This window comes from Eubalaena glacialis, chromosome X, assembly GCF_028564815.1.
Source record: "Eubalaena glacialis isolate mEubGla1 chromosome X, mEubGla1.1.hap2.+ XY, whole genome shotgun sequence".
NCBI classification, from domain to species: Eukaryota; Metazoa; Chordata; class Mammalia; order Artiodactyla; family Balaenidae; genus Eubalaena; species Eubalaena glacialis.
The window spans coordinates 136,619,378-136,687,321 of NC_083736.1; the positions used below are offsets into that span (position 1 = coordinate 136,619,378).

The 67,944-nt window shown below is 59.4% G+C and overlaps 2 protein-coding genes across 10 annotated transcripts in view; one reads left to right on the plus strand and one right to left on the minus strand.

The window, feature by feature from the left end:
* The first annotated feature begins 9,441 nt into the window (after window positions 1–9,441).
* On the plus strand, window positions 9,442–52,195 carry ATP2B3 (ATPase plasma membrane Ca2+ transporting 3). Of its 7 annotated transcripts, none has more exons than XM_061179251.1 (22): window positions 9,442–9,744; window positions 13,740–13,937; window positions 14,120–14,377; window positions 14,812–14,937; window positions 15,062–15,187; window positions 18,283–18,324; window positions 19,874–20,038; window positions 20,485–20,699; window positions 21,357–21,599; window positions 21,972–22,213; window positions 24,517–24,751; window positions 25,079–25,129; window positions 29,347–29,526; window positions 29,661–29,748; window positions 30,375–30,481; window positions 30,779–30,970; window positions 32,492–32,705; window positions 33,448–33,659; window positions 34,543–34,650; window positions 35,765–35,947; window positions 40,787–40,873; window positions 51,161–52,195. In XM_061179251.1, exons 1-22 carry the CDS (start codon window positions 9,537–9,539, stop codon window positions 51,479–51,481), a joined length of 3,801 nt encoding a protein of 1,266 aa, XP_061035234.1. In that variant the 5' UTR covers window positions 9,442–9,536; the 3' UTR covers window positions 51,482–52,195. The 7 variants fall into 7 exon arrangements, with proteins under 7 accessions (XP_061035234.1, XP_061035237.1, XP_061035240.1 ...); XM_061179254.1 differs by having other exon boundaries at window positions 15,128–15,187; XM_061179257.1 differs by having other exon boundaries at window positions 40,787–40,940; window positions 51,161–51,283.
* A 5,946-nt stretch (window positions 52,196–58,141) lies between these two features.
* CCNQ (cyclin Q) overlaps window positions 58,142–67,944 on the minus strand; it is a 10,816-nt gene continuing 1,013 nt past the window's right edge. For 2 of the 3 annotated variants that reach the window (XM_061179048.1, XM_061179047.1), the window contains 5 exons: window positions 66,710–67,944; window positions 65,561–65,744; window positions 64,019–64,151; window positions 62,586–62,813; window positions 58,142–58,570 (listed from right to left, as the gene is read on the minus strand). The exon at window positions 66,710–67,944 is cut by the window's right edge. In XM_061179048.1, coding sequence (XP_061035031.1) covers window positions 58,541–58,570; window positions 62,586–62,813; window positions 64,019–64,151; window positions 65,561–65,730 — 561 coding nt within the window. In that variant the 5' untranslated portion in view covers window positions 65,731–65,744; window positions 66,710–67,944 and the 3' untranslated portion in view covers window positions 58,142–58,540. The remainder of the gene's footprint in view (window positions 58,571–62,585; window positions 62,814–64,018; window positions 64,152–65,560; window positions 65,745–66,709) is intronic. The other variant, XM_061179046.1, reaches the window with a different exon arrangement.

Consider the following 67,944-nt stretch of genomic DNA (forward strand, 5'->3'; position numbering starts at 1 on the left):
ACTCCTCCCACCTTAGAGGCTTGGAGCACAGAGGGAATGTAGAATTCCGCCACGGCACAGAGGAGGGTACTCGGCGTTGCCTGTGACCAGATTTCTGTCTGTCTCTCTCTCCGATACTCTCTTGGTTCTGTCTTCTGCTTTGCCTAGAACTTCTAGGACAATATCAAATGACACAGGTGAGAGGCAGCCCAGGTCCGAACCATCCCATGTTCCAGGGAGCCCATGGAAATGTCGGGGGTTGGTAGGTCATGGAAGCTTTGGGAAGGACTCCTGGCTCTCCCAGAACCAGGGCTGACTTTAGTCATAGAGGGAAGACAGGCATCTTACCTGGTGACAGGCTGAGTTCCTCCCTATACACCTGAATTACCTAGGAGACAGGCTTGAGCTCTGTAACAGAGACCCAGCTTAATGGAGACAAAAACGAGAGAGGATTTCTTCTGTGTGTAAAAGTCTAGGTAGGCAACCTAGGGCTACTTGGCCATCAGGGATCTGGGCTCCTTCGATGGTGTTGCCATCCTTGACATGTGGATTCCATGTGCAAGATGGAGCAAGGTGGCTGCTCCTGTTCCTGTCTTCACATCATCATTCCAGCCGGCAGGAAGGAGGAGAGGGGCAGGGGCGAACACATCCTTCCCTTTAAGGACACAACCTTGAAGTTGGCTCTGTCCCTTGTGCTGAGAACCCTTAGTGCTGTCCAAGAGTAAGGCGGTTCCTTGTCCCTTTTGCTCACATCCCATTGGCCAGGGTCTAGTCACATGGTCCTCCGTAGCTGCGCTGGAGTTGGGGGAAGAGAGTTGTTAGCTGGATGACAAGACGCTTAGCTAAAAATTAAAATACAACGTGGGAAGACAGGAATAGAAATCAGGGAAAGTCTAGCGAGTCTCTGCCACGAGCTCCTGGGGATTCGTGAGCACCTCCTAAAGCCATATTGTCTGCTCAGAATCTGCAGTCTGGAGACCAGGCCTTCCCAGGTGTTCTGGCCACCCCGTTCTGGTTCCTTCTGAGGACAGGGCGGGGTCAGAGCCTCTGAGGAAGTGCATACTAGCAGCAGGGAGAGAGGGGGCACACGGGGAGGCCCTTAGGGCCACACTTCTTTCAAGTAGGGGACAAGAGCAGTGGCAATGGCTGCCAGCGAGCTTAGCCTCTCAGCTCCTCTGCCACCTATTGCGGCAGCCACCCAGCTGAGACAGGATATGGGTGGTGCCGAAGGTCCCTGAGGCCGAAGGGTGAGGGTGCAGAAAGGTCTGCTTAGGTTTCCATTCAGGTAGGGGACACTCCAGGAAGTCAAAATCCACATGGGCAGAATCGTCAGCTGATTGGCCAGTCAAGGTGGTGGAACTCCTGCTATCAGTGTGTAGCCTGGGGCACCACGGAAAGCTAGTCTGGATACAGAGCAAAAGGGCCAGTAGGGCCTGTTTGGTTTTTTAATTGTGGGAAAGTACACATAACATCAAGTTTACCACGTTAACCATTTTTCAGCGCCCAGTTGGGCAGCATTAAGTACATTCAGGTTGCTGTGCAGCCATCCCCACCATCCATCTCTAGAACTGTTCATCTTCCCCAAGGGAAACTCTGTCCCCATTAGACACTAGCCCCCCATCCCCCTCCCCCAGCCCATCCCCCCCAGCCCATGCCCCCCCCATCTTACTTTCTGTCTCTAGGAATCTGACGACTCTAAGCGGCTCATACAAGTGGAGTCATACAGTATCTGTCCTTTGTGTCTGGCTGATTTCCCTGACCATGATGCCTTGTAGGTCCAGCCATGTTGTAGCAGGTGTCAGAACGACCTTCCTTTTTAAGGCTGAATAGCATTCCACTGATTGGATGGACCACCTTTTCTTTATCCATCCATTCATTGGTGGACACTTGGGTTGCTTCTACCTTTTGACTACTGTGAATAATGCTGCTGTGAACATGGATGTGCAGATCTCTTAGAGACCCTGCTTCCAGTTCTTTTGGGCACGTACCCAGGTGTGGGATTGCTGGGTCCTACGGTAATTGTTTAAATTTTTGAGGAACCACCATGCGGTTTTCCATAGAGGCTGCACCATTTTACATTCCCTGATGGGCTTATTTTGTGGGGTTTTTTTTTTTAATAAATTTATTTATTTATTTATTTGTTTATTTTTGGCTGCGTTGGGTCTTCGTTGCTGCGCGCGGGCTTTCTCTAGTTGTGGCGAGCAGGGGCTGCTCTTGGTTGCGGTGAGCGGACTTCTCATCGCGGTGGCTTCTCTCGTTGCGGAGCACGGGCTCTAGGCGCGCGGGCTTCAGTAGTTGTGGCACGCGGGCTCAGTAGTTGTGGCTCGCGGGCTCTAGAGCGCAGGCTCAGTAGTTGTGGCGCACGGGCTTAGTTGCTCCGAGGCATGTGGGATCTTCCCGGACCAGGGCTTGAACCCGTGACCCCTGCGTTGGCAGGCGGATTCTTTACCACTGCGCCACCAGGGAAGGATAGGCTTGTTTTAACTGGAGAATTCTGGGCCCTCCCTGGAGCCTCTGAAGGCAGGCAAATATGCGGCATCGAACCTGGCTGGGCCTCGTGAGCCTCTGGGGGAGCTTTACAGAGCCCAGTGCCACCCCCTCCTGACTGAAGCTCTCACTGGGACTATGCGTTTTTACAGCCCCCACGGCTGGGGGGAGTGGGGACCCCTCCAGGTCTGGAGTCCGCTGCTCTAGATGAGACTAAAGCACTGGGCCATCGAGTAGCAAGGGATACTGAGGAAGTTCACCCGCCCGAGGACAGGAGCTGAATCAGGTAGACCCCGGTCCCTGGCACCTCCAGGAATCTAGGCTTGTGTTTCCCTGGGTTCTCAAATCCTCCTTGAATGGAGTCTGATTAGTGGGGACTTACAACGCCCAGAGTCTGTGCATCTGTCTTTCTGCTGGCCTCACATGGTCCTTTGCGTCTGGACCAGGCTCTGGATAGGAAGCATCCTTTGGCCTTGCTGGCAGACCCCGTGGGTCCCTGAGGCGGCCCCGGTGCCCGGGTCACAGCACAACAGGGGCAACCCCGTGTGGGTGGAGGTGGGAGCGTGTCGATGGGCGGGAGTTTGGGGAGAGGGTCCCATGGCGGTGGTGGACCCTTTTCTGCTGTTATTGTTTTTGCCCAAAGCTGTTCTCTGTAAGAGCCACTTGGCGTGTGCACAGATTGTACCAGGAACAAGGCGGGGAAGGAACGGAGCGGGGGGACTGAGCTGTCCCTTTAAATCTGTTTTCTCTGTTTTATTTCCTTCTTTTATCCCATCCTCCTCCCGCCACTAGCATAAGTGGCGGAGATGTGAGGGCCCAGGAGCTGCAGTGACGGCGCCTCTGAAATATTAATGAGGCCGTTCTCTGCCTCGGCTCCTTCGCCCCGGGCTCCCTCCCTCCCTCCCGCCCTGGCTGAATGCGGGCCTCGTCCTTGGAGCCCTCATTTCCCCTGGTGGTCGCCAAGGTGCGTCGAGCAGAGGGGAGGGGGCGGGGCTGGCAGGAGGGGGAGGGCCTGTGGGGGAGGGGCGGCGTGGGAAATCAAGGGGTAAAGGGGTAGCCGCCACCGTCCTCACCTGCCTGGGATCACTGGCATCTAAGGGGCAGGGTGAGGGCAGGGCACCCGCCCCTCGCTCCCCTGCAGGCTCCCCGGCCCCAAGCCCGTCTGAAGGTGCCGGAGGCCAGCAGCCTGTGGGGCGCCCTGCTCTTCCCCTCTTGGGTCCCTGGGGCCAGGCTCCAGGTGCCCGGAGGTGGAGAGAGGAGAGGACTGTTATTTCAAGGAATCCCCACGGCGAGTCCCTCTGCTGCTGGGTCTGCAGGGAGGGCACACGGCGGGCGGGCCTCAGGCGGCATCCTGTGCCCTGGGACACTGCCTCACATGGCACTCAGATGGGACTTGGGACTCGACTTCAGGGGGTTCTGCTCCCTTCTTGCCTTGGAGCGTGGTGTCCTGGGCCGGTTGTACTCACAGCGGGGGAGGGTTCTCGTCACCAGCTTACTGACAGGAGGGCTGAGGGCCCGGAGACTTCTGGCTGGTGCCACCAGCCGGGATCCATCCACCCCAGGGAGGTGGCGGTGCCAGCGGCAAATGCCCGGTCACCAGTGTGGGGACAGATTCCACTCGGCCCCCAGCAACTGCAGACTGGGGTCAGACAGCGGCTGCCACGGGGCTGTGTCTCCACAACCGTGAACGGCGGTGAATTCTAATGCGTTGTGACCTGTGACTTGGGGGGCCGGCAGGTGGGATTCGTCCTCCATCCCTTGTCTCTCCTGTGAAGGCACAGGGTAGAGCGCAGGACCGGCTGCTGGGGAAGCAGAAGGGCTTTCTCTCTGGGCAGCCAAGGGGCTGAGCTGCCAGGGGTGGCCTGACTCTCTCCTCAGGGACCTGGAAGGCGAGGCCAGGAGGTCTGAGATGGAGAGAAGGCGTCTCCTTGCCCTCACAGGGTGTCTGTGAGGATGCAATGAGGGAAGCACCTGGATCGGCATCCCAAGAAAGGGGAGCTTGGGAACACAAGTGCCCCCATCTCATCCAGGAAGCTCCTAGCTGTCCAGGGCCTGGAGGGAGGGCCAAGGAGGCGAAGTGGGGGACCCGGGCAGATTAAGTCAGAGGTGCTGGGAGAGCCCCCAAAGCCTGGTCCGCGGTGGCCAGGGAGGGCTGGCGCAGGGGGGAGAGGACTCCTGGGTTTCTGGTTGGGTGGACATCAGTCACGGGGCCCGGGGGCAAGAGGCGTCAAAATGTCCAGGCCTGAAGCTGAGCTATCTCCTGCCGTGCCTGGCGCCCCCCTGGGTAGCAGCCTGTTGAAAGTCACGGAGCCATGGGGAGGCGGGCCAGGGAGCCCACAGCGGGTCTGCTCCCGCCACCCACCAGTACAGGCCAGTTTGGGCCAGGATGGAGCAAAAGCCAGAAGGTCCGAGTCCCCCTCTGTGGAGGTTTTCAACTCAATTAAGCCAATTAAGGTTTGAGAGATGAAAGAGTACAGAAATGGTATGTTCCCTGCCCTTTTGGTGCCTACAAACCGTTCTAGGCAGCCAGCCCAGGCCGGAAAGTCTGTGTCAGGCCTGCAGCACTCATAGGCCCAGTCACTTCTGTTCTTGGCCATTTCGGTGATGGCTGCTGTCCTTATTCAGACGGAGGGAGGCCGTTGCCCGGGCTTACGGAGAACCCAGGGAAACAAGAGTATATGCTGTTTGGTCTCTCCAGTGGCCACCAGTCACTCAAGACAGACCTTGATTTTACTGATGGCCCCTGTACCCGGTAGCCTGTGGAGGTGATGAAGAGGAAGGTTAGCAGGAGCACCGTCTCCGGCTTAAGGGGCCCCGAGCTGGGGGTCATGGCGTTCCCGCTTGTCACCCCTACATCCCTGCTCTCTGGGACGGTGATTCGCCCTCCCAAGGCTCCCGCTCACTCACTCCTCCAGGACCCTGTCCCCACCCAGGGCTGACCATGCAGTAGACTTCTTGCCGAATCAATAACCATGTGTCTCTCAGAGCTGATGACCCAACTGCGGGAAAGACCCGCTCACAGGTCGTTGCCATGCCAAGCAGAGCGAAATAGAACCAGTCGTGGGATTCTAGACTCAGCAGCAATCGGTTTTGGCGGGGACTTTCTGGAGAACGGTCCGCTTGAATTGCCGCTCAGATTCATCAGAGGCCACTGGGGGACAGGGGACAGACAGGTGTGGCGGCCAGGCTGTGTGCTGCGGCAGGGCCAGCAGTGCTGTGGGCGTGTGTGGACAGACCAGTGCGGGGCATTGCTGAACAGCCAGCGCAGGACAAGAGCTGGGGGGGTCCTTTGAAGGAACGTGGCCTTTTGCTTGACGGGGCAGGGGAGGACTGAAACACGGGCTCGGCTTTCCGGAGGCCAGTGCAGCTTGGAGGCAGAGAGGGTGACAGCACCTGAACCGGACAATGCGGTGACCAGGGCAGGGTGGTGACCAGCCACCCGACTGGAGGGAGGCCTGTGGGGTGGTAGTCGGCACGTGGGGCCTGGCGGGGGCTGAGGGAGAGAGAGCCGGCCGCAGCGCAGGCAGGGTGCCGGGGACACTGAGGCGTGGAGCAACGACAAGGCCAGCCAAGGGGCTGCGGCGAGCGCAGAAGGCCAGGCCTCGACTCCCCGCCCGGTCCCCTTACCGTGAGTCACCTTGGGCCCAGTTGGCCCCAGCGGTGACAGCACACCAGTTAGGAGCAGCTCAAGGCCCCGGCGTGGCTCTGGCCGCGGCTGTTGCTTAATGGAGGGCAGGGCCACACTTGGGGGCAGAAGCAGGGAGCAGGAGGGGGAAGATGAAGCCGCCCTTGGGTGAGCCCTGGTTGTCGGGGCGGAGGAGATGCTGTGCTGCCCGCCTGCAGGGTGCCCCTGGAAGCGTGCGAGCTCCCCTGGGATGACCTGCCGCCTCCCAGCACAGGCCCAAGAGCCACCCAACCATGGGCGGTTGGCTGGGTCACCCCTGGAACCCGCCAGTGTCGTGTGGGCGGGGCTGGGTGCCTTTCAACTGGGTCTTCACCGAGTGGGTGTAGAGGCCAAAAGGATAAAAGGAACAGATTGTTCATCTGGCTTCCCTTTTAGAGAGGAGTGCTGGAGAGGCCCTGGCAGCTCGGTGGGTCGACTTTGCAAGGTCTTGGAATGCAGGCCCGGTGGCCTGCCCGCCAAGGGCATCAGAGCCCCGGGTGAGCGCCGGCCACTCCCCTCAGCCAGGGCTGGGGACTCTGCTCAGGGACAAGTGACTCACATATTTGCTGGATGCCCCCCCCCCACCCTACCGGAACTCACAGCGCCCATTGGTCAGAGCCAAAGCGGAGCCTCCGCAGATGAACCCGGCCCCGCCCTCCCCTCCAGCAACCAACAGGCTAGGGGGCTGGGGAGACAGAGCCCAACCCCGCCAGTTTCACCCAGGGTGCTACCGTCTGGGAATGGCGAGGCAGGGGCACGGAGCTCAGGGTAGAGAAAGGAGGGGAAGGAAGCCGCTGGGGGGGAATGACGGCCCGGGGCATCTGGAGGGGGCCTGGGAGCTCGGGTGAGTCGAAAGCTGCCATCGCGGCCTCCAGCACCTCCTGAAACAGTCAGAAGCAGGACACCCAGGCGTCCCTGTGGCTCTGCCACCTCACCCAGCCAAGCCTCAGTTTCCCGAGCTGACAGATTCCTGCCGTGCCCACCCGGGTGGGCAGGTGCATTCACAGAGCACCCCAGAAGGAGCCTGCCCTGCCCCGACCTCCCGGAAGCCTGGCTTCCTTCAAGTTCCCTGAGCTCTGGTCGTGCCCCCGGGGTCCCTGCCCCCACCCCTCCTGCAGCTCCCTCCGTCGTCTCCCGGCTTCTGCCCCTGCAGTCCATCATCACCCAGCAGCCCTCTGCATGGTGGTGGCCTCCGCCGCTCGTGGCCCCATGGGATCCGCCTCCTTCCTGGTGTCAGAACGCTCTTCCCTCCCCGCCCCCCCGGCCCCCAACCAAAACTGCGCCCCCATTGCTCTGAAGCTGTTATCATCTCCATCTCTCTCACCAGCGGGAACTGCTAGGCACCCATCTCCCGGCCAAAGAGTGCGGGGACCCATTCAGTCCTGCCCACCGCTCTGTCCCCAGCAGAGATGGCCAGCACGGGCATACAGTAGATGCTCAGTAAAGATTGGTCAGATGGTGAACAGCAGGGACAGGAGGTGGGGAGGTGCGTGGGAGCGGGAGAGGACGGTGCATTCGTGTGTCTGCCATCTTGTTCCCACATCTTCCGGCAACGAAGGCTGCTCCGTGCAGAAAGTGTCTAGAGAGTTAACACTTAGGTGCCCAAACTTTTAAAACCTGGCTCACTTTGGATGGCCATTTGCTGAGGTGCCTCTCTGTCTCCCAGACCTCCCTGGCGGGACTGCCTTAAGTACGTGAGATTTTTCTTGACAGCGTGAGGCCAGTGTCCAGAGGAACTGAGGCCTCCACCATGTTCCGAGACCCCCTGAGGCCTGTGGGCATGGGGGAGTGGACCTCGTTTCCCAGAGACCTTGGTCTCATCCCCTGAGGACTGTGGCATGTCCATGCTCCTGGCGTCCGCTGGCCTCACAGAGAGATAAGGGCTCTCCTGAGAGCAGAGGCCACGAGGCTCTGGGTTACTGTGTTTCCATGGGCGGTTCTAGATCAAAAACCTGGATTGGTGGCCGAGTTCTGCTTCCAAGAGGATCCTTCTGAGCCAGGAGCTTCCCCAAAGGTGAGGGATCGGGCCCAACTGAGCCTCACCGCCAGGAGGCTTCTTTGCTGGTGTGAAGGCCAAGGCCATGTGCGCTGAGACTGATTCAGTCCGGGGAGCTTAGTGCACGGCCTTGGGGGATGCTGCCACTCATGCTCAGGCCACAAGCTGGGAATGAGAGGTGGGGAAAGACCAGCAGGAGAAGCTAGGGGCCCGAGAAGGGGCGGCCCAGCAGGCCCCCGTGGTCCACGCCACCAGACCCTGTGAAGGCGGCAGGCAGGGCAGCCAGGGTGCCGAGGTTCCTCAGGCAGGTGGGGTGGTGGCGGCGGGGTGCGGGGACAGTGAGAGGGGTGACAACTTCATGATGCTCTGCAGAGGAGGAAGGCAGTGTGGCCCGGGAGCTGGCTGGCTGCTGTTAACTTGGGGAGACCCCAGCTCCTTACTTTGCCAGCTGGAGGGCAGAGGGGTGTGGAGGGGAGTGGGTGGCACTGTGCTGTGGGCCAGGGTGACGGAGAAGTCACCAGTGACCTGTGGCTGCTTTCCACTTTCTCCTCCACCCTCCCCTTCCGCTCTCTTCCTCCCTCCCTCCTTCCCCTTCCCTCTCTCCCTCTCCCCTCCTTTTACCCTCCCCACCGCACCCTCCTTCCTTCCTTGCCCCCGACCCCAGGTCCCCTCAAGGCAGCAGAAACACCCTGCACGCTAAGCCTTGACCTAGTGCCCAGCTGGCTCTGTCCATGGCTTGGCCTGCTCCCCGGAACCCTGCACAGCCCCGGGCCTGAAACCTTGAGCCGCGGAGGCCGGGCCAGAAGACCACTGCCACCAGGGATTTATAGCATGCCGGCTGCACCGGGCGAGTCTTAATCAGGCAAGCGTGGGAGCGTGCTGGAGCAGACGAGTAAAGCTCGAGGTTGGGCACAGGCACGGATAACCTAACTGCGCCAGGGCAAGACCAGCCACTATTCGATCCTGACACGTCGCCCCTGCTTCGGTGTGGGTTCCCAGATGCACTGGGGGGCAGTGAGAGCCTCTGCATCCCAGGTTGGCTAGTGCTGGCGGCGGCAGGTCCCCACCAGGAGCCTCTGACGCTGCCTGCTTCCCCACGCAGCAAGCTTACGGTGGCAGGACAGGGGGATGAGCTGGCAGGTGGGCCTGGCGGGGCATGAGGGCCACTGGCCCGGCCTGGGAGGGGAATTCTGCACTCAGTGAGTCATGGCTCAGACCGAGTGCAGATTTGCAGAGAACGTTCCAGGAGAGTGGACCTTGGTTTTGTCTCAACCGTGCCCCCGGGCTTCTTCTCACCTCCTTCTCCCCAGGTGTCTGTGCGCGGCCACTTCCCTCTGCCGCCGCCTCGCCGCACCTCACCCAGGCGCTGGGACCTTGGAGGACACCCTCCCCTCCCGCGCCCCAGGCAGGATGGGGGACGTGGCCAACAGTTCCATCGAGTTCCACCCCAAACCCCAGCAGCAGCGGGAGGCCCCCCATGCAGGGGGCTTTGGGTGCACGCTGGCTGAGCTGCGCTCCCTCATGGAGCTCCGAGGGGCCGAGGCGCTGCAGAAAGTCCAGGAAACCTACGGGGATGTGGGCGGGCTCTGCAGGAGGCTGAAGACCTCACCCACGGAGGGTAAGTCTGCCAGCAGAGCCCTGGCACGGGCGGCGTGTGCGCCGGGGATGCAGGGCCCCGCACCGCCCCTCACTCCTCCCTGCAGACGTTCCCTAGCCCCGGGGGCGGGCCCCGTCAAGGGCTGGGTGCGCTTGCAGCAGCTTCCCAGAGGCACTCTTGACCACGACCGTGACCATGATCGTGCCTGTGCGCTCCCGTTTCCCCCTGAGTGGGACATGCTCTGTGTGGGGCAACCTGACCCCCTGCACCTGTGCCTCCGTAATCAGCAGTTCCCACTTGCATCCCTTCTTTGGATTAAATAGAAACGGAACGACAGAGAAGAGGAAGGGAGAAGCGGGCACCGAATCGCACGTGCTGGCGGGATGGGCCCCAAACTGAAACCCCAGCAGCTCTTCCGAGAGACGAGCGGGGCAGCCCCTGACCGAGTGCCCCCGGTTCCCCATACGCTCGGCCCTCTGTGCAGTCAAGGGGGGCAGGAAGAGGAGGAAAGGCGTAGGGTTCGGTTCTCTGGGGAGGGGCTTGGGGTGGGGGCCGGGTAGAGTGCTGAGCGGAGGAGGCACCAGCGCAGGCTGTCCTGAAGAGGTCCAAATCTGAGACGGTATATCTCTGAGATCTGCTGCAGGGAGCCTCTAGGGAGCCTGGGGTGTGTCCTCTAGAAGGTTCTAGGGGTGGAGGCCTGATTGCCACCTTGGTCCCCCCCTCTGCCCTGTGGCCCTTTTCCCCTGCTCCAGAGCAGACGTCTGCCCTGCCCTGCACCAGCCTTCCCCAGTCCTGCCCGCTGGGTCTGCTGGGAGGCCGGGATCCCCGGGAGCCAGGCTTGGCCCCAGTTTCCAGAGGCCGGAGCATTTCTGGCCCAGCTGCCGCTTCCCCGGCAGGGCTGCTGGTGCCAGGCCCGTTCCCGGCCAGTGCCGGTTGATCGCATCAGCTCCCGTTTCGGCTGTCACACCTTTGTCACCCAGGGCCCTGGCCGTCACCCTGTCTCCATCTGTGTGCAGGTGACACCTGGGCTGGAACGGGGAGTGGAGATGCCTCCTGCCCCCGCCCCCCCGCAGAGGAGGTGGGCCTGAGGCTGGGTGAGGGGGCACCCACACGGCCAGGTCAGGAGCTCTGAGGGGCCGCCCGGGTCTCTCCTGCTTTGTGCTCTAAAGGGACCCAGCCTGGTGTGGGTGTGTGATCGGGGCAGATGGCTTGGTTCAGGGCCAGAGGAGCTCTCTCCTGCTCTCCTCCTTGCCCATCCCTTCCCCCAGCCCCCGGACTTGGGGCCGGGTGGGGGGAGGCCGGGGTAGAGGGCCATTTAGCCACAAGGGCTCTGGCCTCTCCCAGATAAAAGGAAGCAGATGGGCTTCAGCTGGCAGCTCTTTCCTCTGCCTGTCAGGCCTTGTTAAATATTTAAAATGTCAAGGCCCCTGGGAACGTGCCCGATTCTGCCACAGAGGCTCTGGCGCTCGCCCGGTGCCTGTGGAGGGGCGGGTGTAAAGAAGGGCGGGTGCCCAGGTGGGTGGCCCCAACAGAGGGACCCCAGCCTGGCCTGGTCTGCATCCCGAAGAATGAGCGGTTCGAGGGCACCCATCTCCGACCGTGGGAGCCCTCAAGGCCCCGGAGTTCTCACCTGGACGTTCCCGCTCCTGCTCAGACACAGTGACCTGAGCTGGCGGGAGGGGCGACTTAGCTGAGCCCCAGGCCCCACGCACACCCCCTGGCAAGGCGGGCAGACTCTGGGCTGCCAGCAAACTGGTGCTTTGGGGAGGGTGAGGAGGCCAGGGCGGTGCGTGCTCTACTGGAGGAGGGGACTTGGTCTCCTGGCAACAAGCACATCAATGGGCTCCGCCTTTTTATCTATCCAAGAGGATTCCAGAAGCCAGGGAGCCTGGGTCTTAGGCCGAGCTGGGGAGACCTGGGCCCCGGCCCTTCCCCTGTTTGGCCTCCACTGGCACTCATGGAAAGGAGAGGGCAGATTAGCCGAGAGCTGCCCCATGTGGTCCTAATCCAATTCTGATGGCATCTGGCCTCTGCTCTGGGCAGGGTGCCCATCTGAGTCCATGCCAACTGCCGGCCACTGCCCCTGCACCCAGGACCTGGGCCACCTCAGGGGCCCTGCTGGACCAGTGCGTGCTCAGAACCAGAGGGGCTGCAGCTGCCTTCGGTCACCCCAGCAAGCACTTCGGCAACAGCAGCTCTCCAGACCCCTGAACCCACAGGAAGGCCAAGGCCTCGGGCTGGTCTAGAGCAAGGGAGAGAGAAGCATTGCTGCTGCACCAAGGGCAAACCAAGGCCAAGGGACAAGCTGAGGGAAGGAGGGAGGGAGGGAGCTCCTGGGGAAGGGGCCCTGAGGGCCCAGCTTCCTGTGGGGACCAGCTGGGCATAGGGGGCAGGGCAGGCAGGATGCAGATTCCAGAGGGTGCGGGGGCCTCTGTCGTCCTCGGGGCCTCCAGATCAGTGCCCTTTCCCAGGGTGGGGGTAGTGGAGACCCTGGGTGTCTGGGAGATTCAGGGTTCGAGGACCTTCCTAGTAATAACCCCACTTTTCACATCTCCTGTAGGTCAAGGGAGTGGGACATGGGCCCTCAGCTGGGTCCCCAGCCCTTAGGAGCTGAGGTCCTGAGCTTCTCCCAGACGCCCAACTGGGAGGCCACAGCCTCCAGAAGCTTTAGCCGGGGCCGGGCCGGGCACAGTGAGGCAGGGGCAGAAGGGCAGAGACAGCTGTGGCTCCCGCTGGGCGGGGCGGACAGTGTGCGGTCACGGCCTAGCTCGGGAGACGTGCCAAGGCGGTGCGTCTGGGGGCTTTTGCTCTGGTCAGTCCTTCCACCCCGAGGGGCCCCCCTTCCCCCCCCCCTCCCCAGAAGCCAGCTTTCCCCGTCCAGCACACACCCTCCCCCTCCCCAGAAGCCAGCTTTCCCCGTCCAGCGCACACCCTCCCCCTCCCCAGAAGCCAGCTTTCCCCGTCCAGCGCACACCCTCCCCCTCCCCAGAAGCCAGCTTTCCCCGTCCAGCGCACACCCTCCCTCCCTCCTTCCGACCCCTCTGCGCCACACGCAGCACTTTCTCGTTCTCAGCTCATCTGGGGCCGGGTCTTGTGTGGCTTTCCAAGCCGGCAGGGGGCACCCCAAGGGCTGGCACCCAGGCCCTTCTGGTTGCCCACCCCCTGCCCCGCCCCTCCCCACTGGAGGCCTGGGGAGTTGCAGCTGCTCAGGTCTGGGAACTGCAAGCCACTGTCTGTCCACGAGGTGTCAGTGTGGGACCGGGCACTTGGGGGCAGAGAAGCCAGAAAGGCTTGGGGGGTGGGGGTGGGGGGGCCGTGGATGGGCCTGGAAGGAAGCAGAATCCCAAGGGCTGAGGTCGGGGCCAGGGGACTGTGTCATCCCATCTGCCTGCCTCTGGGGAAGATGGCCAAGTGGATGCCCGGCCTTCGGAGGCAGTGGCCTGGATACCAGTCCCACATGGAAGCTTTCGGTACCTTCAGGAATGGGCCTGAGGAGACTCATGCTCTAGAAGCAGAGACCCAGCGGCCTTGGTGCAGGCCTGGGTGGGAAGTGGGTCGTCCCAAGAATGAGAAGTCAGGGCCCAGCTTCCAAAAGCTGGTGCGGGCCCCTTTGTGGGTGTTGATTCTGAGCCGCTGCGTAAACCGGCCACCCTCCCTCCCTCTCTCCTAGCCCACACAGCTTGTCGGGGATGCAGAGGGGACTGTAGTTCCTAGACCTCCCCAGGCGCATCAGGAGGATGGTCCACCCTTCCTTGTGCTCGGGCTCCGAGTTATCGCGTGGTCGTGGTGGCGCACCTGTGCCCTCCAGGCAGCTGGAGAGGCTGCATGCGCTCCCGCCTACGTGCCCCCAGGGTTTGCAGAAGGGCTCCAGGTGCCAGGCCAGTGCAGTTCCCGCTTTCTGGGAGCTTTCAGTCTAGAGGGAAAGACAGGCACGGGGAAAGGAGCAGGGGGGTGCAGGGCTGGCCTTTCCCATCCTCCCCTTCTGTGCCTCTGCTCCGCGTCCCCGCACCGCGCAGGCCTGGCCGACAACACCAATGACTTGGAGAAGCGCAGGCAGATCTACGGGCAGAACTTCATCCCTCCCAAGCAGCCCAAGACCTTCCTACAGCTGGTATGGGAGGCCCTGCAGGATGTGACCCTCATCATCCTGGAGGTGGCCGCCATCGTATCCCTGGGCCTCTCATTCTATGCGCCACCCGGAGAGGAGAGCGAAGGTGAGGGGCAGGGCTGGGAAGGGCGGTGAAGGAGGACCTGGTAGACAGGGGCGGGACGCGGGTGGCAGCGCAGAGGTGCTGGCAGGAGGGGAGGGATAGAAGCTGAGATGACGGAGGGAGGAAGGAGCTGGTGGAGGGACTTCTCTGCCACCTCTGCCCTCCCCTTCTGTCCTCGGGCACAGCGTGCGGGAATGTGTCGGCTGGGGCTGAAGATGAAGGGGAGGCCGAGGCGGGCTGGATTGAGGGGGCCGCCATCCTGCTGTCTGTCATCTGCGTGGTCTTGGTCACGGCCTTCAACGACTGGAGCAAGGAGAAGCAGTTCCGGGGCCTGCAGAGCCGCATCGAACAGGAGCAGAAGTTCACCGTCATCCGGAACGGGCAGCTCCTCCAGGTCCCTGTGGCTGCGCTGGTGGTAGGGGACATCGCCCAGGTCAAGTATGGTGAGCGCGCCCATCGCCACCCACGCTGTGAAGGAGCTCAGCTCCCGTTTCAGGGGCAGGGTGGAGCGGAGGGGCGCGCCTGCACCCCCAGCGCAGGCCTTCCCGGGGAGCACGCGGGGTGGGAGGCTGGAGGCGGGGAGCTCGGGCAGGAGGCCCGGCGAAGACGGGAGTGTCAGCGGCTTCAGCGCCCCAGGAGCAGGCTGTCCCCACAGCCTGTCGAGGGCCTCCCCAGCACGGCAGGGCGCTCCTGTGGGCCCCATTCCCTGGAAGATGGATGACAGGGCTAGGAGTGGGTGGGTACCCCCAGAAAGCAGGAGACCAAAGGCAGAGGGCCGCACACCCGACAGGACCTCCTCTGGGGGAGATGGGAGGCGGCATGGAGGAAGGCCTCCTGGACGCATGGTCTGTGGTTCTGGCCACCTGGCCGGCCTTAGGAGACCTGCTGCCCGCCGATGGCGTGCTCATCCAGGGCAATGACCTCAAGATTGACGAGAGCTCCCTGACGGGCGAGTCGGACCACGTGCGCAAGTCGGCAGACAAAGACCCCATGCTGCTGTCAGGTGAGCCCGGCGGGACCGGAGTCCCTGCTCCTGGAATGCCCAGGACAAAACCTGTAGGTGCTGAGCATGCCTCCCACCCAGCGGTGCAGATCTCTGTCTCAGTCTCCGTGTGTTGCTGTGCCAGGCACTCACGTCATGGAAGGTTCTGGAAGAATGGTGGTGACAGCCGTTGGTGTTAACTCCCAGACAGGCATCATCTTTACCTTGCTTGGGGCTGGTGGAGAGGAGGAGGAGAAGAAGGATAAGAAAGGTAAGGCAACAGTACCCTGCAGTTCCCAGCGCCGCCAGGCCGCTGGCCCTCGTGTGTAGCCGCGCTCTCTTCCTCGCCTGCCTGGTGACGGCCCCTTGCTGGCCCAGTCCCTGGCTCTGGCACTGGGGAGAACCGGCCCTCAGGGGGTGGGAGGCCATACCCTGTCTCCTGGTTCCTTTTGGAGACCCCCCCTTCCGGGGTCTTTGCCCCAGAGCCAGCAGGTTGGAGGCCACCCAGTTTTGTGTGAGGCCGTTTCCCTCAGATGGCTCTTCCCCTAAGGCTTTGGCGGCGTGTGTGCCAGGGTTGGGGCAGTGCCCTGCCTGGGTAGGAATGGGGCTGGAGGGACAGCCCACATGGTGGGGCACTGAGGGCCCCAGGCCGACGTGGCAGCTAGCGAAACACAGGCCACACAGCCAAGGGTGGAGGGCTCCCAAGCAGAAAGGACTAGACACCCCAAAGGACACCCAGGGCCAGAGGAAGCTGAGATGGGGCCAGGGCCCTCACCCTAAGGGAAAGCAGTGTCGAGGGACAGATGTCTTCTGAGGGCCCAGCTCTGTATTCACCCTGGCCTCCCTGGCACATGGCTACCCAGCTGCCTCCTCTTGCCAGCGTCCCGAGCCCCAGGCATAGCTGGTGCCCCCTCCGCTCCTCAGAACAGGGCTTACAAAGCTCTGGAGCTCCCCCAGCATCCCACCCCCCGCCCCCATCCCAGTCAGGACCCCGGTCCCTTCCACGACTCAGGCCTGCATCTGCTCACAACTCACCTTTCTCTGACCTGGGTCTCCCCTCAGGCCACTCCTGCCATCAAACCAGGTAAGGAATGACGTTTTCGAGATGTGCACCCCACCTCTGAGTGAAGCCACCTGGGCCCACTAGAAGTACAAAGACACGCACGAGTACGGGGAGACCGTGTGCCAGAAGCCTGCAGCCAGGGCCCTGGGGACAGGGCGTGCGGGTCACCAGCTCCACCTCAGCCGGTCAAGGCTGCTGGGCCTGGAGCGCAGGCGGGATCGGTCTGCCCAGCCCAGTAATGTGGGGACAGGTCAGCGTAAGGAAAGACGCACTAGTGTCCCCAGACCTGAGCACGTGAGGGAGGAAATGGATGCTCCTGGAGGCATGAGGGAGGAAGTGGATGAGCCACTGCTGCCTAGAAGCCTCCACGGGCCCCGTCTCCTGGCAGCCGGGGCCTGGCTTCCCTTCCTGGGCTCCTCCCTACTCCTGGGCCACCAGGCCCCCCCCCTCACAGCCAGTGGGCACCGGCGGACCTTCGGCCACCTTGGCCACACCAGGCGCCCCTCCCTGCAGGGCTCAGCCCGGTGTCTCGCCACAGTCAGCACCCTGGGGCCCACAGGAGGGCAAGTGGGTGGGTAGGCAGGCCCTGGGCCTCGCCTGGGCTAGACTGGAGTCCTTGGTGGCTGCTTGGCAGGACGCCTCTCCCACATTCCTTCCCAGGCTCTTCCCCTCCCGCTAGGTCCCTTAAATGTCACCGTCCTTCAGGACTCGGTCCTAGGCCCCTTCTCTTCGACCTTGACAAGACCCCTCCAGAACCCCCCCTGGGTCTCCCCCAGCCCCGGTTCCTCTCCCCCACTTGCTGTGCCACTTAAGAGTCAGAGGGGACACCTGCAGCAGCTGGCTCCCTGGAGGAGGGGAACCCGAGGGGGCCCTGCAGGGGAAGCAGAGCTGGCCAGGCTCCGGGGAGGGGGCAGCGGCACCCACGACCCCTCACCTCCCCCACTTCTCCGCCCAAGGCCCTGGCCACTGCAGAGACTGGAAGGTGGCACCTCGCCCTCAGCATCCCCCCCTCAACCCCCCCCCCCGCCACCTCTCCATCCGGCTGGTGGGCTCAGTGCTCCCCGTACATCAGGGGCACTGCTGTCGCCCGCCTGTTTCTTGCCTTCTGGCCTTGACTCCTTGTCGCCCTTCTCTTCTTTGGGCTGACCTCTTTCCCCTCGTCTTCCCCTCCCTCGGCTCCTGCCCCTTTTCAGGCCAGGCCCAGCCCTCGTCTTCCCACCGTGCTCATCTCAATCCTCGCTCCCTCCTCCAGAAGGTGCCCGTGGCGCCAGGGCGACACCCCCTCATTGAGCTGTATTGTCACCCACCGTGTGTCTACAGGTGTCTCCCCTGCCCCGCCCCAGAAGTCTCCTTCACCTCGGAATGCCCCACAGGCCCAACTGACACCCCACTGGGGCTGGGAGGGGACCTCTCCCTCCTTCCTGGGACCCCCAGAGCAGACCCCGCTGCCTGGGAGCCACCTGGCCTCCAGTCTGTGTCCCTGGGTCCCCAGTGACATGAGCTGTTGGGTGGCGGCTGACAAGCCAGCCCAGTAGCCCCTCCTGTCCCAGGCCGCTCGTCTCTGGATCCAGGGCAGCGTGTGTGTGGCCCGCAGAGAGCTCTTCCGGCTGCTGCCCTGGGGCAGGTGAGGCAGGAGGAGCTGGGGTGCGGAGCCCGACCGCCAGCTCAGAGCCCCTCACCTGCCGCCTCTCCTGGGCGCTCCCAGAGTTGCAGTCCTTCCCGGCCTCAGAAACCAGCGGCACAGCCAGCGGCGCTTACCGGCCCCCGTCCCTAGCACCCAGCTCCGCCTGGGGCCCAGCCCCTCCGATGCCCCTGTTGCTCCCTCCAGCGCTGTGGGTGCCCTGAGGCTAGCCGACTCCTCGGCTCGCTCCCTTATCCTCTAAAGCACACACAGACTTGACTGCTGGCCGCGCTGCCCAGAAGGCTGATCTCTAGGCCGCCAGGGCTTAGGAACCATCTAGGCACCCCCTCGCACTGGTTCTGGGGGGAACACCCATCCCGACTGGGGGGCCCTGTTTGAGGCAGCAGAGTTGGGACCCGACACCTGGCAGCTCTCGTTACCCATGGTGGCGGCCCTTCCAGAAACCTCCTGCTGCCGACCGTGCGTGAGCCAGGGTCTGTCCAGGGCTGGCCTGCGGGGTCTCTGGAGGGCTGGAGACCAGACCCTCTTCCCCCGCCCGGCCTCTCTCACCGCCCTCGCTGGCTGCACTGTCTGTGCCCCGCTGTCCCGTGTGCGCGTGTGTGTGCCAAGGCCACGTGGGCGTTCTCAAGTCTCCGTGTCTGTCGTTCCTCTCCCGTTGTAGGCAAGCAGCAGGATGGGGCGATGGAGAGTAGCCAGACCAAAGGTAATGCGCGCCCTGCACTCAGGATGGGTGGCAGAGGGTGCGGCGCAGGGTGGGGGGCCGCCCGCCTCGGTTGCAGGAGCAGCGCCTGGAGGCCAGGTGAGTGGGGCGGGGCGGCTGCTCTGCAGACCCCGCCGGAAGTGCGCAAATATGGCCCGTGAGCCAGCATCCTGGTGAGGAAACTGAGGCTCCAGAGGGGTGACTCACCCAAGACTTAATCGGGCCTGTGGGTTTCCTGGTTCAGCTGCCTTTCTGCTGAGCCTTGGAGGCCTGCTCCCCTCTCAGCCAGAATGCCTGTGGGTGCCGATACTCTGTAGCCAGGGTGAAGGGCTGTAGGTGCTGGGAATCCAAAGATGGATAAAGTATGGTCCTGGCCCTCGGGAAGGTCACAATCCACAGACGTGAACCCAGGGGCAATACTCAAGTGCAGTGTGGGACCCAGGAACGCAGGCAAACGACTGGAGTTCAGAGGCCGGCTGGGGTTGGGGTGGCATTTGGGACAGGAGGACAGTCCGATGGCCAGGGCCCCGGGCAGGGACAGGGAGTGGCAGTCAGTGGGGTAGAGGCCCAGCGGGGTGGGACCTTGAGTGTCGCTGAGGCTGTGGCCCGAGGCCGTGGAAAGAAGAGGCCACCGGTGAGTGGTCTCAGGCAGCCAGGGGGAGAAGGGATGGGCGGGGAGACAGGGAAAGAGGGATCAGCTGACACTGCACGGTGGCAGGAGGCATGCAGAGGCACTGCGAGCCCCGTTGGGTGGGGGCAAGGACGAGTGGCAGGGTTGGGTGCCCCCTCCGGGTGGGAGATGGATAAGATTACACGGGGCAGCGTGTGAGGTGGTGGACGGGCCAGAGGCGGGCGTGGGGCAGGGGCCGCACCACCACCACCACATTAGGGTCCACCAAGGGGGCTGTGAGAGGGCTGCCGGTTCCAGAGAGGAGGCGGAGAGGCATCTAGGGGAGAGGAGCGAAGGCCCCATGTGAGAGAAAGGCGCAAGGCTTGCCCGCCGGCAGCCGGGGAGTGGGCTGAGGACTGCGCATGTGCTGAGCTGGGGCCCCGACGGAAGTCGAGGCGTCCCCCGGAGGGGTGTCCACCTGAGGGCTGGCAGGAGAGACAGCCCGAGCGGGGAGCGGGGGAGGAGAGTGCGGGGATTCCTGGGCCTCCCTGAGGGGAGTGGGAACATGGCTAAGACAGCAGTGGGCAAGAGTCAGCTCTGGGTTCTGGAACATTCCATGGGCCCCAGGCCTCTGCTTTCAGGTATTGAGATTTGGGGCGTTACAGGACTGGCCACGCTGTCTGTGTGCCCAAGTTACCAGTGCTTGTGTCTGTCCTCCCTTCCCCTGCGAGGCCCCAAGAGAAGCATCTCTGTCCTGCCCAGGACAGCGCTGGAGCCACTGCCCACCTCAGGAGGGCCTGGCCTGATGAGAGAGGAGGGAGAGGACAGAGCCCCCTGTTTCCTCTCGGATGGTGTGGCATATCTTTCTCCATGAAAGCCCCTTGTAGCCGTCACCCCAGCCGCCAGCCCCTAACCTTGGCTGCGGGTTTCTTTTGTGTGCAGCTAAGAAGCAGGATGGGGCGGTTGCCATGGAAATGCAGCCCCTGAAGAGCGCAGAAGGGGGGGAGATGGAGGAGCGGGAAAAGAAGAAAGCCAACGTGCCCAAGAAGGAGAAGTCGGTCCTTCAGGGAAAGCTCACCAAACTGGCTGTGCAGATCGGGAAAGCAGGTGGGGCCGCCGACGGGCGGGGGGGACACTGGCTGTGCAGATCGGGAAAGCAGGTGGGGCCGCCGACGGGCAGGGGGGACACTGGCTGTGCAGATCGGGAAAGCAGGTGGGGCAGCCGACGGGCAGGGGGGACACTGGGCTCCTGGACTCGAGGCCGGACCAAGGAGAACAAGTGGGAAAGGGATGTGACATGGGGTGTGGGCCAGGCAGCAAGGGCACGGGCTAGGAGCAGGTGACGGCCTTCAGGGCCTGGTTCCGCCCCCTCTGGCGAGCGTGGACTGCAAAACTCCGTAAGGCCAGGGACAAGGAGCGCCTCCCCCGACTCGGGGTCAAGGGAATGTGGCTGCAGCGTCCCTTACCTCTTCCCTCTTGCTCTCTCCCTCCCTCACCACTGCCGGTCACCCTTCCTGCCTCCACCCTCTGTGGCCTCTGACGTGGCTGGGCAGGGCTGGTGATGTCCGCCATCACCGTCATCATCCTGGTCCTGTACTTCGTGATCGAGACCTTCGTGGTGGATGGCCGGGCGTGGCTGGCAGAGTGCACACCCGTCTACGTGCAGTACTTCGTCAAGTTCTTCATTATCGGTGTCACTGTGCTGGTTGTGGCTGTCCCAGAGGGCCTGCCTCTTGCTGTCACCATCTCCTTAGCTTACTCTGTCAAGGTAATAAAATAAACACAACAGGAATAAGAATTCCGTGATACCAGGGTACAGACCCAGAACTTGGGGTGCAAAGCCGTTAAGCAACTTGGACGAAGCAAGGACTGGATAAAGTTTGGGATTGCTCAGGTGAAGAACGGGAGGCCGAGCAGGGACGCAGAGCTGGCCTTGCACATCCTTGCCCACCTGGCTTCCTGGGCAGAGGGGTGTGACGAGCTAGCATCTGCAGGATGTGGGCAGGGTCGCCGAGGGGCCAGGGAGTTGAGGTGGGGGCAGGGGGAAGGGGGACCACTGGGAGACAGTGGGCAGGGCAGAGATCGGGTTGGGCAGGGGAGCCACAGGGCCTGCCGGTGACCCGAGAGGGGGCTCTGGGCAGCAGGGAGGCTCCAGCTGAGCTCCAGGGAGAGTGGCCACCCAGAGTCGACCGCTCGGCCTGTCTGATGAGAGTCCTTACGTCTCACAGGCCCGCTGCCTCGGTTTGACCACCACCCCACCGCCATCTGAGCTGTGCACCTGCTGCCCCAGGTCCCGGGCTGTTAGTGCCGCGAGGAAAGCTGGTGGGCGGAGCAGAATCATACATGCCGTTGTGCTGATTACCTCCTGCTCCCCCACCCCGCGAGGACAGCTGGCTACCCAAGCCTCCATCTGTGCCCTTTACAGAAAATGATGAGGGACAACAACCTGGTCCGCCACCTGGACGCCTGTGAGACCATGGGCAATGCCACGGCCATCTGCTCGGACAAGACGGGCACGCTCACCACCAACCGCATGACCGTGGTGCAGTCCTACCTCGGGGACACCCACTATAAAGAGGTTCCGGCCCCCAGCGCCCTGACCCCCAAGATCCTCGACCTCCTGGTCCACGCCATCTCCATCAACAGTGCCTACACCACCAAAATACTAGTGAGCTGGGAGCAAGGGCAGGCCAAGGAGGGGGTAGGATGAGGGGAGGGAGCCCGGCCCGGCTGTGGCATGGGCTGTCACCAGGGGCTTGCCAGGCTCTCTTAAGGACTTTTGAGCCGAGCCACAATCGTTTCTGGGGTGCTGGTCTCCCTCCTCGTCCCCGGACACTGGGCGGGGCCTGCAGGTTCTGGAAGCCCTTCCCGGCCCAGTGAATCGTGGAAAACCTGCCCATCTAGTCCGTACTGGAGGCCCTCCTTGGCTCCCTGCGCCACACCTGAAAGACGTGGCGGCCGAGGCTGGGCTGGGGCCCGGGGACAGTAAGGAGGGTGGCCTTGGGCCTCCAGGGCCATGCTGGTTCTCCTCACCTCGCAGCCTCCAGAGAAGGAAGGCGCCCTCCCGCGCCAAGTGGGCAACAAGACGGAGTGCGCTCTGTTGGGCTTCGTCCTGGACCTGAAGCGGGACTTCCAGCCCGTGCGGGAGCAGATTCCGGAAGATAAGCTTTACAAAGTGTACACCTTCAACTCGGTCCGCAAGTCCATGAGCACAGTCATACGCACACCCGACGGCGGCTTCCGCCTCTTCAGCAAGGGCGCCTCGGAGATCCTGCTGAAAAAGTGAGGGGGCAGCAGGACCCAGCCTGGGGCTGGGGCTAGCTAAAGCGTACAGCGTTTCTGGTTGTATTATTGCGGTAAAGTAGACATAGCATAAAATTGGCCCTTTTAATCACTTTCAAGTGGACAGCTGAGTGGCATTAAGTGCATTCTCACGGTTGTGCGCCATCACCGCCCCCCAATCCCAGAACGAGTTCATCACCCCAAAGGAAACCCTGTGCCCATTACACAGGCACTCCCATCCCCCTCCCCCTAGCTCCTGGCAGCCACTAATCTGCTTTCTGTCTCTGCGGATTTACCTATTCTGGACATTTCATATAAATGGAATCATATAGTATGTGGCCTTTTGCACCTGGCTTCTTTCACTGAGCCTAAGGTTTTGAAGGTTCATCCAAGTTGTAGCCCATATCAGTGCTTCATTCCTTTTTATGGCTGAGTAATACTCCGTTGCTCAGGTAGACCACATTCTGCTTATCCAGTCATCCACTGACAGACACTTGGGTTGTTTCCACCTTTGGCTACTGTGAATCATCCTGCTTTGAATGGTCATGTACGAGTTTCTGCTTGAACGCGTGTTTTCAATTCTCTTGGGTATATTCCTGGGAGTGAAATCTCCAGGTCATATGGTAATTCCATGTTTCGTTTTTTGACAAAACGCCAAACTGTTTTCCACAGGGGCTGCCCCACTTTACTTCCCCATTAGCAGTGCATGAGGGTTCCAGCTTCTCATCCTCACCGACGTGTTATTACCTGATTATTATTATTGTTGTTGTTGTTGTTATTATAGCCATTGGGATCTCATGGTGGTTTTGATCTGCATTTTGTTGATGACTAGTGATATTGGCACCTTTTCATGTGCTTATTGGCCATTTGTTTGTCTTCTCTGGAGGAATATCTATTCCAGCCCTTGCCCATCTTGGATGTGAATTCTTTGTCATTTGATTGTTGAGCTGTAAGAATTTCTATATGTTCTGAATATTAGATTCTTAACACATATCTGATTTTGAAGTATTTTCTCCCATTCTGTGGGCTGCCGTCTTTTCACTCCCTTGATAGATTTTTGTTCACTGTCTTGATTTGTCCTTGGATGCGCAAACGTCTTTCAATTGTGAAGTCCACTTTATCTCTTTTTCTCTTTTGTCGCTTGTGCGGGGTTCCTTTTAGAGGTGGTGAAAATGTTCTTAGGTTGACTGTGGTGATGGTAGCACGACTGTGAATATACTAAAAGCCATTGCATGGGACATTTTAAGCGGGTGAGTCGTGTGCTGTGTGAATTGTATCTCAACAGAGCTGTTAGGGAAACTGAGGCGGGCGGCACACAGCTCTGCCTCCAAGTGCACCATGCCCCGCACCCGCTCAGCGTTCACACCTCCCCTTGGCCTTGGCCTCGGCAGCGCCCACGCACCCTCCTAAGACTTGGCCTGACTGTGCCTCAGTGCTCACCCCCGGCTTTCTGGGGCCTTCAGGACAGAGTCCCGAGCAGGACCTCTGGGCCCCTCCCCTGGCCTCCACAGCCAGCTTCTTTCCTTCCTCACCAGTCTGCTCGGGGCCCCCATTTGTCCGTCTGCCATGCCGGCCTCTGGGGCCCGTGTTTCCTTTGCTCCTTCCTTTTCTGCACCTGAATCCTGCCAGCCCTCCCCATCCCAGCCCTTCTGTGGTCGCTGCCTTGTCGTGGCCCTGCTCCGTGGCATTCGGTTTTTGCTGATGTCCCACCTCTCTCCCTAAAGCGCAACGGGGCAAGAGTGACAGCCCCCCAACTCCCATCGAGTCTGTGCGGAGCTGTGGAAACAAAGTACCATCATCCTGGTGGCTTAAAACAACAAAGATCTATTTTCTCCCAGTGCTGGAGGCCAGAAGTCCTCAATCAAGGTGTGGGTGGGGTCGCCCTCCCCCCAAGGCCTCCGAGGGAGGATCCTCCCTTGTCTGTCCCAGCTGCCGGTGGTGGCTGGCCACCCTTGGCCTCCCTCGGTTTGTACCTGCATCTCTCCAATCTCTGCCGCCATCGTCACACAGCCTTGTCCCTGTGTCTGTGTCTCGAGGTGTCCGCTTCTGTTTTTATAAGGACAGCAGGCATTGGATTGAAGGCCCAAGCTCCTCCACTGGGACCTCATCTTACCTTTGCGACAACCCTCTTTCCAAACAAGGTCACATTCTGAGGTTCTGGGAAGAACACGGAGGGGGTGCACTGTTAGGCCGCACAGCGCCTCCCTTCTGGGGAAGCCCTCTGCTGCATCCCATGGAGGGCTCAGCCGGAGGTCTGCTCCCCTGCCTCATGGCGCTGGCTCCTCTTGTTCCGTCCGCCCCAGGTGCACCAACACCTTAAACAGCAATGGGGAACTGCGCAGCTTTCGCGCTCGGGACCGGGACGACGTGGTGAAGAAGGTCATCGAGCCGATGGCCTGCGATGGGCTCCGCACCATCTGCATCGCCTACCGGGACTTCTCCGCTGCCCAGGAGCCCGACTGGGACAACGAGGACGAGGTCGTGGGCGGCCTCACCTGCATAGCCGTTGTGGGCATCGAGGACCCCGTGCGGCCCGAGGTAGCCAGAGCCCCTCTGTGAGCTGCCCGCTTGTCGGGACGGGTGGAGGGGCCACCCTTCTTCGCATCTGGCCTCGGTGGTGAGGCCTTTGGACATAAATGCAAGGAGGGAACCGCCCCTTTCTCCTGCCCTCCTGGCCGTCGCGCCACTCCCTGCCAGACTTTCTAGGCAGAACAAATGGCAGCCCGCCAGAGCTGGACCAACTGGGGAGGGTGGGCGATGGCAGAGCCTCGGGGTCCTCCAGGGGCATGGCCATCATGCCCCAGATCAGACCTTCCCCGGCACACTGGACCCCCACCCTTGTCCTCTTGCCCTTGCACCCTTCAGGAGGCTCGGTCCTGCCGTCTGGAAGGCCCCCTCCTGCTTGGCCTCCGCCAGGTAAGAGAGGGCGGCAGTTAGAACCTCGACAGCTGCCAACGCCCGCAGGACTGATGGACCAGAGGGGTTGGTGAGGGAGAGGGAGGAGCCGGGGACAAGTCCCAGGGCTCTGGTTCCGAGAACTGGGTAGATGGTGTTTGGGGGGCTGGGGGAGGGGAGGGCAGTTCTCAGTCGAGGGTATAGTTGGGGCCGAGTGAGGTTCGGGACATCCCCATGAAGATGTCACGTGGTTAGGTCCTGGCCAGAGAGACATTCTCCAGAAGCGTCTTTTCATGAGTGATGGTCGTGGGTGCAGCCAAGCAGAGATGGGAGGACCCTGCGAAGGAGACTCCAAGGAAGGGGCCAGGCAGGGAGGGGAGACCGTGAGGACCGTGTGGCTGAGCAGGGGAGCCAGCGTGTGGAGACAACTTTACCCAGAGCTTCGCTGAACAGGGAACAGAGCAACAGGGCAGAAGTTGGTCAGGGTGCAGAGAGGAAGAGCAATGGGGACGGTGTTGGTCCTTCAAGATGCGAGACCCCCGAGGGAGGGAGCCTGCCAGGCTGGCCCTGGAGCGGGGTGCTGGCGGCAGCTGCAGGCCACCAGGCCCCAGAGAGAGTGCGCAAGGCACGGAGGGGGCAGGTTTTGAGGCAGGGAAGGACCCTCTCTCTCCCAGGGCCTCTCCAGTGGCGCCCACCTCGTGTCAGAAGCGCGGGCACCTTGATCCTGCCAATTAGCCTGAAAACACGTGTGTGCACGGTCTGCCCTCAGCTCTCCCTCGGGAGACAGGCGTTCACGTGCCGGATCAGGCACCACAGACCCTCCATTCAGAAGTCAGGGGTCATCAGCGACAGCGTGTCCCCGAATTCCAAGGAGATGGGGACCATCATGTGCAGAGAGGGGGCACGCGGAGTTGGCCCCAGGAGGGAGCGGGTGGTGGCAGAGGCAAGGGGGGAGACTTCGAGCCAAGGAGTGGGCCCGGAGAAGGCAGGTGGGGAGAGGAGCTGCCTGGGACAGCAGGGGCACAGGATGCCACTGAGGGCGGCAGGGCTACCTCCAGGGACACAGGGACTGGGCCTTTCCCTTCACCGGACCAAGGAGAAGCTGAGGCGCAGAGGAAGGCTGTGTCCATACGGCGAGCCGAGTCCTAAAGCCATGTGGCCCTTACATAGACCTGACGGCCTCCCCGTCTGCACAGAGCCATTCGCCACCGCCGGCCCCCAGGTGGCCGCTCCAGGGTGATGGCTGTTCTCTCCTTACTCCTTGGGAGGTGTCAACAGTAGCAGCTCTAGACTTTTCCATCCAGATAACTGGGGCTGAGTGAAGCCGCCGGAAAGCCAGAGCTCCTGTTGGAATGTCTCACAGACCCAGGAAGGCGACATTCACGGACTCCCAGGGCCCTGGGCATGGCCATTTCAACAGCATCATAACCAACCCGCCCAGCCCTTCCACCTCCGCCCTCGGCCCGGATGGAGGGGTGTGAGGTGTGAAGCGGCTGGCAGCCGCACGGCACGGGGAGCCCTTCTTGCCTGACCCCCTGGGCCAAGGAGCCCTGCAAGCTTCCCCTCATTTCCGGCATAAATATTTGTTGCAAACTGAAGCTCTAGTCATCAATGTAAGGTTGGAGGCCTGAGATGTATTTGTAGATCTCCAAGACAGAGCTGCAGAGGCCATCTTCTGGCCCACGGCGGCTCATTTACAGAAGCGCCAATGAGGCTAGACTGGGGGCTGGAGGGGGGGGCTAGATGGAACAGTCCAGAAGGGCTGCACATAGGCGGGGTGAGGCCCAGCCCTTCCCCCGCTCAGTGCTCTTCTCAGAGAGGGATATTATTGTTTTTATACGTTTTCATCTTAGAAAAAACATGGATAAAAGTTCCCTGAAGGTCACCATGAAGGCTCAGCCTCAGTGGCTGCCCCGGCGGGTAGAAGCACAGGGTGAGAGAGCCGTCAAGGCCAGGCAATGGGCAGCTTGTTTAAGATCCAGAAACGGCCTTGGTAAAAGGGCCCAGGGGACAGGCTAGCTCCTCTCTGGCTGGAGAGTGGCTGAGTGAGAGGCTGGGCAGCAGGTGGGGAAGCGAGGCAGAACCCCACGGGGACCAGCCAGCCACGTGGTGGCCAAGGAGGGTGCCCCGAGGGCCCAGGGGAGCCCCAGGTGCTGACGGCAGGCGGGAAGGCCGATAGGGTGCTGTTAAACTTGCCAGGATGCCTGGGGGTCTGGGATGACTGCAGCCCGAGGAGGGCCTGGCAGGGGGCTGTCTCTGCCCTGGGGTGCTGCATGGACCCTGTAGGCAGGCTGTACTTATGCCAGAGGGGCCTGGGGGCTCCTGCAGACACCTGGCTGCCTGCTGTGCTGTCGGACCTCAGCCATCAGGCAGGGACCACGGCTGGGCCCAGTGGGACAGCAGGGAGGCAGGCGAGGAAGGGCAGTCACCTGATGAGGGAGAGGGCGCCTGCAGACGGAGGGAGCTTCCTGCCACCTGGCTGGGAGGCCAAGCGCCTTTCAGACCAGAGACGGAGCCGGGCCTGGGCTGAGCCCACACGGGGGAGGCTAGCAGAGGCTGGATCCGGGGCTCCCCGGGCTCAGGCTCATCACGGCCACTTGGTGGCAGCAGAGGGGCTGTTCCCAGACGCGTCAGAGCCGGGGTGCGGGGGTGGGGGGGGGAGCTTGCTGGAAGGGGAGGTATCTCCCCGCAGCTCATCCTCTAGCTCTCAAGGATCCCCAAAGAGCAGAAAGCGTCCCTGAGGCTGAGAGTGAGGAGACACATTATTGGGGGTGCGGGATGCAAGCCCCCTTCCCGGGGCTGGGCCTTCTAGGCCGCTTGGGCGTATTTGCCGCAGAGATCGTAAGGTCACTCTGTCCCAGCCCTGAAGTGGGACCCCCTCTGGCTGGGCCCTGGGTCCCCCTCCTCTTCCCACTCTCTCCCTGGCTAAGATCACAGCCTCCACCCCCTGGCTTCAGGGGCCACCAGCGTGCCCGGACCTCCTGGGCCAGTGGTCCCCTGCAGCCCACCTGGCCCCGCCTGCTGCCCGCCTCCCCTGGGGTCTCCCAGCTGCCCTGACCCCCAGCGCCTGGCCGCAGCTCCCCAGGCCTGGCCGCCAGGCCACACCCGGGACACCGCGTGCCCTCACGCTCACACTGTCCCCGGGGCTCCGGCTCAGCCCGGCGGTGCCCACTGGGAGCCCACAGTGGGGTGCACTGGGCCCAGCGGACACAGCAGGGAGCCGGGTGTCCCCAGGCTGCACCCCTCGCCCCGGCCGCATCGGACACCTCACAGGCCTAGGTCTGAGGCCGTTCTTCCTCCTCCTCTCCCCTCCCAGCCCCTCAGGCGCGGTCGGCATGACTCTCCTCCGCACTGCTGTCTCAGGCTCACAAGTCCCCTCCTCCCTGGAACGGGAGTGTCTCCACTCTCTGGGACAATGCCATCCCCTCCCAGCTGGTCTCCGCTCCGTTCAGCCCATTTTCCACTCAGCACTAGCGGAATGTCTTGTTCTTCTCCCTTTTCCGGAATCTAATCTTATGTTTGGAAAATGTACTAAGTAACCAGAGCGATGTCCCATTTCCCCTAACGAGCAGTGCGAATGCCTTATCATGTCAAGCCTACGGCTCTAAATGTCTTAGGTTTTATATTATTGAAAAAGAAAAAGTGGCAGGGAAACAAGTGAGAGCTTCCCAGAGCTCGGCCAACAAGGCCAGAGCCTGCCTTGAGTCAGGGCCCGAGAGGGTCCAACCCGAGGTGGGTCCTGCCATCTGGCAGGGCAGCTGGGGCCAGAGGTTCCTTTCTTGTCCTTCGGAGCTCACTGGCACGGCCCCCGCCAGCTGGCCTGCTAATGGGACTGGTCCTGGCTCGGCTGCTCTGGGTCTCCATTTCCCCAGTGGAAACTGAGGTTGAAAGAGCTGGGTGATTTCTCCGGTCACCTTGCTGGACATGGCTCTGATGGTGCCCCTTGACAGCGTTCCAGTGGCTTCTCCCAGCCTTGCTCGTGGTGTCAGGGCCTGGGTCTGAGTCGTCGGTGGTCCCCGGGGCCGGCACAGGGAAGGAGGCACCTGGGGTGGGGGGCACCCTGCTCCCTGCGGGCCAGGCTGACAGCCGGGGCGGAGCTGACAGGCCATTTCTCCCGCCTCCTCCAGATCGCATGGTGGAGGGAGGGGTGCTGCAGATCTGGATGGAGGAACGGGTAGAGCCCAGACACAGCTGTGTCTGGCCTTGATGGCCCCACCCACCCATCTTGTCCCTTCCAGGTCCCTGAAGCTATCCGCAAATGCCAGCGTGCTGGCATTACGGTCCGCATGGTGACCGGGGACAACATCAACACGGCCCGTGCCATTGCGGCCAAGTGCGGCATCATCCAGCCCGGGGAGGACTTCCTGTGCCTGGAGGGGAAGGAGTTCAACCGGCGGATCCGAAACGAGAAAGGCGAGGTAGTTCCCGGCCCATGAGCCCTCCCTCGAGTCCACGGTTCTGGCACTTTCTCCACCGCCGCCCCCTCTGTTCAGCCCTGCCTGCCCGCCCTGCCGCCGAGGCTCTACAGCGTCTGTGTGCTTTTCCCTCCCAGATAGAACAGGAGCGTCTGGACAAGGTGTGGCCCAAGCTGAGGGTCCTTGCCCGATCGTCTCCCACCGACAAACACACTCTGGTTAAAGGTAATGGAGTGGGCTCACTCCTCACCCTGCCCTGCCCTGCCCCTGCCCCGGGTGGCGGGACGCAGGCTGCGTGTGGCCATCACCCCTCGGGTCGTCGTCTGCTCCCAGACGCCCAAAGCTGAACTTCCGACTGGGCCTCAGGGTACTCAGCTCTGGACCCATTGCTGCTGGAGACTTTGTGTCTCAGAGGAAGTCACTGGCCCTCCCTGAACCTCACTGGGAAAGTGGGGGTAGTAACGGAGACTCCCTCAAAGGGCTGACCTGCCGGAGCTCGAGCCTCCACTTCTCTGCACTCACAGTATCAGTGGAAGACGCCAGTAGAGGCCAGCTCTCTTCATAGCAGATGGGGAAACTGGGGCCCAGGAGAGGGAGACATTTATCCAAGTTGCCCAGTGCCGAGCCCCTGCCTTCTACCAAATCCCACCACCCTGTATCATCTCACTGGGTGATGGGCCAGGGTGGGAGAAGGGGGATGGGGCTGCCAGTCAAGGCACAGGACTTGGTCCCAAAGGTGGTGGAGAGCACGGAGGACTGGAGCCAACTGGCCCCCCACGGCCCCCGGGCTGGTCACCCAGGGCCACAGACGGCACCAGACCTGCCCTGCCCTGCCCTGATCTGTGTTCCAGGGATCATCGATAGCAACACCGGCGAGCAGCGGCAGGTGGTGGCCGTGACCGGGGACGGCACCAACGATGGGCCAGCCCTCAAGAAGGCGGACGTGGGCTTCGCCATGGTAAGCCACCCGCTGTCAGCCTGGCTCACCACGCCAGGTGGGGCCTTGTGATGGTGGACGTAAGCTTTGTGCAGCAATGTGGGAGCTAGCGTTGAGGCAAGTTGCAGAGTGCCAGAAGTTTCTTTCTCTCACATCCTGGCCACCTGGGCCTCTGCAAGCTCTGCCCTGTTGGTGGCTGCTGCAGCGGTGGCGCCCTCTTCGTTTGTGAGCAAAACCTCTCTAGTACAAGGACACATTTGGAGTGGGTGAGCGGGGCTGGGGAAGGGGCCCCGTGGACACGGTGTGTGTGTCCCCCAGGGCATCGCGGGGACTGACGTGGCAAAGGAAGCCTCGGACATCATCCTGACAGACGACAACTTCACCAGCATCGTCAAGGCCGTCATGTGGGGCCGCAATGTCTACGACAGCATCTCCAAGTTCCTGCAGTTCCAGCTGACGGTCAATGTGGTGGCCGTGATTGTGGCCTTCACGGGTGCCTGCATCACTCAGGTGGGCACTGGGGGCCACTGGGCCCAAGGAAGACCCCGGGCTCTCCCTCCCATGGCCGGGCTCCTCCTGCCCGGTGCGCCTGGACCCCAGTGTGCAGAGCAAGCCCAGGGGACCCCGCCCCCAGCAGGGTGAGGGCTGAAGAGCCCCTGCCTGAGGACCCAGTGGTGGAAGCCAGGTTTTTTTTGTTGCAGACTCTTTTGGTTGAGATAGAATTCACCCACCAAAAAATTCACCGTTCGAGAGTATACAATTCAGTGACTTTTAAGTACATTCACGATGTTGTGCCTTCATCACCTCTATGTAGTTCCATCATGTTTTCATCACCCCAAAAAGAAGCGCCATCCCCATGAGCAGTCCCTCCCCGCTCCCCCTCCACCGGCCCCTGGCACCCGCTCATCTGCTTTCTGTCTCTACAGACTTACCTATTCTGGACATTTCAGCTACATGGAACCAAATCATAGGTGGTTGTTTGTGTCTGGCTCCTTCACTTAGCACAGTGTTCTCGAGGTCCATGTTGTAGCAGGTACTTTATTCCTCTTGATGGCGGACTGATGTTCCATCGTATGGAGCGAGCACCTTGTGTTTCTGCATCCCTCCATCAATGGGCATTTGGGTTGTTTCCACCTGTGGCCGCTGTGGACGTGCATGTGCAAGTCTTGGTAGACCTGCATTTGCACTTGTCCTGGGTCTGCTGGGAACTCCGTGGTTAACCTTTGCAGGAGCCTCTTCCCCTTTTTCAGTTCTCCAATTCTCCCCATTAGTGAGTGTCCAGAATTTGTCTCCCTTTCAAAAGTATTTTTTAATTGAGATAAAATCCACATAACATAAACTGTACCATAATAGCCATTTGAACCAAAGTGTACAATCCAGTGGTTTTTGATGCATTGCCCATCTTGTGCAACCATCACCTATACCTCAGTCCAGAACTTTTTCATCACCCCTGTACCCACTAAGCAGCCACTCCCCACTCTCCTCTCCCCCAGCCCTGGCATCCACCCATTCGCTTTCTGTTTCCATGGATCTGTCAGTTCCGGAAGTTTCATAGGAATGGAATCCTACAGGATATGGTCCTTGGTGTCTGTCTTCTGTGAGGCTCATTTTTAACCAACAAGTCAGGGGCGATGAGAAGGAAGGTCCAGTGCAGTTTCTACCTCTTCCTGGCCCTTGGGTGCAGGAATGCATCCATCGGGCTCTTTTATGGTCTGGGGCAAGTGACGGGGGGTGGCAGCCTCCTGCTAACAATTTGGACCACACCTTCTAGATCACTGCCAGCAGGTGAGAGAAGAAGGGAGACTGACAACATTTTAAGAGCAGGAATCTGAAAGCCCAGCGAAAACTCTCTGCTAACCTTAAGAAAACATAGGGATGGAGATGTCACGTTTTTATGGGAAGGTTGGATTTGTTGCATTTTCACTTGAATTCAATTCCAGTGACATTGACCCCAAGCTGAGTCTCTTCCCAGGAGTGGGGGGCCAGTGGGGTTTCCAGGCCCATGTTGGGGTAACTGGCTCCTCTCCACAGGACTCTCCTCTCAAAGCCGTGCAGATGTTGTGGGTGAACTTGATCATGGACACATTCGCCTCTCTGGCCCTGGCAACGGAGCCGCCCACTGAGTCGCTGCTGCTGCGGAAGCCGTACGGCCGGGACAAGCCCCTGATCTCGCGGACCATGATGAAGAACATCCTGGGCCACGCTGTCTACCAGCTCACCATCATCTTCACGCTGCTGTTCGTCGGTAGGTTGGCCCAGGGCACCCTGTGCTGCGGCCAGCCCCGCAGGCCCTGGCCCTGTCCGGCAGTGGCAGGGACAGACGGGCACCTGGGGACCCGATTTCCGGTGAGGACCCCTCGGCCCTCACCTCCCTGCCGTCCTGGGAGTTTTGTTCTCTGTGTGGCATCGGCTCCTTTTAGGAGATTCCTTTATTTACGTGGGGGCGGGTTTGTCGCTTTGTCTATGTGTGGCCTTTCTTCCTGACGTCAGAGGGCTCTCCACGGGTCTGGTGACCCTTGACCACGTGGTGGCCCGGCTCTCAGCACACGTTCCTGGGAGTAGACTCGAAGTTCAGTGCAGGGATGGCGCTGGCCAAAGGGCAAGAGTCACCATGTGAGGGCCCCCAAACGGCAGCACCTGGGGGTCCTCTCACGGGGCCTTTCTCTGCTACCGTGGGAGCAGAAGCTGGTCATGGCTGACCCGAGAGCCGTTCTTGAGGCAGGGCAGCGCAGAGGAGGGCCGGGCCTGCCCTGAGCCTTGCAGCTCCCGTTCCTTCCCCAGCTCGAGCCAGTGTGCAAATGGGTCTTAATGTCTTCACCCCTGTCCTGGGGTTTCAGTGCCAGACCCCCCCGGTCGGGACCCGGCCTTGGCTGTGAGCTCCCGTTGCTTAGCCTGGGAGCTGGGGGACTCATGACTTCCACCCATGTCGCCCGGTGGTGACGCGCCCACCTGGGCCCGGCTCCCCTCACGCGGCCCTGGGCTTGCAGGGGAGCTCTTCTTCGACATTGACAGCGGGAGGAACGCGCCCCTGCACTCGCCGCCCTCCGAGCACTACACCATCGTCTTCAACACCTTCGTCATGATGCAGCTCTTCAACGAGGTCAACGCGCGCAAGATCCACGGCGAGCGCAACGTCTTCCACGGCATCTTCGGCAACCCCATCTTCTGCACCATCGTGCTGGGCACCTTCGCCATCCAGGTAGGAGGGGCGGCTCCACTTTTGCAGGTCTCTCCGGGTCTGCCACTCCCATTTCTAGAACTCGATTCCTTGGCGGGAGGCCACCTTAACTCCAGGAGGCGCTGAGCGTTCAGAACTAGGGCGTATCGATAGAAAATGTGAGGTAGAGCGAGGCCAAGAGGCCAGGGTAGTTGGTTTCTCACAGTTCTCAGAGGGGGGCCAGCCGTGCCACGGGGACCACCTGGGGAAGCGCCCGGGCTGGTGGGCAGGCAGAAGGAGAGTGGGGAGCCCGGAGCAGGTGAATGATTTCCGGGCTCTGGGGTGTGGGGCTGTCCGCTTGTGGTCTGGGACCCAGCCCTGGGTGACTGCGGAGGGGGACAGTGGCCTGGAGGGTGAGAGCCCAGGAACAGAGAGAGTTGGAGTGCGGGCTTGGGACCAGTTGGTCTGTAGTTGAAAAGCTCACCCCGGGAAGAGGACTCCTCCCATGGAGGGGCCATGAGGCTGCACGAGGCCGATCAGAGTGTCTGGCATATGCACGTTCAAGCATCACGTTCACAGAAGCCGGGAGCGTGGCTAACACGACCGAGCCACACCCGAAGGCTGGAAAAGGGACAGTCCGGGGCGCCTGGGTCAGTGGGCACCTTGCACCAAGCGAGGCCCCGTGCCCGTCCGGCACAGCACCCACAGCCTGTGGTCAGCCGGTCTGGGAAGCTTCTTTAGGCACTGGCTGAGGGGGGGGGATGAAGGGAAGGAGGCCAGAGACAAGAAGGCTCCCAGGAACTGCCTGTCTACCTGGGTGAACCAACAACCCTTCTGAGTCCCTGAGCTGGGTTCACAGGACAGGGGGTGCCCCGAGGGCTAGAGGTGCTGGCTGGACCCACCTCCCGCCCACCCCTCCCCACAGATTGTCATCGTCCAGTTCGGCGGAAAGCCCTTCAGCTGCTCCCCGCTGTCTACGGAACAGTGGCTCTGGTGCCTGTTTGTTGGTGTTGGGGAGCTGGTCTGGGGACAGGTAAGTGTCTGCCTCGGTGGCTTTCCCAGCCCTGCCCCTTTCCCATTTGTCTGGGGAACTGTGGGCAGCCCAGGGTCCCCTAGCCTGCCTCTGGGACAGGCCATGACCTAGGTGCAAGGCCACAAGTGACAGCCTCAGCAGAGAGCATGCAAAGGGCCATGGCTGGGATGTCACAGCCCCCAGCAAAACCACCTGCCACTCCCCTTTCCATGGTAGGAGCTGAAAATCGTGCCTTAGAATTGGGTGGCTTGGAAAATGCTCACATATTTGAAGCTACACAATACCTCTCTGAACCTGCCAGAGGGCAAAGAGAATGTCTCAAGGCCACCACATCAAAGTAACACAGACAGGGTGGCTTCAATGGCAGATGTCATTCTCTGGAGGCTAGATGTCCAAGATCATGCTTACATAGGGCAGGTCCAGGAGAGGCCGGGCACAAGCTCCCAGGTCCCCCGCCAGGGGAGTCGCATGGCAGTGCAGTTTCTCCCAGTGGCAATGTGTGATGACACGCACGGGTACCACCATCAGGGCAGCTCCCCTGAGCGGTGCGGTCTGGGGACTTGAGTGGAGTCGGTCCTGGAGGCCTGGGGAGCCCATGTGACTTAGTTACTCAATCTCCGCGCCCCGGAGGTCAAGCTGGTGCATGCGACCCAGGGACCTGTCCTAAATCACCCTGGCAGTGTAGCCTGCCTGCCCTTGGCCCCAGGGAAACCAAGACCCTCTCATCAGGCAGGGGCCTAAAGGTCCCCTCCCGTGAGCCAGGCCAGGGCCAGACCTTGGTCTGGTGAAGCGAGTCCCTTACATCCCACGCTGTGCAGGAAGGTGGCATGAGCCGCTCCTCTGGGCGTCGATGGAGGAGGATCCACCGGCGCGCACACTGCTTTGGAGAGCAGGATTTGGCACCAGGCAGAGGCGGCCCGGGGGCCGCCCGCAGGGAGGAAGCACTGAGGAAAGAGCTGTACACAGCGCCGGGGCCTGTGCAGGGGCGGGCGCACACACTGGCCTGGGCCTGGGTCGGCGGGAGGTGGGCAGCCTGCGCCCCTTCCCGGCCCCAGCAGAGCTCCCACCTCTGATGGCCGCTTCTACCTGCTGTCCCTCACCTCTGGCGACCCAGGTCATCGCCACCATCCCCACCAGCCAGCTCAAGTGCCTGAAGGAAGCGGGACACGGGCCCGGGAAGGACGAGATGACTGACGAGGAGCTGGCTGAGGGCGAGGAAGAGATCGACCACGCCGAGCGGGAGCTCCGCAGAGGCCAGATCCTCTGGTTCCGGGGCCTCAACCGGATCCAGACGCAGGTAAGCTGCCGGGCTGCTCAGCCACTCTGGCTCTCCCGCCTCGCGAGGGGGGCAAGCAAGCCAGAGGCAGAGAATGGGCGAGATGAGCCTGAGACCAACAGGGAAGCCCTTGGGTCTTGCCGCCATGATCACAAGGGCAGTTGCTGGATGTGCCGGATGACAGTATGTCACCGAGATGGCCTCTCCCTGACGCCTCGCTCAGAGCCCAGGTGGCCCTCCCCACTAGTGGGCACAGGTGTCAGCTAACGGTGTGTGCTGTGACCCAGAGCTGTATCTCAGGGAGATGGGGGCATGGGCCACCCACTGTTTGAATAGCTGCTGGGACTTGTTTTCTTTGCTGGGAGCTGCCCCAGGTCATGGGGAAGGGACCTTTTCGGAATGAGGCAGATGCCCGTTTCAAATAGCCTTTGGTGAGCTCACCATTCATTGGGTTATATTGTGAATTCTATGGAAAGACTTCATTTGGGAAGTGAACTCTGATCACCAAGTTGGTCCGTTCTGTTCATCCCAATCTCCAAATATCAGTGCTGGTCAAGGTCAAGGTCGTCAGTGGCTGTCCTCTATAAAGTCAGACAGCCACGACGACTGCCCAGTTGTGGGCACTTGCAAAGGCTTTGTGAGAGTCTGCCTGACAGAGCCACCCTCGCTTCCTGCCCCCAACTCTTCCCTGCCAGCCTTCTTGCCAGAATGTTCCATACTTGCTGTCTCTCTGTGTCCTTCCCTGGCGCTCACTGGTGACTTCATCATGGCCTAACATCAGCCCTCAACACCCCAGAGGCAGTTCTCACCAAGGTCTGTGAGACATCCTCCCGGCTCCCGAGCTGGGCCGTCCCTCCATCCCTCCTGCTTGGAGACTGTTTCCCGGCGCCCTTCCGGAAGTGCGGTCCGCCCTGCTCTCCTGGCAGCTTGCTGTCCCCTCTCCATCTTCCTTGCCTGTCACTCCCACCTCCCACTGAGACCGTGGTCTGCCCTGTCGCCTGGCTGTGACCCTCGCTGCTGGAAGTCCCGCAGTCCCGGGGCACTGGTCTCTTCTTGCCAGTTCCCCGCGGCCTGGCCCTCCCCGCACAGCCTCCAGATGGCGACCAGGCGCCCCTCACGCACCACCTCCTCCTCTGCCTCACAGCACCCACCCTGGGCTCAGGTCAGCCCAGACCCAGGCCCCACCTCCCCAAGCCCACCTCCTCCCACGCCCCAGCTCCTGATGCATGGCTCCATCACGTCTACTGCCCAAGCCAGAGCCCCGGAGCTGTCCCAGACCCTCTTCCCATCTCCCCACACACCTGGTACATTGGCATGGCCCTTCGAACGCGCATCCCCGGTCCAGCCACCTCGGGCCCCACCCCCAACATCTTCCTGGCCCAGCCGCCCGCGTCTCCGCCTGGACCGAGGCTCCCTGTGCCCACCCTGGACCCCTGCAGCCTATTTGCAACATAGCCAGCGTGTGACACCCATCACTCCCTGCTCCTCCCGGGCCTTTCTCCATGCTCTGTCCTGGACCCCCAGCCCCACTGCCCCGACCCAGCTCCAATTGCTCTTGCCCCGGAGACCCACCGGAAGGAAGAACACCGTGGGCCCCTTGGCCTGGACCTGAGACCACAGCTCTCCCCAGTGTCCGCCTCCAGCCTGTCACAAATCACCATGGGCTCATCCCAAAGAATCTTCCACTCCAGGTGCCCAAAGCGCCCTCGCAGTGCACGCGGCTCACCAGCTGCTCCCGCACAGCCCCTGGGGGCCTTGTCTCTGGACGCCCCTCTCCTCCCCAGGCGCCAGCCTCAGCTCCCCGGCCAGAAGCTCTCAGCCTCCCATCTGCCTCTTGGCATCACCCCACGTGCCCTGCGCCCCCGGAACCCCTGCTGCCTTCCCAGACTCCCACTCTGCTCGCCCGCGTTGCTGTGCCTCCATGCTGGCCACTGTCTGGGCCCCAGGCCTCCCCAGCTCCCACCGTGTTCCCTGGGGCCCCTCCTCACCCCACGGCGGCCCTGTGAAGCCTTCTGAGAGTCCACGCCCTCCCGCCACCGTGGCACACGCAGTCAGGGGAGCTCTTTCTCACACGGCCGGCCGTCTGTGCTCCCAGCCCAAGGCGCTGGCATCAGTGAGGAGCAGGGTGCCCCGGGGAACTTTCCAAAGCTGCAGAGTCCCGGGCCACCCGGAGCCTGCGATCCTGTAGGGCTGGGTGAGGTGGCACCAACGAGCTCCATGTTAAGGAGCTCCCTGGGGTCCCAAGGGGCTTCTCCGGGCCTCTGGCTCACCCCTCCTGGCGTCCCAAGCGCCTTGGCCAGCGTGGTGGGGGAAGGATGTCTTGGGCCCGGCCAGAACACTGAGCTCCCAGTAGAACGGGAGGAGCCTTTGTCGCCAGCTGTCCAGGCTTTCCCCGTGGCCTCCTGGCTGCTCAACTGTGCGCACCCACCCACCCATCCCGGCCCCGACGGGCTCTGGCGTGTCATGCTGGGCGGGTTCTGCGGCAGAGCCTATTTGCTTCCATCCATGAGCCAAAGTCAGCGTTAGCTTTTCTAGCAGCCAAGACCACAGCCCTGCCCCAATCCTAGCTGTCCGGGAAGAGGTCCCTGGTGCCCCAGCCACCTGTGCATCTGTGTCTTCTTACCGCCTGCGGGCTCTTGGACCTGACCCTGCCACCCCGTTGGTAGAGTGGGTCCCCTCAGCCGGAGCCTTGCAGTTCCGGGCTGGTCGGGTCCCTGCTTTCCACACGGGGAAATGGGGCCCAGAGAGAAGGGACTTGCCCAAGGTCACCCAAGTCTCCTTCCCCCATCCCTTAGCCCTGTCCTCTCCATGGAGCCACTCATTCCTCCCCTTGACTTTGTCACATCAAATCCACCACACTTCTCAAGAATGCGGAACCAACCAATTGCTTTAGTTCACTTTTTAAGAGCCTTTGTTCATTTTGATTCAAAATAACTGCTTGAAAAGCAGAAGTAAAGCCTAGGGGAAATAAAGCCCCTCAAGTTGTATACACCCCATGCCAAGAGAAACATTCTCTAGGCAGCCAGCCCTACATTTCCAACTTTTGCAAAACACAAAATTGCTCCCCAGATCTCGGAGACCAGCACAACTTTTTATGTTGCTAGGTGAAGGCATTTCCTAAGCTGCTGCCTGCTCTCGCCATCATTCCATGCGCATGGAAACGCACCAGCCAGGCAGGGTGTCATTCTAGAATAAGAGTCCTCCAAATGCAGGACGTGGAGCTTTTCGAAGTGCTCACTACGTGGTCTATTTCGCATTCCATTCTAAACCAAAGAGAAGCTTCAGCAGTGACTGGGCCTTCTTCCTGGCCCAGTGTGGGGGGCTTCCGGGTAGGGGTGGGGCGGAGGGATAATTCTGTGGTATTTTGACTGATACCACCATCACATCGGGACACCATGCGGAGAGGCCCAATCAGAGGCAGGAAGGGCATTTTTCCCTTCCCTTGTCGCCTTTGCCACAGTAAGAGTCCCCTCTTGAGACAGTCCCCTGTCTCCGTAGCCTTAGAAACATCTCAATCTAGGGAGGAGATGCCCCCCACAAAGAGACAGTGACATCATGGCATGGGTCATCTTCCTTCAATGTGTTGGGGCAGTCGGCACTGTGCCAGTTCCCGTGGGCACTCAGTATGCCTTACTTCTGCTGGGCAGAAGGGGGCTCAGCGGTGCGTACACAACAATTAGTCTGTCTGGCAGCGCGTCCAAGGGTTGAAATGAGGGCCGTCTTCACTTTGGTTGGGATGAGGGGAGTCTGATCACTCAAGCTGCCTTCTTCCAAGAGCCCGGCCCCATGTCAGACACACCACGGGACCTGGTGGCTACCATGTAGCCCCTTGGGGGCTGGGGGGGCGGGGGCCGTGTCCTTGGGCCCAGAGCAGGCAGCCAGGGTGCTCTGGGCTCCGGAAATGCATACATCCTCTGCTGCTCACATCATCCAGTGAACTATGTGGCACTTTCTAGAAATCAGATCCACCTTCTAAGGCCAAAGATTCCGCACACACTCCCCACTAAGAGGGCATTCTCTAAGAAGCGGCCCAAAGTGCGCCACAGCGGGCTGGCCTCCCAGAATCTAGACACACGGTCTTCTGATGGGGGCACATTCACAGTGGCCACCCAGCCACAGTTCCTTGGGACCCCTCACCTGGGTTTGCTCCACCCCCAGGCCCCCCTGCCAGCTAAAGGCAGGGTCGGGAAATCCAAAGATACTGCATCTCCGGCAAGTTCACCCCCATGGCTCTCATTTCCTGAAGGCTCCTAGGAAGCTTAAAGGGTGGGGGACAAAGCAAAAGCCATCTTTGCTCCCCGGACCCAGGCTCTCCACTCTCCCTCCTGCCCTGCCTGTGGCTCTGCGGGAAGGCATTCTGATGAGACAAAGCAGGGGCTTTGGGGAAACCCCTCCCTCTCTTTCCAAATCCATTCTTACACTGAGACTTCCCACGGAGTACCCCTCATTCACTTGGGTGAGCCGCAGAAGGAGAGTGACGCCCCGCTTATGGCAATATAAACAAAGGACGGGCCAGGGAAGGGTATTTATTGATGAGTGGCTTGCAATGAACATATCGTGAATGCAAATGGCTCTTTCTAAAGTGTTTGCGGTGTGCCCGATCCATCGTCAACCCCCGCGCGCCAGGTCTTCTGAGCGCTAAGCATTTGCTCAGCAAAGCCTCTCTTGGTGGATGACGCAGAGGCCAGACTCGGCCTCGGCCTCGGCCTCGGCACCGGCAGAAGCACCGAGGCAACCTCGATGAGGCTTTGCTGTCACGATATGCAGCCAGTGTGGCCCCTGTCCCCACCCAGCCCCACCCCCGTGCGGTCGCGGGGACTACAGTGCAAGCCAACCTTTATCTCATTTTCTCTCCCACAGATGGAGGTAGTGAGTACCTTCAAGAGAAGCGGTTCATTTCAGGGTGCTGTGCGCCGGCGGTCCTCGGTCCTCAGCCAGCTCCATGACGTAACCAATCTTTCTACCCCTACTCACGTAATTCTCTCTGCTGCCAATCCCACCAGCGCCGCTGGGAGTGAGTCTTGAGTCCCCTTTTCTCTCATAAATGGCATCTCTGGGGGAGGAAAAAGCCTCCCGCCTCTTCCTTCTCTTTTTTTCCAGTCTTGCATCCTCCGCTCACCGAGGCTTTTCCGTTCTTTCTTTATCGCCCTGTTCAGTCCTTCCCGCCCAGACGGTGTGTCTCTCCAAAGCCATATCCTCTTATGAAATGTACTGAATCCATGGCACTGCTGGACCTTCCGTTCTTTTCTTTGGTTTTTTGGGTTTTGTTTAGTGCTCCTTCTGTCGCTGGTTTTCTTTTCTTGAACTTGTCTGCCTTTGCTGATGGTTCTTCATGAACTTGGGCCGCTTCTGGTGGTGTCTGGAGTCAGTCAGGTTGGGGTCTCGGTCAGTGTCCCGCGGGGCAGCTCCAGGGAGGCGCGCAGGCTCAGGGCCGCCCCGCAGGACTGAAAGGAGAGGCGAGCGCCTTTGCAGCGTCATTCGCAGCGGAAGAACCCAGCCCGCCCACTTGGGACTAAAGCAGCAGCTTCCAGAACTCTCCTTGAGGTGGTTTCCAAAAGCAGTACCCCTGAGCCACCGGGCATTAGAGGTGTCCCCAGGAGCCCTCCTCATGCCTCGAGCCCGCCCTCGGCCACGTTTCCTTTTGTTCCCAAAGCATCTTCGTTCTTTCCAAGCAGGCCTCAGGATTGGAAGGTCTTAACCTGATCTGGCCCATACTCTGTCTCCTCCTTCCTTCGAGAGGCTGGGAGAAATTGATTCCTTTTTATACGTCCCTCTGAAAAGTTCCCGCCATGTCTGCCACATTTTAGAAGGAACCCAGGGGCTGTCCTAAAGAGGTAGAAAGTTCCATATTTGCTCACATTTCTTTACAAAGACAAAGGGAAAACCACTAGACCATTGAGCCCACCACCCCACGGTCCCCCCAGTGAGAGACAACGCGAGGAACAGTGTGGGCCCCCCACTGCCCCCCAGGGCCACCTGCTTCTCACAGCAAACTCGAGATTTCAAAAGCCAAACAGTAAACCTTCAAGTATGAGCCCAGAGCCCCTGCCAGGACGGTTCACTGCTACCTGTTTCCTTTCCTTCCAGTGGGACCCGGCAACTCTCACCTCCGTGAACACATCACTTCCCCATGGACGGGAGTTGTTAACTGTGCTTTTTTCCCACACCAGACTCTGGGATTTTCTTTTTGCTTGATTTCTTCTCTTTTCCTTTTTTCTTTTGTCTTGTGTTCTCTTTTTTGTTTTTCTTTTCTTCTTCTTTTTTTTTTTTTTTTTTAGGAACTGGTAAGAGGTCCCCAGTGGAGGGCGTCCCTCCTCTTGCTTAAGCTGTCGTTTCAGGCCACTCTGCCCTTTATGGAAGGGATGTGGGCTGCACTGGTCCCCACTGGGGCCACCTTGTCCCCTTTGGAAACAGCACGCACGTGAACACACAAACACACACACACACACACACACACACACACAAGCGTGTTCCCCATCCCACAGGCCACACACATGTCCAGCTCCCTTGAATGTTCACTGAGCCACCCACCCGGGGCCACAGACACTGGCTGACGGCCGTCACGGGTGAGCTGGAAAGCTTGTCCCACGGGGTACTTGGCACCACTCCACCTGGGGAAGCCGGCAGGAGGCTCGGCCAGGGCCCGCTGGGCCGCAGCTGCCCTCCCCTGCCGCTTCCTTCACGTGCTCCTTTGCCATCTCTCTCTGTGCCTCCTCTCTGTCTGTCTGTCCATCCGCCTGTCTGTCGACTTGGGGGAAGGCAGCCCGTCCCTCCTCTGCTCACCCCTAGGCCTTCCCCACACTCCTGCTGAGGCCGCGCTCTCTTGGCTCCTCCGGGTGCCTCAGGCGTCCCCCCGGGGGCAGCCTCTTTCTCCTCTCTCTTCCTCGGCCCCTAGTACCTTCCTTCTTTCTGCGGCCACCTGTCCTGTCCCCCTTCCCACTGCCGGGAGCCCAGCAGTGTGGGTAGGAGCCGCTCCAGGGGGGCCTAAGTAGCCCCCCGTCCCTTCCACACCACGTGCCACTGGGAGATGAGCGCCTTCCGCCTGAGGAGGGTCCCGACGTCCTGCCTCACAAGGGGCTGAGCCACTGCCCCTCAGACAGGACCCCGCTGTGGAGGAAGATGCTGGATGGAGGACAAGGTGACACCAGGGGACTCTCCTGCTTCCAGAAGCTGCCGACCGAGACCACTTCCTGCCGCCATCACCGGTTCCCAGTCCAAGCTTCGAAGACCCCGAGAAATCACCAAGCCTGGCCCCCACATCGTACAAATCAGGGGAAGGCCTGGCAGAGTGGAGGACAGCCCTAGGCCTTCAGTCTCTCTCTCGGAACTCACCAGAAGAAAGCAGGGTGCAGTGGTCACGGGGCACAAGGTTTCCTCAGGAAAACCCAGCTCTTTCAGGAAGGCTTCTGTCCTCCTTGCCTACCACCTGGCCAGGCCGCGCCTCATCCTGAGCGCCGCGGCCAGTCTCGGCCCAACATCGCTTCCAATGAGAACCTCAGGCTGTGTAGGTGGAGGGCCTGGTTGCGGGTGTGGACAAGGAGGCTGAAGGCCAGAGTGATAGGTGGCATTGCTCACCCATTGCAGGCCCCGGCAGGTAACACCAATGCAAGAAGTGGCCAGAGTCCGAGGGGGAGGAGAGCCCCTCAGAGGAGTGATGGGGGGGAGGCTAGAGATGCAATGATCCTCGGGGCTCAGCGTGCCCACTTTCACAGCCACGCACACTTCCTAGTTGACCTCTGACCACCCCCGCCCCAGGCTTCCCATGCCCACATGTGCACACGGGTCTTTGCTGCTTCTGGATTCGGGAGTCTCAATGCGGTCCCCACTCCCCTGGCCACACGTGATGACCTCCCGGCTCCAGAATGGCCTTGGCTGCCTCCCCCCTGCTCACTCAACCGTCTCTCCTGCCTGGCTTAGTGGCCGCCCCACCACAGCCATTTCATGGGACCTCAGCCATGCCTGGCCTTGAGGCCACCCACCTGAGTGGCTTAGGAAAGAGCATTCTTTACTAACCACCATCAGTCTTTTGGAAACGAAGGGGGTGTGGAATCCTATCCCCTGTTAGTGTGTCAGTCACCCTCATTCCTGCCCCAATCACACTCTCACACAGTAATTCTTCAGGAAGCTCAGCCTCATTCCCCAGCTGGCTGTCAGGATCCCCAAGGTGTAGGCAGACAGGAGATGTCTATTCACTCAGGTTTACTAATGAGCAGCAAGCCCAGGCCGCCAGATGGCTGCCCCCAGGTGCGAGGGCGGCCACACAGACACCCCGAGGCCCTCCCCAGCCACATAGCCACAGCCTGTTCCCCGGCAGCCTGGCCCTCCTGCAGCAACACTGGGCCTCTGTACTCACACGATTACTGTCACAGGGGCAGGTGGCGAGTTTGGTCAGATGTGGCCAGGAGGACTCCCTCAGGGCCGTTCAGTTCTGATTAACCATACCAGAAACAGATCATGGCAGTTGCTTTATTTTAATTGGCTTTTGCCAACTTGGCAAAGCCCAGCCCGGTGAGACCCCGGGGCTTCCGTGGACACACCCTTCTGGAGCCTGGGGAGACATGCCCCTCACACACTCCCAGAGCAGTAGTTAAGCCAGCCCCACTGAGGAAGGAGCCCTGCAAAGTGAAAGCTGTCTTGTTTGCTGGCGTATGCTTCCTTCTCAGGAAATCCATTGATTTCAAGGCAAGTCTGCCCACGTGGGTTTCTGGGAATAGTTGGCATTCTGGGAAATATTGGCATTTTTGGTCAGCTCTTCGACAGTGTGCACACTGTCTCCACACTAGGAACAGTATCAGCCCTGCCCGAGCCTTCCTGCAGCCAGGGACCCTACCACATGGAAGAACCTTCCAGGCAATTCCTAAAGCACATGCCAGCTCGCAGCCTAAGGCAGACCCTGGAAGCCCTGCTCCAGAGCCCTCCCCTGTAGACACTTCCGGGTCAACTCCTGGGGCTGGGAGCCAGGGCCCAGGAAGCTCAGGAGACTTATTTGAGGCCCTGCAGCTGGAGACAGCCAAGATGAGAGGCAAGGCCGAGCCCCTGAAAAACCCAGGACTCTCCATGCCTGGGTCAGTTCAGTGCAACATCTTGTTGACGCCGGCCACTGAGTCTGGCCTGTCCCGGTCCTGGGCACACATGCATGCCCACAGAATGGGAGGTAATCTTCACAAAACTCACAAGCCACCAGCATTTTCGGCTTGCCAACACACACAAAGCCGTGTCTTTGGTTTGGGATTCGATCCCTCAGTGAAAGGGCCAACTCTGGAGTCTGGATTTTCACGTCTCCTAATTCTGTGGTGAGGAAAGGGAGCCTTCCCCCTTGCTACCCCTTTGATTGTGGGTCCATCACCGCACACCTCTTTGTGTTGCTCTCAAGTCATGATTCACCTTCATGCCTACAGGGAGGGTTTGGGACTTGGGAACCTAAAGTTCATGGAGGCACCCTCTCTCCCTGGCTGCTGTGTTTGGAATTTGCTCTAAATCCAAAGCCCCGATGCCAGGGAAGCTGCCAGGTTCCTTCCTCCCACAGAAGGTTCTGGATAGTGGTTGGTACAGAAGGATAGGGCAGGAGTTGGATGGAAGAATTCTGAGTTCTGTGAGCTTCACAGTGAGAAGGAAGGGAAGGTGCGGAGGGTGACGACCCCCCCAGGGCCTGCTCCTCCCACAGTACGAAGGTGTCAGACCCAGTTTCTGTTGTGGCCATTGTCATTGTTGTTCGGGAGCCTTTGCTTTTATTTTTCTCTCCTTTTCTTTTCCTTTAATGGGGTAGGTGTTCCTTCATCCTTCGCTTTCCTCCCTGCTTTCACGTCCCTTCTCCGCCTCCACCACCACCTACATTGCGAACGCAAGCGATTAAAGTTCAAAACAAAAGCGGGGTACATCCACTTTCAGCCGTGACCTTCACCCCTTCTGCTTGCACCCCAACTCTTCATCAGTAGCATGGTCCCATGGCAGAGTCTGACACAAGCATCCCTTCTCCGTGTGGCCGGGGTAGTCCTGCGGGTCTGGAGCATCACGTGGCGCATCCCCGCTAATGGAGCTCACGGTGAGGGGAAGACAGGCCAGGGCTCACATGCGGGGGCGAGGGCCGGGCAGCAAACAACAGAGAAGTAAGCTTGCGCTGAGTGCAGGTGGTCACCAGCCTCAGAGGGAAAGGAAGCAGAACGAGAGAAACATTAGTGGCACAATTTTGGATAAAGGTTGTCCGGGACAGCCTCTCAGAGGATGATCTGTGAGCTGAGTTCCAAATAAGGAGGCAAGGCCGACATGGGATGATCTGGCGGAAGAAGAGTGTAGGCGGGGGACAGGGCAGGGGTGATGGCCCTGGGGGACACTCAAGCTTGCTGTTCCGAGCAACGCGGGCGGAGAGCGCTGGTCGGGGGAGCTACGGTGGGAGACACGTGTCAGGCTGTGTGGGCCCCCTACTCCCAGCACCTGCCCGCTGAGCCCCTGCTGCATGCGGATGCTGTGCTGGGTGCTGGGGACGCCAGGGGCCTCGTGTTCCAGCGACAGGAGACAGAGGAGAGAATAACGGGATGTGTGGGTGAACCGTGCTGGGGAGAAAAGGAGGCAGAAGAGGTGCCGGGGTGCTGAGGGCGATGAGTGGATTGCGGCTGTAGACGGAAAGAGCTGAGGGGGAGCCATGAGGCTCACTGGGGAAGAGCCTTCCTGACAGAGGGAACAGCCAGTGCAAAGGTCCTGAGGCAGGAGTGTCGTGCTTGAGGAAGAGCCGGGAGGCTGGAGAGGGTAAAGGAGAAAGAGGAAGAGAATGGCCCAAGGCAGGCCCTGGCAGGACTTTTCCTTTGAGGGAGACACAGCCACTGAAGTGTTTGGACGAGTGGAAGGTGCGACATGCTCTGACTTCCGTTTGAAAAGATTGCTCAGGCTGCCATGCTGAGAAGAGACTGTGGACGTCAAAGGTGGCAACAGGGAGACAAGGGAGGAGACATGGGGGGTGGGGGGTAAAGTTGAAGAAGCAGGCAGAGCCCCGAGTCTGGACATTGAGGTGGGAGCTCCTTAGCAGACAGATGGCTAGAAGCGCCCAGGAAATGCACGGATGTGGATGGAGAAAAGGCCCAGACGACCCTGGGGCCCTCGGCCACGATAGGGGATAGACAGCAGCAGGAGGAAGAGCTGGAGGCCAGTGTCCAGCCTGGAAGCAGGGGTGCGGTGCGGGGAGCACGGAGCACCCAACCGGAGAGGTCCCTGAGGAGTGGGGGCGGAAGAGAACAGGGCCAAACGAAGCTGGGCCCCTGCGTACCAACAGCTGGAGGGGCCGCAGCCCCGAGAGAGGGGCAAAGAGTAACCTAGACGAGGGGGAGGGAAATGGCAGCGAAGGAGGAAGCAGGGCGCGGTGTCAGAGGCCAGGCGGTGGGGCGCGACAGGCCTCACCCGGAAAGGGGTGGGAAGCCGTGGGACAGCCCCCAGCCCCAGCCAGACCTGCTCCTCGTTGGCTGTAATCGAGAAGTCCTCTTTACCGGCCGGTGCTTTTCACGTCTTTCTTTACCTTCTCTTACGGTAACCTGGACTTGGGGGTGTCCCACACTGCGCAGACCAGTCAGGACCCAGAGCAGCTTCAGCAGCTGCCGGGATGTTTGGAGTCCCTGCCTGCTACACAGCGAGGGCAGGGCCTGACTCAGCGGCCAGAGAGAAGGGTGGGACCAGAGGCCCCAGGGACGGCAGCCACGCAGGCTGGAGCCCGGGAAAGATCCAGGGACCAGGCAGGGGGCGTCTCTGCGCTCGGGGCTTGCGGGTCCCTGGCAGACACAGCCGCAGCACTGGAGGCGGGGAGGGCTCCACCCTGGAGAGGTTCGGGAAAGAGGGGCCACAAGACACGCTGACGTACGGCACTGCGTCTGGTGCCTCCAAGTTTCAGCCAGAGCCCGGCACCAGGATGCGAAGACTAGGCGAGGGGCAGGGTCGGCGGGGGCCAAGGCTGAGGGTCCTCCTGGACCTCCTTCAGTTCGAGAGGCCCGTTAGCCATCGACGGGAGGTGCAGGAGCAGCGCGTGCCGGGAAGGGCGGGCCCGGCTGCAGATGCAGGGGGCACTGATGGCGCGAGGTGGGCTGTGGGCTGTGGGCGGCACTCTCAGCCTTGAGGGCAGTGACACCCCTTTGGGCGTCCTAGAGATGGACAGGTGGCCTGAGGACCCTGCCCTGGCCCCTGGGACAGTCCCAGGCCAGGAGAGGAGCTTCAGGAGGCAGTAAGGGTCACGCACTGGGGAGGGCGCTGGACCCACCCAGCTGTGACCAGGCCTTCGCAGGGACGCACTAAACTCCACCGTGGGGATGTCCTCAGACTCTCAGGTGTGAGCTCAGGCCTCCAGGGCAGCCCTCTCTTAGAAACGTTTCCCAGTTCCCACCAAACCCGTGTCCCGGGCGTTGACTGTGCCCTTCAGCGTGGAGTGGCCTGAAAACGCCCCATCATAAGACCAATCCCAAGCCATGTGTTAAGAGCCCAAGATTTGCATGCAGGGAAATGGAAGCTGGAGGGAAGCTGACTCACCATCAGCTGTAAGACACTCAGGACGACTCAAGCCAACGGCGCACGTTTGAGTGGGCAGCCCTGGCACCTTCTACTGGTGATTGAGCGGCCGCTCTGCACCAGGCTCTGGCGACAGGCAGCAAGCAAGGCTAGTGAGGGGCATCAAAGTGAGTCTTTGATTACACCCGGGAGGAGGGCCCTGAAGGAGCCTTCCAGGCCAGAGCAGCAGAGCTGGGGAGGGAAGAGCCGGCCACCCTCTGGGGGAGCTGAGGATGAGCTCGAGCAGGGGCCTGGCCTGATCACATGACCCAGGTCCAAGTGAGGGGAAAGGATGAGTTCGAGCAGGGGCCTGGCCTGATCACATGACCCAGGTCCAAGTGAGGGGAAAGGATGGAGCCAGGGGCACTGGATCACTGCTGGCAAACTTACCGCAAAGGCCTCCAGGGTCAAGGGCGGCAGCACGCCGCTTGCTCCCGTTTCCGTGGCTTGAGGGGGTGGCTGACAGCCAGAGTAGACCCTCCACCACCACACAGCCACAGCCAGTGTCCCAGTGGCTCTCCCACAATCCTGGCACCAGAAAAGGCCCAAATCATGAGGCCACATCTGCCATGGCTACAAAAAGTGAATTGTTTCTTTCCATTAAAAATGTCAAATGATTGTCAATTTCTGTGTCACCCCGATCTCAGAAGCCAGTCTGGGGAATGAAGGGGCCGACAGCAAATGATGGCCATCTACGATCTGGAAGATGTGGCTTCACCAAATTCAGAGAAAATCCTAACTGGATTTAAGATATGGAATCAGAAAATTCCAATTTTATGGAGCCCTTTGGCTCATTTTTTTTTTGCACTTGATTGTGAGGTTCTCCTGGTTTAAGCTGACCTAGGAGCACTGAGCTTGGCTGAGCAAGGCTGACCCCGGGATCCAGACACTGGAGGGTTGAAAGGGATTCATGGTCTAAACCAGGGGGCAGCAATGAACATTGGACATGTCCTTCAGAGGACACAGCATGGCCGTGTACCCAATAAGACTTTATCTACAAAACCAGGTTGAGGGCCAGAGTTAGCTCTTGGGCCACAGTTTGCCAACACCTTGTCTAAACCAAGAAAACCCAACCCTAGAACCTTGGACCTGGAAATGGCTTTAGAACTCACTTTGTGTCCACCTACTCACATAGGGAGGCTCTGGCCTCCCCATCTCAGCACAGGGCCAGCTGGCTAGTGCGGGGCCCAGCTGAAGGCCTCCCATCGATTCTGCCTTCTAGAAACATGAGGGAGCCCAGGCTGGGGGCCCAAGGAAGGAGCAGAGAGAGGCAGCAAACCCAATGAGACTTGAGCACATGTGGAGGTGAAGGCAGGGCAGCCAGCGGAGGCCAAGGGGCTAGTTCTGAGAGCAGGGTCCTGCAGGAGGTGCGGAGGTCAGGGGTGCCTGAGCTCAGCTGGGGCCTCGGTAGCTGGGGAGCAGGGCATTGTGGGAAGCTCTTCCCCAGGGGGCACTTGTGCTGATCTGAGGTCTGCAGATGCCAGTGGGACAGCCAGGGAACAAGGTGTAGAAAATGTGAGTGGGGGAAGAATATGGCCCCCAACCAAATTCCAGGGACTGAAAGAAGTTGTGTGGCTTGGAGAGTGAAAAGGAGGAGGGTGAGAAAGGCTGGAGGGGCGGGTATCAGCAGACTACAAAGGGCCTCTGATGGCAGGAGATGCAGGACGGAAGGGTCTGAGAAGGGAAATGACGACCTGATCAAATGCATCCAGCTGGTGAATCGGGGCATCCGAGCAGGACAGGCTTGGTCGGTGTAAATTAAAAATGGGGCCATTTTCCATCTTGGATGCCTCCAGATGGGGGACTGTCAGACTTTTGGGCCTGGAGCTCTGATGAGGGGCCTGGGCCGCAGTCCCTGGTTATAGCCAGATGAGCCCGGAGCCGTGGCCAGGGCGAGGAGGTGAGCCTGGGGGTATGGTCAGGGAGGAGGACGGACAGGGACAGGCCAGGGCTTTGGGCACTCTGGGACAGAGTAACGAGCAGTGGAGGAGATGGAGACAGAGAAACCGGTGAGGTAGGAGGAGGGCCAGACAGGGGCAGTGTCAGGGGAGCCAGGAGAAGTTCCCAGAAAGAGGGGCAGTCGGCCCCTGGGGGATCAAATAAGATGGAGACACAGAAGGGCCGTTGGACTTAGCAGCACGGAGAGTGATGGGCAGATGTGTCTGGGCATGGCCAGCACGGGCTGCTGCCACGGGAGCTGGGGGACAGAGGAGAGGACGCTGAGAAGCCAGGGAGGGGGACCAACTCGAGAAAGGCCTGCAGTGTGCCCATAGGCTGGGGACTTTCTCTTGCCAGAAAGTTCCTCGGACTCTCTGGGAAGAGAAAGTGGAGAGCCCACTGTCCAGCACTGCCCCTTTGCCCAGTCATCTTTCTGGGCTCCCACGTTGGAATCCCCCCCAGTGCAGGGGAAGGGGTGGGAGGGAGCAGCCAGGAGTCCCGTGAATCCATCGCTCTTGAGTTCCGGAATATCTGCCCAGGTCAGCCTAGAGAAAGCCACTGCCATTTGTCCTGCATGTGCATCAGGTGACGGGAGGGAGACCGCAGCAGGGCAGAGGGCTCTGACTGTTCCGCTCCAAAAGACAAGTGTTTGTCATGCAGTGACCCCTGCCATGGATGTGGGCGGAACTCACCAGCACCAGCCAGCCACTGATGGTCTCCTTCCTTCTTCCCTCCTCCCCCTCCTCCTCCGCCCCGTCCCTCCCCCTCCCCCTCCAGATCCGGGTGGTGAAAGCATTCCGTAGCTCCCTCTACGAAGGCCTGGAGAAACCGGAATCCAAGACCTCCATCCATAATTTCATGGCGACGCCCGAGTTCCTGATCAATGACTACACACACAACATCCCACTCATCGACGACACGGACGTGGACGAGAACGAGGAGCGCCTGCGGGCCCCGCCCCCACCCTCCCCCAACCAGAACAACAACGCCATCGACAGCGGCGTCTACCTGACTACGCGCGGCACCAAGTCAGCTACCTCGTCAGTGTTTGCTTCCGGACCCGGGAGCCCGCTCCACAGCGCGGAGACGTCCCTCTAAGCAGAGCTGCTCTCGGCACGGCACGCGCACTCCCCGCACACACACGCACCCGGGCGGGCCGGTGGAGGGCGCCGGCCACGAGGAGGGCCCGCCAGGCGGCTGAAGATGCTCGAAGGCACCTGCCGGAAGCCAATCCATTCTAGGCTTCTTACTCAGGAGGACCAGGAGCGGGAGGAGGAGGAAGGAGAGACCAGAGAGCAAGAACCGTTGCGTTCCCCCCTTTTTCTATGGAAGCTTTTTTAAACGAACACTGTAATTCCACCAGATGTTCCCTGTTTGGGCTGTGCAGTGGGGCAGAGGGCTGGTTTCGGTTTATTGAGAGCTTCGTGGCACCTGCTGCAGAGCAATTGGATCAACAGGTACAACAGGCGAGCGCCGCTCTGCAGGAAGGATGCTCCCGCCCAGATGGTCCACCGGCCCAGCACCCCCTCCCCAGGACGCGTGCAGTCAGTCTGTGTGTGCATGTGTGCGTAGCCACGTGTGTGCGCGTATAGACGTGTACGTGCACGTAGGACCAGATGCATATCTAAAGAATAAGGAACTACTTAACGGCATGATATTTCCATTTCTCTTATCGGGTGTTTTCATGTTGAAATTTCATTATTTATCGCGGCAGGGTTTTTTTCAGGGAACTAGACTGCAAGAATATCCTTTTGGTTGCTTGGGACCCCCTTCCCCCGCACTGCTCCCCTCCCCCAGTCCGCTCCATCCTCCGTCCTCCCAGCACAGTTCCTGGGAAGGCAGGCGCGAGGCCGGAGCAATTACAGTTGGAACAGTTGGAACATTTGCACTTTGAGACCCCTGCCTATAGAGAAAAAAACACCATTCGATGGAATTTTTATTTAAAAGGAAAGTACCAAAGTATTGATGAGAATGATTCCCTCCAGTAGGCCGAAGGGGGAGTTTTGCTTTCGGTTTCCTTTGGTTCCAACTCCAATTCCAAGCCCTGAATTCTGGCCAGTGGGTAGGCTTTCTTTGTCAGAGCCCCAACTTCAAGAGCGTGAAGCCAGGCCGCCTGCCATGCCTGACCTCCTGGGATGATCCAGAATCCCCAGAGCAGCCCCAGGAGAGCCAGGTCCACGGGTGGAGGTGGGGAAGAATGCAGAGAGTCAGAAAGAAAGCGGAGACAGAGGCTCCATCCAAACCCAGGAGGAGCCGACTCGGCCACAGCGCAGACCCCAGCCCCCTTGGCGCCTCCACCTGGACTCCCGCTCTGCTTTGGCAAATGCCAAGAAGTTGTCACTGAGACGCCCATAAAGCGACTGGGAAAGGTTCTCAGTCACCACCCGCCAAAGCGCAAAGCGCTCTTCGGATCCTGGTGTTCTCGTTCAAGGATAACTGTGACCCACGAGGGCATGGATCTGGGCCTGCAGCCACCTACGGCGACCTCGGGGACGCCAAGCCCCTGGGAGCCATGGTACCTCGCCTCTGTTGCTGTAATGGCGAGTGCGGGATGCTGAGGAGGTCAGCTCTGCCACGTCATCGGCTGAGCACTGGTCTGCAGGTGGGGAGAGCTGGGCCTGGGCTCCCCAGACGGTTCCCTCGGGAGCCTCTCCTGGCAGTGTGGGCACGCAGCGTGCCAAGCCTCAGTTTTCCTCAAATGCGCGATAACCAGGGTGGGAAATGCAGAAGAAGCAGGGGTTCTTTTACCTTCAGAATTCTTCTGTCTCACATTTTGCAGGGAGGAGGCTGGGGTCCAACCGCGGCTAGTACAGGTGCCTGTCGCTCGGGCCTGGGGCTGAGCCGCGGGGGGACAGCTGGGAGCTGAGGGGTGGAGGGACACGTGCCCATCCCGTGCCCATCCCGTGCCCATCCCGTGCCCATCCCGTGCCCATCCCGCAGCCCCTGGCCAGGGCTTGCCTTGCCTCCACTTGTGTCTGTGTGCATCCGGGCAGGCGGCGTCCCAAGCGTGCTCGGTCCCCACTGTTAACATTAATGCCATGTCAGCCCCGTGCAGGAGTAGTCAAATCTCGGGCAAAGGAATTTCGGTTAGAAAAGCAAATTCCACTTAAAATGCCAGCTACCGATAACTTAAAGCCATCCCTTTCTCCCAAAGGGCACATTGAGAATGTTACCCATTTGTAAATTGTTCCCTAATGTCCTTGTTTAAACAACAACAAACAGGGCAACTCAATTTGTTGAGGGTCTGTGTGTTCTTAAACAAGAACTAAAATTGGAAATGTTTAAATTGAAGAATATACACTGAGTAATGCTATGCTCACGGGCTTCTTTTCATCCTCTGTTGTAGACACAAAGCCTTGCTGCTGCTGTCCAAAGTTGCCTCCTGTACACGGCGATTGTTTAGTCCCTAGGCTGCCTTTCCATGGGGTGTGGGGTGCAGATCGCTGCTCTCATTTCTGTGCGTCTTCAGGCCGGGGGCCCTATCTCGTTGGGAAGCCCCTCTCTCTAAAGCATTATCTTATATGGAATGGCTTGGTCAACTGTGTTCAGTTATTAAATCTGTTTTACATTTTTATCTGCCTGTTATAAAGATGAACAAAAATATCTTAATGAGGAAGACCACAGATGCATAATAATTTAAAGTCTGTAGTTGAATTTCCTAATTTAAAGAATAGACCAAAATTTCTGTGTATTGAAAAAAAAAATGAAAGGCTCCCACAATCTCAGTCTGGGTAACGTGTGTGGTTTATTATTTGGTGAATTCTCCTCCAGACCTAAAGAGAAGCGTCTTCCTCCCTTTACCTAGCTGGGGTGAGCCCCGGGGGCAGCGGGGTTCCCCTGGGGTTGTGGCCACCTTGCCAATCCTAATGGAAGGAGGAGAGGGCTCGACCACCCTGTGGGGTCAGGTTCGCATGGTGGTCCTCAAACTGTCTTGACCTGGAAGGGCCTGACCTGAATCTCCAGAGTGGCATCCTCAGAGGAGGGTGGGAGCGGGGAACACCACCCAAATGCCGGAACCCTGGCACACATGCAGACGGCTTCGTTTTTTATTGTGGAAAAGTACAGATAACATCAAGTTTACCACGTTAACCATTTTTCAGCGCCCAGTTGGGCGGCATTAAGTACATTCAGGTTGCTGTGCAGCCATCCCCACCATCCATCTCTAGAACTGTTCATCTTCCCCAAGGGAAACTCTGTCCCCGTTAGACACTAGCCCCCCTCCCCCTCCCCCAGCCCGTCCTCCCCCAGCCCATGCCTCCTCCCCGCCCCCATCCTACTTTCTGTCTCTAGGAATCTGACGACTCTAAGCGGCTCATACAAGTGGAGTCATACAGTATCTGTCCTTTGTGTCTGGCTGATTTCCCTGACCATGATGCCTTGTAGGTCCAGCCATGTTGTAGCAGGTGTGAGAACGACCTTCCTTTTTAAGGCTGAATAACATTCCACTGATTGGATGGACCACATCTTGTTTGTCCATTCCCCCTTCAATGAACACTTGGGTGGTTTCCACATTTTGGCTATTGTGAATCACGCAGTTGTGAACACGGGTGTACAGATACCTATTTGAGCCCCTGCGTTCACTTCTTTTGGGTAGATACCTGGAAGTGGAATTGCTGGATCCTATGGTAATCTTCTGTTTAATTTTTGGAGGGATGGCCAGACTGTTTTCCACGGCACCAGCAGCGTTTTCTATTCCCCCCAGCAGTGCACAAGGGTTCCAATCACAGATTTCCTCTTTAAACCAAAGCCATGGAAAGAAAGCCCATTATTGCACTCATTCACTTGCTCCGAGCGTCACTGCCCCATTCATTCCTTCGCTCACTAGGCGTCTTTGAACACCTGTGCTGGGGACAGCCGTGCCGCACCAGTAGAGCCACGAAGGCAGCTCTGGCCCAAGATTTGCAAATGACTCCCGCGGCAGTGGTGCCAAAAGTCCCTGCGTCCTGGTTTCTCATATTTCTATTCCCCCACTCTGCATGTCACCCTTGTAGACTTGGCAGTGCCAGAGAAAGCATTTTCCAGGGAAGCTGCCAAGAAATGAGCAAAATGGCTTCTAAGTTCCCTTCCAACCACCAGAGTCCATACTTCCAAAAAAGGCCAGAGACAAATGGCAGAAAACAGCAGGCAAACAAATAGCAGGGAGCTCTTACTTCACTGATGCACAAGGCCATCTCGAATCATAAAGCTAAGTAAGTCTAGGTTGGGCCAAATGCCATATCAAGACAGCTGCACCTTCGGGAGAGATCTCATTCATTTATGTCTGAATTCTCTTTTTCATGGACTTCCACTATCAAATATGACCCAGGTTCCCATGGGAAGAAACTGGTACTTAGCCAAATGCCTTGGGGCAAGGAAGGTACTATAACACCCATCCCTTCACAAAGCCGGACGCCGTCTTTACCAGCTGGCAGCCTGGGAACGGGGGTGGGTGCCATGAGTCGGGGGAAGGCCCATGTGTGAGTTTCCTAGGCTGCTATAACAAAGTACCACAAACCGGGAGATGGGGGGCGCTAAAGCACAGGCGTTTCTTCTCTCCCAGTTCTGGAGATCAGAAGTCTGAAATCAAGGTGTGGCAGGGCCACGTACCCTCTGCAGCCTCTAGGGGAAGATTCTAGTTTTTTCCAGCTTCTGGCATCACTGGCAGCCCTTGGCTTGTAGACACATCACTCTAGTCTCTGCCTCCGTCGTCACAGGGCCTTGTGCCTGTGAGTCTGTGTCTTCACCTGGTATTCTCCCTCTGCACAGGCCTATCTCTGTGTCTCTCTCCTCTTCTTATAGACACCAGGCATATCGGACTAGGGTCACCCTACTCCTGTAGAATCGCATCTTACCTTAACAACACCGCAGAGACTATTTCCAAATAAGGTCCCATCCACAGGTTCCGGGGCTTAGGACGTGAACATGTCTTTGGGGGACACCACTCCCCATCCCAGCTGGAAAAGAAGAGATGGGCCGAGTCCCACATAGAACCTGCTTTGCCCCCTCCTTCCTCTGGCTTGACAGGTCCTGGAATAAAAAGGTCCTGGAAGCTTCAGGTTCTAGAAAATCTTATCTCAATCTCTCTTTTTTGAACCTAAAATAAAGGAGATGGAAGGTTGTATATCTTTAATCCATACTATCTTTTACAAAAGCCTCAGTAATAGGAAGCCAAAGCAAACAAAAGAAAACCACCCTGCACCAGGTTTTAATTCATATTCTATGGCTGAACTGTCCTTACAAAGCACAGCTGGCCGTGTCACGTATTCCTCAAAAGTGTCACATACGTCCCAATACCTATCCTTATCTCTGTTCCAATGACAACACACACTGAAGGTGGGGCTCACAGCCTTAGCGGCATCAGGAAGACACACAGACAACCCCTTAGTGACAAGCACTGAGTGGACAGGCCCAGAGGCCAGCACACAAAGCCAGCAAGTCCCCAGGGCAGTGTGACAGGCACACACATGGGTTGAGGGATTTAAAATAGCAGTCAGCAATCACAGTCTGAAATTGTTTGGTCCAACCTGCTCGATTTACATAGTGGGAAACTGAGTCCCATTGAGAGAAAGGAACTTGCCTGATACCTGGTAATCGTGAGAGGAAACTTAGGGCCACAGAACCTCCAGAGAGGCTGCTGTTAGTCCCACAATCCAGAGCTCGCCTGGTTCAGCACGGTGGCTCTCGGCTGGGGTGGGGACACCAAGGGCAGTGCTAGGCCACATGGGGCAGGCAAGGCCGGGGGGGGGGGGGCGTGGAGCTGGGCCCAGCCTGTGGGGAGGAAGGGGGTGATGGAGGCAAGGTGCTTTTTAAAAAGCACGAGGCAGAAAGCACTGGCAAGAGAGCCGAAGCCGCCCTCAGAGGCCTGCCAGCCAGGCCCCTCACCCTCCACTGTCCACGCTCAGAGCCCCAGCCCTGGGCTTTGACACAGACTCTGTCATCAAAGGGTGCCCAGTTGAGCTGGAAAGGACACAGTGGAAAAGGGGACATTTACTCATATCCTTCACCCTGAAGACAAATAACACAATCACTTCGCAAACTCAAGCAAGCCCTACTGCCTGACTTGTCACCCATGAGTGACCCCTCCCTGTGCCCCTCACCCAGTGGACCCTGGGCGTGCCAACCAGCCCCCATACCTGTGGGTGACAGAGGGCATGGTGGCCAGTGTCCAGAGCCTGCGCTCCCCTGGTGACAACCTCGCAAATGTGGTGAAGTGCCTGGGACAGTCCCCCAGCGCCCATGCCATCATGTGTTGAAGGATGGTCGTACCAGCATGCATCGAGCCCAGCGGGGGTTCCCAGGGAGAACCGCCCAGGCTGGCCTCTTTCGCCCAGGGCACACCGAAGAGCAGTCCTTCCCGAAGCAGTGCCATCTGAGTGGGAGTCGGGGGGCGGGGCACGGCTCTGAGAGTCCCTAGACTCGGCATCTTGACTCACTGTCTTGGCATTAATAAAAATTTGTAACTTTCTAGATACATTTTGGTCTTCTTGAACTCAAATGATACTCCTTAACCTCTCTTTCCAAGATGTAACCTCACTCGCCAAGCAGAATGATTGCCAAGCCCTGCAAGTGTCCCAGCAGAGGAGGGAGGACACGTGGGCCCTTCCAGGGGACGTCATTGTGACACGGGCACACGCTGTGCCATCCTGCCTTCCGGAATTGGTGGAGGGCCTACCCCAAGCACTTCCACCTGGAGAGCATTTGAGGGGAAGTCGAGTCTGGATGGCACCCACAAACCCCCCAGCGCAGCACGGGCTACAGAGCAAACACAGGGTGTCCCAGTTCATTTGTATCTTTTATTACACAAAATAAAGTTCCATCTATGTTGCACATTCATTCATTCTATAAATCAGGCTTTTAAAAAATCCCCAGGGGCTCAGTCCCATCCTTTCTTTGATCTTCCTTCCGATGACGTCACCCTCGACGGCAGTCAGGTCCTCTCAAAGGATAAAAGCAGACGCGGCGCCTGGCCTCGGCAGCCCCTCGCGGTGCACTCCCAGCCCGCCCGCTGGAGGCGTGGCTCCTGCCACTGTCCAGACCACGGCTGCCGGGGACAGTCATCGCCTTCACCAGCCCTTCCAGCTGGTCCTCTGGGGGCTGGCGTTCACGGCCCTGTGGCGGTGCCATCCCCAGGCTGCCGAGCGTCACGGACTTCTCTTTGGGCAGGCCTGGACCAGGGCCTTAGGGGATCTCTGTGTCCATGGTATAAATCTGAATGAGATCAGACACAATGTTATCAATGATTGGCTTGGTAAGGTCTTCACTAAACACCTAGAAAGGAGAAGGAAAACAGGTTCCGGTTAGACACCCTCTCGGTTAAACAAGGCGCCCGCCACTAAGCACAGAACCACAGTGCACAGGGGTGGGGGATGGCATGCGGACTCGGCTATTGGAAACGAGGGTGGCTCTCTGCACAGCCGGTTCAGGTCCAGCCTGCCGAGGCTGATCACAAAGCAGAGAACATTCCAGATGGAAGAGGCTGTGGTGATCGTCCAGCTCATACAGGAGAGGGGACTTGTCCTGGGTTACATGGGAAGCCGGTGACAGGCTCCTGCCTCCCCCTGGAGCTCTCAGGTCCACAGTCTCTGGGGATGGGAGCAGGGGTGGGGAGTTCATTTCCAGAAATAGGCTAGGTCTCCTGGACCCCACTCTACCCTAGGCCAACCCCTAGGGAACACGTGGACCTGCTCTCTAGCCTGGACCAGAGCGCGTCTTTTTTTTTTTTTTTTTTGGCCACGCTGCACAGCTTACTGGATCTTAGTTCCCCGACCAGGGATTGAACCCGGGCCCCGGCAGTGAGAGCACTGAGTCCTAACCACTGGACTGCCAGGGAAGTCCCCAGACCGCCACTTGACTGTGCCACGGAGCTTATAAAATTGCAACGTGAGTCCCCAGGGGCCCAAATGAAGAGGGCCTAACTCTGCACGTTCCCAAGGAAGGTCTGGTCCTGGCCTGGCTCCTGGGAGGGGAACTCTAGGCCCCTGCCTGATGAGAGGGTCTCGGTTTGCCCAGGGCCGAGGGACCTGGGAGCTCATACCTGGTCTCTCCTGGACCTGTCCTCCGTTCCTTTTATCTTTGCTGATTTCAACCTGTATCCTTCCCCGGTAACTAACCCAAACTCCCATAAGCACGAGCATAACGGCTTTTCTGAACTCTGTGAGTCCTCCCGGCAACACGTCGAGCCTGAGGGTGCCCTTGGGGACCCCTGATGACACGGCAAGTAAAAAGCAAAACAAGGAGCACTTGGTTGGATGCCGTGGCCCCCGGGCCAGGGGGTTGCTGCCTGGGGAATCAAGGTACCACGAAGGTCAAGGCCCAGGGCTGAGCTAGGGCAAAAGCTGGACCTGAGTCCACCCTCCTGCATGGCCACCGAAGGAAGCCTGAACTCTCCACAGGCTGTCGCTTCAGGTGGGAGATAGTGACCTGGAAACACCCCCTCCCTCGACCACTGGCTCAGGAAGATCAGCCATCACCCCCTGGACTCTGGTTGGAAAATAAATACTTCAGAAATACAGGCTTGCATAGCACAGGGAGATCAGCTCTGTGCTTTGTGATCACCTAGAGGGGTGGGATAGGGAGGGTGGGAGGGAGGGAGATGCAAGAGGAAAGAGATATGGGGACATGTATATGTATAACTGATTCACTTTGTTATACAGCAGAAACTAACACACCATTGGAAAGCAATTATACTCCAATAAAGATGTTAAAAAAAAAAAAAAAAGAAATACAGGCTTGCTTGTCAGGGTCCTCTACCTGTATGCTCCTGGAGACCCCAAGCCAAGAAACGGCCGTTAAAAAGTAGTCCAGGGGGCTTCCCTGGTGGCGCAGTGGTTAAGAATCTGCCTGCCAATGCAGGGGACACGGGTTCGAGCCCTGGTCTGGGAAGATCCCACATGCCGCGGAGCAACTAAGCCCGTGAGCCACAACTACTGAGCCTGCGCGTCTGGAGCCTGTGCTCCGCAACGGGAGAGGCCGCGACAGTGAGAGGCCCGCGCACCGCGATGAAGAGGGGCCCCCGCTCGCCACAGCTGGAGAAAGCCCTCGCGCAGAAACGAAGACCCAACACAGCCAAAAATAAATTAATTAATTAATTTAAAAAAAAAAAAAAAAAAGAGCAGGATTTAAACACAAATCTGAGTTTGATTTCCAATGTTGCCTTACTATAATCTTAAAAAAAAAAAAAAAAAAAAAAAGTAGTCCAGGGCCGGGACTTCCCCGGTGGCACAGTGGTTAAGGCTGTGCACTCCCAATGCAGGCGGCCTGGGTTCTATCCCGGGTCAGGGAACTAGATCCCACATGCGAGCTGCAACTAAGGAGCCCGCCTGCCGCAACTAAGACCCGGCGCAGCCACATAAATAAATAAATATTTTTTAAAAAAAAGTAGTCCAGGGCCAAAAGCTGGAAACAACCCAAGTGTCCCTCCATGGAGGAATGAACCAACATGACATGGTCCAGCCGTACCACGGAACAGGACTCGGCATTAAAAAGATGGGAATTCTGACACCTGCTGCAACTCGCTACTGCTTTAGAGCCAGAGCCTCAGCCACCCAGAGGCCCGAAGCACCTGGGCACAGACGGGCACCCCGCTGCCACCGCCGCCGCGCTCGAGGGCAGACAAGTGACTTCAGAGAAGCGGTGGCTGAGGGCAGATGAGCAGGAAGAGTGCCTCACGATTTAGAGGAAGCGCCCCGGGGCCGGGCAGGCGGCCCAGCAGCGGCCACTCATCACCAAGCAAGTGGCCCTCACGTGCCCAAAGGATGCCCGATGGCTCCCGTGCCCGGAACTCAGAGCCCCCCAGAAAGACTGAAGAGCGAGGGTAGCGCGGGTGTACCGCCCAGGGGGGCGGCCTCGCCCGGGAGGACGATTGCTGGGTAAGTGTGTGTCGCCCAGAAAAGAGGCCCGTGGCGGAGCCGTTCCCCGTGCTCTCCTCTCACGAGGGGTGAGGGGTGACGGCCGAGACGGGGGGCAGAGGTTGCTGCGGCCGCTCCAGCCGCGGTCACGGTCAGGAGCGAGCGAAGAGAAAGGAGAGCGGCACAGAAGACACGCAGAGGAAACCAGTGATGACCCGGCAGATCCAAGCAGCCCGGGATGGGCCAGGAAGCAGCGGCCCCTTGCGCCGCCACCTGATTCAACAGAGTGGGGACATGGGGCTCACATGATCTGGAAGTCCCCAAGAAGCCCGGCACGGAGCAATGCTTTTGTCCACGCAGCCGCCCTTTGCCCCCCACCTGCCCAGGCACTGGGCGCGGGGCAGCTGATGAAGCAGACAAGGTCCCTGGCCTTGGGGTGGTGGTGGGGGGAGGCGGTAGACAGGCAATAAAGGACAATGAAGCACAGAAAGAAGCTGTGATCTCCCGGGAAGGGCGAGCAGGCCGGGGGGAGGCAGCCACTGTGGGTTCACATGGGAGGGGAGGTGCACAAAAAGGAGGAGCCTTCCATCACCTCAAAGTCTGCTTACATGGAATCTCATTGTAGGACAAGGAGGGACAAGGAGGTGTCATGAAGAGAGGAACAGCAAATTTCAAGTATGGGACAGGAAAAACAGAGAATGATGTCAAAATCCCATTTTAAGAAACAGTGGGACTACCCAGGGAGACCCGCTAGGACTGCAGCCTTTCTGACAGACACAGTTCACCCAGCTCTCGACAGACTGCTCTCGAGGTTCAGTACGTCTGGGGGAGGCGGGGTGTCACCTGTCTTATCTATCTGTGCATCCACCCACCCATCTATTATCCAACTACCTCCTTTTCTATCATCTATCCATCCCACCATCCACCATCACCTATCCATCCACACATCATCTATCTATCTACCTACCAAGCACTGCCTTTTTAGAGCACCCCCTATACGTCTTCTGACGTGAAGCCAGACTTATTAACCTCGGCTCTATGACAAGCTCCCACTCAATTCAAAAAAAGTGCTTGGTTGACCTCAGCAGTTCTCAACCAGGGGTGATCCCTACCCCGAGGCACTTGGCAATGTCTGGACACGGTTTTCGTTGTCCTGCTCGACATCCTACATCCGGCCCTGAACGTCCACGATGTTGAGGGGGAGAGCCTGCCTTAGACTATTAGGACAGAGTATTCTCAAGCTTCAAGGTTCCCAAGTAGCCCGTATCTTTCTTTGTGGATAATTACTACAAAGAAATGTGACACCAGGTACAGGGACCTCAGGCAGAGAAGAGGGGGACACACGCCAAGCGGGACTGCCGACGCAGTCACCTCACCTGCCACCACGGCTTCTCGGCCTCGGCCTCAGCGGGCACCTCGACCCCGTAGGCCTGCAGGGCCAGGTGGAGCACCGCCACGGCTATGTGCTGAGCCTGGAACCGGAGGCACAGCCCCCCGTGGTAGCTGTCCCGCAGCAGGGCCCAGGCGGTGATGGAGACGGGGCTCCGCTGCCAGCTGTAGCGGTTCAGCCAGTTCTGGAGGGACATCAGGTAGTGGAGCAGGTACTGCAAAGACACGCCGGTCAGCTGGCCGCCAGCCACCTGCCTCCCTACCGCGAGCCTGCGGCCCGCCTGCCCGCCAGCCGCTCGCCCCTAAGCCGGCACAATGTGTGTACGCCACAGATCGGATGTCGCCTCCCAGTGTCATTGGAAGAAAGCCCCAGTGCCTTCCACGGGCCTTGCCCCACCCTCCTGCCAGGTCCACCTCCACCCCCGCCCCGGTCCCCACGGGCCCGCCTGCTCTCAGCCTCCAGGCCCGGCTCCCAAGACCCGCTCGGCCGCTCTCAATGGCCACCCCGCCCCAGTCCCTCTCCGTCACCGCGGCCCTGTGCCGGCCACCATCAGCGATCATTCTGCTTCATCCCCTGGCCCAGCTCAAACACTAAACCTCCAGAAACAGCATCCCGATCTGCACGACAGGGCACGGCCCCCACGGTCCAGCCTGAGGCTAGGGGCCCGCCAGACACCGGACACTGGCTCTCGGGGGCACTAGGGCCTCTGAATGCCCTCCAGCTCGGCCGTCTGTCAGCTCCCCCTCTGCCCGAACACCACGCTCTCCTGAGCCCACGGGGAGTGCCCTGCACTGCACGCCGACAGAAAACACTACGGCTGGGAATCTCCACCAGTGGCTCTGGGACTAGGGAGGCGGTCGGGAAGGCCCACGTCACAGGCCCGCCCCTGTCTCTCTGCAGGCCGCCTTTCCAGCTGCCCACAAGGGGCCTTCCGAGTGCTCTAAGGGGTCACGTGCCCCTTCTGCTGCTTTCTGAAGCAATTCTTCTGTTGGGACGAACGCGTTCCTAGCTGTGAACGGTGAGTGACCAGGCTTTTCTCGTGGGTTCGTACGCACAGCTGAGCTGGGCGTGAGCTCTGAGGCGGGGCAGCAACTCCTGGCCCAGGGACTCGGCAGGTCAGGAAACGGGCCCTGCCTCCCCATGACTCAGCGAACAAACAACTTATTCGGGTCTGGGGACGGGCACGGGCTTCAGAGGGCACGCGGATCCCGGCCTGCAGCCACAGCCGAGCGGGCGGAAAGGCAGCAGCTGAAATGGGAGCTGCCTGAGGGGCCCCGTGGGGACGAGCGAGGCTGCCCGAGCCGGTCACCGCTCCTCCTCAGGGCCCCGCGTGGCTCCGGGCTCGGGGGGCTGCCCTTTCCGGATAAAAAGCGAATAGCTTCATGCCTCTGGGAACCGCCACGACCCCGCAGCACATACCTTGTGAGGGTGCTGGAAGGAGACCTGGAAACGCAGAGCCCGCAGTACCAGCAGTTCACACTGCACGATGCTGTCACGGAGCTCCCAAAAGCGTGAGTCCAGCTCCAAGGGCTCGCTGTCCGGGTGGAAGTACCTGTGCAGAGAAACAGCGCGGCTGACGGCGGAAGTGGGTGGCCCCAGGAGCCCCCAGTCATGGGATATCCAGACGCAAACGCCAGGGCCCCTGTGCTGTTGATCAGCACAGGGTCACCATCAACAACTCTCCACCTGCGGGTCTAGTATGGGATAAAAACGGTACCCAGAGAGGAAAGAAGCCACTTCTAGCGTTAGCCCCGTGGCTGTCCCACGTCCTATTCGGGAGCCCCCCAGTTTCCCCTCGTGCCCGCCCGCCCTCCCTGCTGGGGCCCTGGCAATTACAGGTGGACTCCAGCTGCCCTTCCGCAGTTCCCTCTCCTGTTTTTCTCCTACTCTTTCGAGGTACACCGTGAACCTTTCATGTTTACGGGGTGGGGAGTGCTTTTCCGTTAACACTAGTTTTCTTCCCTAACGATTAGGGTTCCTGGAAAGGCTATGACGCACTAACTTTCCATAAATTGCTTTCTCCCAGGCCCCGGGGCCTCGGCACAGCCCGCCCAGCCGGCTGGACCCCCGTGTCCTTCCCCAACAGGAACACAGCTGCTCGGGCCCAGGACCGCGAGAGACACTCCTGAGCAACTCTGACCCAGTTTCCACACCATCTAAATAGGACGGCGGCCCCAGAACCCAACTGGTTCCATCCATCCTGTCCAAGACTCCACGAGAATCTTTTCTTTTTTTTAGAATAGAATTTGATCTTTTATTTATTTTTTTAACACCTTTATTGGAGTATAATTGCTTTACAATGGTGTGTTAATTTCTGCTTTATAACAAAGTGAATCAGCTACACGTATACACTCTGCTCCAGCTGTGCCCGCCTGCGACGCTAGGGACACACTCTTTCCCACCCCCCTCTGCACCACGTCTGGCCTCTGAGGTTTCCCAAAATCTGGCTGCAGCTTCTCTCGCACAGGTGCCCCTAGGCTTCAGGCTCGCTCCTGCCTTTGCCCCTAGGCTTCTGGCTCGCTCCTGCCCTTGCTGTTAGCGCTCCCGGTCCCAGTTCAAGGCCACCCAGGTGCCTCCTCCTGAGTTGCACTGCTGCCGCCTGGGGGGCAGAGCCTCGTGAGAACCTCCTCTGGCCGCCCATCCAGGGGGCACCGGAAGCGGCTACCTGTTGGAAACGTTGATGATGTCACGAGTGCACAGGTGCCCCTAGGCTTCAGGCTCGCTCCTGCCTTTGCCCCTAGGCTTCTGGTTCGCTCCTGCCTTTGCCCCTAGGCTTCTGGTTCGCTCCTGCCTTTGCCCCTAGGCTTCTGGCTCGCTCCTGCCCTTGCTGTTAGCGCTCCCGGTCCCAGTTCAAGGCCACCCAGGTGCCTCCTCCTGAGTTGCACTGCTGCCGCCTGGGGGCAGGGCCTCGTGAGAGCCTCCTCCGACCGCCCATCCAGGGGCACCGGAAGCGGCTACTACCTGTTGGAAACGTTGATGATGTCACGAGTGCGCAGGTGCTGCTCCTCCACTTTGCCGGCCAAGTAAAGGGAAGACATGGCCACCAAGTAGGGGTCATAGGCGTCCAGGTCGATCTCGCAGAAGAACTTATGGTATATGGCACAGGCGGTGGCGATGGGGATGGACCGCATCCCTAGCTTGACACCTACCGAGAGAAAGCAGGCAGGGGAGTGCTTCATCCAGGGCTCACCCCCTGCGAAGTGTGAGGGGAACCTCCAGGTTGGGCCCTAAGGGTGCACATCCCTGTTCAGACAAGACCGAGAGCTCAGGGCCCAGCTGGCAGGGGCTGCCGTGCCTCCCACTGGGTCCTCGACCTGAGGGATTTAGACGCGAGCTTCTCAGACTCTAACGTGCTAACAAGCCCCTGGGGGTCACGCTGAAGTGCAGCATTCCCTTCAGTAGCTCTGTGGGCTCCACACTTCTCCCAAGCCTCAAGGCCACGCCAGGAGAAGCAAGGCTTCAAACTACTGCACCTGGCATATCCCCTTCTGCACATCTTGAAAAGGACCAAGTTGTGTGTCTGTTTCCACCTTAGCAGGCATTTAACTAGAGGTTGCCCCCACCTCTGCAGCTCACCTAACCAAAATCCTGCCAAGGTGACAGGAGGAAAAAAGGCCTCTGAGCATCAAACAGATGCCACAAGTCCCGAGGTCATAGTTTAAGATTATACTCAGCACTGGTTTACTATTCCACAGGTTAGAAAAGGCAAGAAAAGCAAGCAAGGTGACTGCCAAAGGCAACCGCAGGCAGAGCAGGAGAAAAGCAACATCGATGGCCATAGCCAGGCTCGAGGGGAAAAGATCAACATACTGAAAAGGGACCAGAACTCAAAAACCAGAGCATGATGGTTTGATTTAGGGGTTAAAGCCCTAAATCCCCCGGACAGCTCCTAGGGAAATCACTGCACTGGGTCACAGAACCAAAACAAATTCACAAGGACCAGGGTTAATAAGGGAAGGTTAAATGACATCCCATAGACTGAAAGAAGGTGGAGAACAACCAACAGTCATTAAAATTGTGTTCAACATCCTCTACCTAAAAAGGTGTATTAGTTCCCCAGAGCTGCTGTAACAAGTTACCACAAACTAAGTGGCTTAAAACAACACATACTTTTTTCTCTTACAATCCCGGTGGTCAGAAGTCCGAAATGAGTCTTAGGGGGCTAAGTTCAAGGTGTCGGCAGGGCTGGTTCCTTCTGGAGGTTCCAGAGGAGAATCCACTCCCTTGCCCTTTCCAGCTTCTAGAAGCGCCTGCAATCTTTGGCTCACAGCCCCTTCCTCCATCTTCAAAGCCAGCGGTGCAGCATCTTCTAACTCTGCTTCCATCATCACATGGCCTTCTCCTCTGCCTGTCTCCTCCTCCTGCCTCTCTCTCTAAGGATGGGTGTGATTATATTGGGCCCACCAGATAACCTAGGATAGTTCCCCAACATCAAGATGCTTAATCCCATCTGCAAAATCTCTTTTGCTACATGAGGTAACAGTCACAGGTTCTGGGGATTAGGATGGGGAAATCTTTGGAGGACCGGTATTTAGCCTCACACAGAGGGCAAGGGCATATGCAAAACATTTTAGCATTAGCTTTTAGCATTTAGGTTTTAGCATTTCCAGGTTTAAACTTCAGTTTCATAGACAGTTCCTACATGGGACCCCTCATTCTCAGAGATGTCAGATTAGGTGGTATTACTGTACATGACCCTCCAAGTCTTGTTTTTTATATAGCAAACCCTCAAAGGGTAGCATGCTTCCCTGGTTTACATGGATCCTCCAAGCAGATGTATGGGGTATATGAGGGGGCACTGCCATCCTTATATACTTTGCAAAACTTCCTGGAAATTAAATGTACAAATCACTGGGATTAATGGTCCTGCACTATTTCCCCAGACTCTGCCCACCTTGACTTGAAAGCGGACTCACCCAACGCCCTCTTCTGCAGAATGAATACAAAGTAACAAAGACCGGCAACAACTATCTGTCAGCTGAGCAAACCACTACTGACAGAGAAAGTGTTTCTACCGGAATCCAATTAGCTACATCGCCTCGCCTCCGGCGCAGGAGCGCCCAGCACCACGGTGTGGATGCCCTGGCAGGGTTCAAAACGCAAGCTGCGCCCTGGCTCCTAGTTGTTGTTTTTTTTTTTTTTTTGTGGGGAGGGGGTTGTTTGTTTGTTTGTTTTTTAAACTTAAATTTGCCAGAGTTCCCTGTATGTTTTATTTATTTATTTATTTATTTATTTATTTATTTATTTATTTATTTGCTGCGTTGGGTTCTTCATTGCTGCGCGTGGGCTGTCTCTAGTTGTGGCGAGCGGGGGCTACTGTTCGTTGAGGTGCGCGGGCTTCTCAC

Excerpts from the sequence above, each read along its gene's own strand:
- ATP2B3 (XM_061179251.1), top strand. The coding sequence starts at position 9,537 with ATGGGGGACGTGGCCAACAGTTCCATCGAGTTCCACCCCAAACCCCAG. Across the intron at positions 20,039-20,484 it reads TGTGCAGATCGGGAAAGCAG|GGCTGGTGATGTCCGCCATC; the intron begins GTGGGGCCGCCG and ends GTGGCTGGGCAG. Across the intron at positions 32,706-33,447 it reads CTTCACGCTGCTGTTCGTCG|GGGAGCTCTTCTTCGACATT; the intron begins GTAGGTTGGCCC and ends CTGGGCTTGCAG.